The sequence below is a fragment of the Strongylocentrotus purpuratus genome, unplaced genomic scaffold (assembly GCF_000002235.5).
Source record: "Strongylocentrotus purpuratus isolate Spur 01 unplaced genomic scaffold, Spur_5.0 spur5_scaffold_4, whole genome shotgun sequence".
NCBI lineage: Eukaryota > Metazoa > Echinodermata > Echinoidea > Camarodonta > Strongylocentrotidae > Strongylocentrotus > Strongylocentrotus purpuratus.
In genome coordinates, this window is record NW_022145610.1 from 7,925,156 (window position 1) to 7,986,103 (window position 60,948).

At 38.8% G+C, this 60,948-nt stretch overlaps 3 protein-coding genes across 3 annotated transcripts; 2 read left to right on the top strand and 1 right to left on the bottom strand.

Moving 5' to 3' along the window:
* Positions 1-31,653: 31,653 nt before the first annotated feature.
* LOC115929294 lies at positions 31,654-32,916 on the top strand. Its single transcript, XM_030998008.1, has one exon. It carries the CDS (start codon positions 31,654-31,656, stop codon positions 32,914-32,916), a length of 1,263 nt encoding a protein of 420 aa, XP_030853868.1.
* A 1,674-nt stretch (positions 32,917-34,590) lies between these two features.
* LOC593106 lies at positions 34,591-36,446 on the top strand. The gene is made up of 2 exons (XM_030997053.1): positions 34,591-34,728; positions 36,180-36,446. The coding sequence occupies exons 1-2, from the start codon at positions 34,591-34,593 to the stop codon at positions 36,426-36,428; spliced, it is 387 nt and encodes a 128-aa protein (XP_030852913.1). The 3' UTR covers positions 36,429-36,446.
* Positions 36,447-44,488: 8,042 nt separating this feature from the next.
* LOC105442739 lies at positions 44,489-52,441 on the bottom strand. The gene is made up of 4 exons (XM_030998009.1): positions 52,172-52,441; positions 48,540-48,871; positions 47,863-48,135; positions 44,489-46,430 (listed from the first exon to the last, which is right to left on the bottom strand). Exons 1-4 carry the CDS (start codon positions 52,283-52,285, stop codon positions 44,489-44,491), a joined length of 2,661 nt encoding a protein of 886 aa, XP_030853869.1. The 5' UTR covers positions 52,286-52,441.
* Between the last annotated feature and the right edge of the window lie 8,507 nt (positions 52,442-60,948).

Consider the following 60,948-nt stretch of genomic DNA (forward strand, 5'->3'; position numbering starts at 1 on the left):
ACGCGCATGCGCGCGCGTTTTCGCGCGTACTGGCATTTTGCAACATAGAATCGCCGATTTTTTTCTGTCATCATATTCGGTACATTTTTCCAAGCATTTTGATAATTTGTTCACCTTTTATTTACGCAACGAGCGTCCGTCAAAGTTAACAGCACGCGCGGATTTACGTTATCTTTATCCACAATACATGGGCAAAAACATGCCTACATAAAATTCATTGTAACTCTTTAGAATAGATAGAAACTCCTAATATTTTTTCATATTTGGATAGATTATGAGTCGGAGATATGATTTCATGTCTCATTTTATCCTCAATTAACTCATGACGTCATCATAATGGCCTCCAAACTCAAAAATTCAATTTGCATATTATGACGTCAGCATATTTTTGGAAAATTGATTGTATCTCTGTAAATGTGGATCAATTTTCTTTTTAATTTTGATATGTTCTAGCTGAGACAATTTTCTACAAATGTAATATTCACAATTTTTATTTTTGACAAAAGTATCAGGGTGTATTTTTGCGATTGAAGGAGGCATGTCAATTTTTCGCATTTTGCGTGTATTCTCTATGGGACATGACTTTTTCTCAAAACTGGATCCTACACTCCTGTCTTTCGCGAGCAAAATCTCCGTTGTTTTAGCTTTGTTTTCGCTGAGCTTTGGATATGTTGTAGCTGAGACAATGAGCTATCAAAAGTGTGACTTTTATTTTTCGATTAGATGCCAGGATCAAGCTCATATTTCACTTGCAAAGTAGGATTTCTGAATTCCATTTCCCGTTTACGTGTAATCGCTATGGGAGATGTTTTGGTATATCGGTAACGCACTTGACTTCCAACCTCGAGATCCCTGGTTCGAGTCCGGGTGTCTCCAACACTTTTTTTTCCTCACTTTTTTTTCCTTTTGACCTTCACTGTACCATCTCCTTTGATTATTTAAACACGTAGATTCGCAAATAATGTCATAAATAACCCTTTTTACTTTATTATTACCCTATTTTCACTTAATCCATTACTTTTTGCGTGTAATCCCTATGGGAGATGACTTTTTCTAAAATCTGGAGTCTACATTCCTGTCTTTTGCGAGCAATATCGCCGTTATTTCGGCTTGGATTTTGTTGATTTTTTAGTATGTTGTAGCTGAGACTATATGCTATCTAAATCAACCCTCATTTTTTCAATAAGCTGTCATGATCGCGCTCATGATCATGATCATGATCATCATGATCATCATTATCATAATGATGATAATCATTTATCAATTACATTTTCATTTCTTTGAATAAGATAAAAATCGTCAAAAGGTGTTCTTCATGATGTAAATTAGAGTCAAATGTGTAACTGGTTACTGCACAGGGTCGAAGGTCATATATTGTTTCAATCTATCTTCCCTAGATCCATGATGATCAAGGAGACACAATTTAATCTTGACATATGAATAGATCATAATGGGAGAAGCATATGAATGGGAGAAGCAGTTTAAAAAATAATATATCGTGTAATGCATTATTCGTTATGTAGACCATTATCATACGTATCACCTAATTCGTCTAAGTGACGAATTAAAGTCTAGTATTTATTTTGTGTCTGTATAGAAGAAATTATTATTATTCTTCCTCAATTTTGTTCGCAGGATATCTCAAGAATGGCTAAAGCCATTATCATGAAACTTGCCATGATGATAGATCTTAGTCTAACTTAGAACTGCGTGATTTTTCAAAAACTCAAAGTCATCGTGACGTCATCCAGGCGCCATTTTGTGAAAATCAACTTATGATCATATCTTCATAACGGAAAAATATTTCTCATTCATAATTATCATGATTAAGATCAATATCCGTCCGGTCAATTCCAGATAATTAAACGTGCGCAAATGCGCGCGTGCGCGCTCGTCCGCGCGTTTACGCGCGCACAAAAATTTAAAATGCTCTAAATCATCCCAAATTTTTTTTGCATACGTTTTAGGCCATATGGAGCATTTGACAAAAAATTATACTCACGCGCATGCGCGCGCGTTTTTTGCGCGTACTAGCATTTTGCAACATAGAATCGCCGAATTTTCTCTATCATCATATTTGGCACATTTTTCCAAGCATTTTGATAACTTGTTAACCTTTTAATAACGCAATGAGCGTACGTCAAAGTTGACAGCGCGCGCGGACCTGCGTTTTCTTTATCCACAATACATGAGCAAAAACATGCCTATACAAAATTCTTTGTAACTCTTCAGAATAGATAGGAACTCCCAATATTTTTTCATATTAAGATAGATTATGGGTCGGAGATATGATTTCATGTCTCATTTGACCCTCAATTAACTTATGACGTCATCATAATGGCCTCCGAACTCAAAATTAAAATTTTGATAGTATGACGTTTGCATATTTTTGGACAATTGATTGTATCTCTGTAAATATTGAATTTTTTTCTTGCAAATTTTGATATGTTCTAGATGAGATAATTTTCTACAAATGCAGTGTCCACAATTTTCCAGTTTGACAAAAGTATCATGTCGTATTTTTGCGATTAAAGGAGGCATGTCAATTTTTCACATTTTGCGTGTATTGTCTAAGGCACATGACTATTTCTCAAAACTGGATTCTACATTTCCCTCTTTCGCGAGCAATATCTCCGTTGTTTTAGCTTTGTTTTTGCTGAGCTTCGGGTATGTTGTAGCTGAGACAAAAGGCTATCTCCAATGTGCACTTTATTTTTCGATCATACGCCGGGATCATGCTCATATTTCACTTGCAAAGTAGGACTTCAGAATTCCATTTCCCGTTTACGTGTTATCGCTATGGGAGATGTTTTGGTATATCAGTAACGCACTTGACTTCCAACCTCGAGATCCCTGGTTCGAGTCCGGGTGTCTCCAACAATTTTTTTCTTAACTTTTTTTCCTTTTGACCTTTCACTGTACCATCTCCTTTGAATATTTAAACACGTAAAATCGAAAAATAATGTCAAAAACAACCCTTTTTACTTTATTATTACCCTATTATCACTTAATCCATTACTTTTTGCGTGTAATCCCTATGGGAGATGACTTTTTCTCAAATCTGGATTCTACAGTCCTGTCTTTCGTGAGCAATATCGCCATTATTTCTGCTTGGATTTAGTAGATTTTTTAGTATGTTGTAGCTGAGACAATATGCTATCTAAATCATTCCTCATTTTTTAAAATTAGATTTCAAGATCACGCTCATGATCATGATCATTATCATAATGATGATAATCCTTTATCAATTAAATTTTCATTTCTTTGAAAAAGATAAAATCGTAAAATATGTTCTTCATAATGTAAATTAGAGTCGAAGGTGTAACTGGTTACTGTACAGGGTCAACGGTCATATATTGTTTTAATCTATCTTCCCGAGATCCATGATGATCAAAGGGACACAATTTAAACTTGACATATAGAAAGATCATAATGGGAGAAGCATTTTATAAAATAATGTATCGTGTAATACATTATTCGTTGTTTAAACCATTATCATACGTATCACCTAATTCGTCTAAGTGACGAATTAAAGTCTAGTATTTATTTTGTGTCTGTATAGAAGAAATTATTATTATTCTTCCTCAATTTTGTTCGCAAGATATCTCAAGAATGGCAAAAGCCATTGTCATGAAACTTTCAATGATGATAGATTTTAGTCTAACTTAGAACTGCATGACTTTTCAAAGACTCAAAATTATCGTGACGTCATCCAGGCGCCATTTTGTAAAAATCAAATTATGATCATATCTTCATAACGGAAAGTAATTTCTCATTCATATTTATCATGAATAAGGTCAATATCCTTCCGGTCAATTTCAGATAAAAAAAACGTGCGCAAATCCGCACGTAAGCGTTTGTGCGCGCGTTTACGTGCGCGCAAAATTTAAAATGCTCCAAATCATTTCCAATTTTTTTTGCACACGTTTCAAGCCATATGGAGCATTTGACAAAAAATCACTAAAACGCGCATGCGCGCGCGTTTTTTGCGCGTTCTGGCATTTTGCAACATATAATCGCCAAATTTTCTCTGTCATCATGTTTGGCACATTTTTCCAAGCATTTTGATACCATGTTCATCCCTTTATCACTATTAATAACGGAATGAGCGTCCGTTCAAGATAAATATCCTTGTTTGCGAGCTCATGTATTACATAGTATATATGGGCAAAAACATGCCTATAAAACGTCCATTGGGATGAACAAGGAATGCCAAGTTTTTTTCATATTTTGATAGAGTATGAGTCGGAGATATGATTTCATAGCTTATTTGGCCATTAAATACATCTTGACGTCATCATAATGGCCTTGGAAGTCAAAATACAAAATTGCATATTATGACGTCATTATATTTTTTGAAAATTTAGTGTATTTCTCATAATATTGACTGATTTTCTTCCAAATTGCGGTATCTTGTAGCTTAGGAAATTGCCTACAAGATCAATAATAATAATAATAATAATGATAATGTAACTTATATCGCGCCAAATCCACTCTGTGGAGTGCTCAAGGCGCGTGTAAACAGGAAAAAAGATCAAGACTTGAAAAGAAATGTTTTGAGATGAGTTTTGAAAGAATCAGAGGCTAAACATTTTTTGATGTCTGCACACTGCTTACACACTGCTTTTTTTTTATTGACGTCATTATAGTACAAAATTCAATTAAAGGCCACATATCAGAATTTTCTTAATTTGCGTGTTAAGCCTAAGGAAGGTGAATTTCGTTCACATCATGAATCTATTTGTACTCTATGTTCTCCCAAATTCTGATACGGTGTAGCTAATAAATTATCTACAATATTGACGTACATCATTTATCATTTCGATGACATCATCATAGTGAAAATTTCAATTAAAGGCGACATGTCAGAATTTTCTTAGTTAGCGTGTAAGGCGACTTTTTCTGAAATCCTGATTCTACAAATCTCTATCGAATACCTGAAGGGGGCGCTATACCACTCTTAATGATGGTCTTTATCGTATTCATGTTCATTATCATTAGATCATCATCGGCACACTTTCATGATAACAAAATAGCACGTATCACCTAATTCGTCAAAGTGACGAATTAAAGTCTAGTTAAGCATAGATATTCCCTTAGTGCACAGAAATCGTTCATTACAACAAGTTAATACGCGTCAGGGGACAAAACCTAATGAGGTATGACGTATTGTTTTCATTTACATACAGCCAATCAGAGCCCATTGGTGGTACTGATTAATGAATATTCATATAACTATCACGAGTTGACCTTATTCGCATACGCGCAATGTAAAACAGATTAACCCTAATAGGGCCGGGCTATTTGAAGTCTTAGTAGGGCCGGGGGGGGGCATTATGGCCCCCCTTAAGATCTCGGCCGCGAAGCGGCCTATCGCCGCGAAAATTTGCACGCATGTCAAGTGAAGTGTAAAGAATAATATGATAATTTCAATTTTTTGAAAAATTCACTCATTTGCATATTTATGGTAATTTATGCAAATAAAGTCATAAAAATCACATTTTTACCCATAAATCATATATTATTCATATTTAAGCATTCTTTTTCACTAGATATATTCATTAGACCATTCTGAATAATAATACGACAACAAATTTGGAAGAGCCAGCTTATTTCTTATGTTATCCCTTGTTTTGATAATTTCTTATGTATTTCATTGTTTTTGTTGTTTTATTTCATCTTTTACTATAATTCAACTATTTTGACTCCCAAATCAACCACCTAAACTTTAATCAAGACCCAATAACCCATGTTTGATCTGTTTTTAGGAAAAATGACTTTGCCATACGTTTTGTACACAAATCACGAAAATGAGCGATTTTCAGGCTGACATGCATCGACAAAAGGTCGCGTGACCTTGTAACCGTAGGTCCGATTTTGAAAAAAAATATTTTAAAACTTGCGCAAGGCTTGAAAGAAAAAAGTCAGCGAGCGGCGGGGCGCCATCCATATGCGTTCCCGAGCAATCAGAAAAATTGTGGAGGGGGGGGGCCATAATGGCCCCCCCCCCGGCCTTATTAGGGTTAAACCAATTAGCGCGTAGTGTGCATATTGCATACGTGAGCGCCAGTCGTTGAGAGCCGTTGGGAGGTCATAAGGAATGAAAATTTTTCATGAATATGCATAGGGATCTGTTGCAACTACTTATGTCGGTTTTTTTTTTTTTTTTTTTTGCGAATGAACAACGTGTCGACAGTGAAACGCCCCGCCAAAGTTGGAAATCCGGTTGGAAATATTCCACCTCGCGTCAATGTGAAAACGCGTGTTGTGGCAGGCTAATTGCCCTAGAAAGTGCCCTGTAAGCTATTTTTCAACTCGAAAGGTACCTATGTAAAATTTTCACAAAAGTAGACAAATTTGGCATCTACAGCAAGTCTTATACCTGAATTTTCATTAAAATCGGGTTCTTTTGTACATCAAGATAAATTTGGGGAGATATGAGCTCGTAAAATGGACAGTGTGTGTAAAAGCCCATACCTGATTGTGCGCCTTTTTGTGGTGCGTTTTGAATACGCTTGGCCTCTATGGAGATGTCCCTCAACTTATTGTAATGTGATGACAACGTTGTGATTTGGCGGCCGATCATATATAAATATATTCTCGTTTGGCGGTAATTTGTCAAATTATGCCTCCAAATCACTAATCACATGGTACTGATAAGTTTATTGATCAATAATTGTCATCCGATAATTTTCGACCCCACTCAATTTTTACAGGCGAGGGGGTTGCCAATGTATATTCAGTCGAATTTGTTCGCATGTCAATTCTTAGTTGTCCGGCCCCCATTCGATTTGAATGCGGGGGGACCTAGTTGTACCTACACATTTTCAAACTCAGGGTGTCACGCTTTAATCTTAGGCATCATCCGATCTTACAGGCGGAGAGGCTGGTATATATATACATCTATATTCTATAACTTTAGGCATCACTCGATTTTATAGGCGGGGGGCTGATATAATGACTTAATGTATATAAGTTTAGCCTAGGCATCACTCGATTTCATAGGCGGGGGGCCTAGCATAACTTTAGGCATCACTCGATTTTATAGTGGTTTATAGTGGTTTTGTGGTGATATGACTACTGTTTTGGTGAGACATAATAACCTTCGATGTACTCTAAATTGCACTGAACCATATTACCGCATAGTCCCGTATATGCCTATCTACGTCTGCCAACATCACAATTCTGTTTTGATGACCTAGCGGAAACTCATCGATTATCACAAATTTTCGTCACACGTCTATGAGTTCTGTATGGGAATAACATCATCTTGAATCTACTATATCTATGCTAGGAATAATTTATTCCTTGGGATACAGAAGTCTTATAAATCAGGACCAATATGACACCCAGTGTTTCTACGAATAAATGCAAAGGAAACCCAGGAACTGACACTTTCATTTACAAGCTGCCAAAAGGAATAACAATTCCAAGCATTGGTTTTGATATCAATCTTATTTGCCGCTCAGGTTTGCCAGGCAGTGATACTGATATTGATAATGAAATTGTTGAAACCAATCTCGTGAGAATATACTCCAATCTGAACCATTCAATTTGCCGCCATTTTATTCTGTTACACAATGAGGGTGCACATGACGCCAATAATGACACTAAAGGGAATATTGACTGTACAAAGAACTTCGTTCGTAGAAGCTGCTTGATATGTAAAAAGGAGCTGATCAATTGCAATACCAAGGATATTTTGTGTGATAATTGCACAGATCTACCAAATAAAGTAAAATCATTGGAAGCTTCTGTCCTTGACATCGTTACAAGGTTGAACGACCATCATTGTGACCATATATCAATTGACGAGTCCTTAATAGGATCTACTGTCGAGAGTCCCAACAAAGGGAATAATAGACCTGTGTCTCCTGAAGTTAGCGAGACGATTCAAATAGTCGCTGACTTAGAGTGCCACGAATAAAACGTTATTAATCCCTCTCTGCAGGAGCAGTTCGACGAATACAAATCTAAACAAAAGCAACTGCACGCCCGGACAAAATCCAATCAAACCAATGTGATTGAGAATGCCCCTATTAACACTGACATTCAAACCACAAGGGATTCCATGACAACAAGGAACGAAACATCACAGGATGGAAACCCCGTTTCCATGGATGAGCGGAATAAGAAATCTATGCAAACACAAAGACCGATGAAAGCGGATGTGCTGATAATTGGGGACTCTATGACGAAACAAATCAGACCATCCAAACTTTCCCGAAGCAAAAACATTATCTGCAGAACTCTGAATGGAGCGAAAATTGAGGATGCACACAATGATGTATGTAAGTTCGCTAATGAGTATGAAGTAAGCGAAGTTGTCGTACATCTCGGCACAAATAACTTGCAATGCGATGAATCAGATGTAATAATTGCTAAAACAATCTCACTTCTTGAACAAGTCCATACAATTCCTGGGGTTAAGACCATTGCTACTTCAACCATCATCCATAGACTGAATGAAACGAATCAAGAATATACCAAAGTTTCAGAGGTGAACGCAGCCATCAAACTTGCAGCCAATCAACGAAGTTGGCTCGTCATCGATAATGACAATATCGACCCTGGCCTTCATCTCAACGCAGATGGCGTACATCTCAATCGGACGGGGACGATCACGTTTGCACAAAATATCATTCACTTTCTGCGGCGATCATCTAGACCAACATCGATGGACTCGCAATACAAGTCTCTAAAATCCTATGATGTTGATTTTCCACCCCTGAATGATAACAGAATTCCACAGAACGGAGGAGATGATGGATTGACATCAACCCAATTTAGCTATCCAACGTGGACGCCCCAGCAAGGCGCACAGAAGAACGAGCCTCCACCTTTCCCGTGGCACAGCTACTCGAAATCTCGACGGAAACCAGAAAACAGAGTGTTTCCAAAAGATTGGATGGACAGTCTTACAACAGCCAGGAATCTCCTGAACAATCGTTACCAGTAAATGCCACTACTTGTGACAATATCACCTTTACTTCTAAAAACAGTCTCAATCCAACTGGCTCACAAACTGATGTAAATTGGGCCCACACCTGTAAGTACTTCGGAACTCAAGATAAATTATTCAGCTACCTTTCTAAAACAGGTTTAAAAATATGTCACACTAATATAAATTCAATTGTACCAAAGTTATCTGAACTTAAAATTGTACTTCAAAATAATCCTTTCCATGATGTTGCTGTCTCTGAAACCAATTGCAATGCTACCATATCTGATTCTGAATTAGACATTGAAAATTACAATATTTTCCGCAAAGACCGCAACCGGCATGGAGGGGGTGTGGCTCTTTACGTGAAACATGACGTAAGTTGCCGGTATGAAAATAATATTACATGCGACGATATTGAAGCTCTGTGGGTAAAATTATCGCCAAAACATTCAGAAATACTTCTTATATGTGTTATCTACAGACCTCCAAATTCGTCGTCAAGTTACTTTGATTTATTGAACGGAATGTTAAGTCAAGCTGTCACCAATACAGATGTGGAAATTATATTACTTGGAGACTTAAACTGTGACATGTGTCCAAATAACATAGACTCTTTATCACGATCTCTCGAAGAGATGATGTCTGGTTTTCTTTTCGATCAACTGATTGATGTTCCAACACGAGTGACGACAACGTCGCAAACTATTATTGATCTTATATATTCCACTGACGTAGAAAATCACTCCTTGAATGCAGTACTAAAAACATCATTTAGTGATCATTATATGATTTTCACCGTTTACGGTGATGCTAATATTACTCAAAAAGAAAATATCATAGAATGGAGAGATTTTAAGGGTTTTGAGTTTGCAGAATTCAATTTTTTACTTTCCCAAGTGCATTTTGAAGAAGTATATCAGTGTAAGGATGTAAACTGTGCATGGGATATATGGTACAATCCGATAATGAAAATTGTAAATATGTGTGCACCATACAAAAGAAAACGTCTAAGAAATAATCCATGTCTTTGGGTGACAGGTGACGTCATTAAATTGATGAACACGAGGGACTACCTTCGTGATAAAGCAATACAGCTCTCGTCATCAGATTTTTGGGAACAATATAAAAAATGCAGAAATCTTATCACACGTGAACTCAAAAATCTTAAAAAATCATACATTACTTCATTATTGAACGACAAATCAGGAAACGCAAATGCGTTATGGGATGTTATGCGACGTCTTACTAAGAAAATTCAGTCTAAAAATATAATATTGAATGTAAACGATGTTGAAATATCAGACTTGAAGGAGGTTGTTGAACATTCGAATACATATTTTGTTGACTCCGTTTCTGAACTTACTAAAGGTTTTGAGCTCGAGACCGAAACTATTAAGAGATGTGAATCACTTGAAGAAAATCTGAAAAAACAAACAAACGGTGATTTACTTTACTTCTCAAATATCTCGATAGATTTCGTCATCAAACAGATAAAATCATATACTTGCAAAAAAGCAACTGGGTATGATGAACTCTCTGTTAAAATACTGAAATATATCTGTGATATTCCTCATGTACACTGTCGCTCATAAAGGTGGAATATTTGTGTTTTACCCCAATTTACGGAATTATTTTAAAAATAATTAAAAAATAATAGATCAAGATTATAGTATACTTTATTAAATTTTATTGAATACTAATTAGCCAATGTGTGTTTTGCGTGACTGCTGAAGCATGTGTATGCTACTATGCTTATCAACTAGGGGACCTACGCCCTTAAGTCATAAATGACAGTAATGAGGATTAATGCCACACAAAAGGGCACTAATATAGCACATCGACACGGTTTTGATCATGGGGCCTCACAGGTACGAGGCCATTGCTTTGTCACTGAACCATGGCTGTACGCAGTGGGGGCTAGGGTAGGGGGCAGTTTCCATAAATAAAATAAAAAACAGAAAATGCAATAAATTTTCAATAATTTATTGCATTTTACCCTGGTCCCCAACATAAAAAAATCCTCTGGACGGCCATGCATTATGGCTCAAGGCATGGGCACACAGAAGATTTGTTTATGTTTGGAACCGGGGTAAAATGCAATAAATTATTGAAAATGTATTGCATTTTCTGTTTTTTTTTATATTTATGGAAACTGCCCCCTACCCTAGCCCCCGCTGCGTACAGCCATGGTTCAGTGACAAAGCAATGGCCTCGTAACTGTGAGGCCCCAGGATCAAAACCGTGTCGATGTGCTATATTAGTACCCTTTTGTGGGGCATTAATCCTCATTACTGTCATTTATGACTTAAGGGCGTAGGTCCCCTAGTTGATAAGCATAGTAGCATACACATGCTTCAGCAGTCACGCATAACACACATTGGCTAATTAGTGTTCAATAAAATGTAATAATGTAGACTATAATCTTGATCTATTATTTTTAAATTATTTTTTAAATAATTCCGTAAATTGGGGTAAAACAAAAATATTCCACCTTTATGAGCGACAGTGTAATAGAAAGTTTAGTATATATACTCAATTTGTCTTTGCATTCTTCAGTATACCCTGATGCTTGGAAGATAGCCCGAGTCCAACCAATTCCCAAAGGAGGGGATACAGCCATAATGAAAAACTACAGACCCGTGTCTATATTGCCGATTTTATCTAAAATAATTGAAAGGGCAGTTTATTTAAATATCTTTGAATATCTGTCTCAGCATAATCTATTTTATAAGAACCAATTTGGATTTCATCCTAAGCACTCATGTGAAACAGCCCTATTGTGCATGGTTAACCAGTGGTCAGACAATGTAGACAAAGGGTATTTGAATGGTGTAGCTTTTATAGATCTCCGACGTGCATTCGATACAGTCAACCACTCTCTCCTCTTAAATAGATTACATCAATATGGTTGCTCACCGCATGTAATTAAATGGTTTGAATCATACTTGAAAAATCGCCAACAATTTGTCTCATTAGGGAAAGAAAAATCAACATTTAGAAATATAACAATGGGAGTTCCACAAGGGTCCATCCTGGCCCCGCTGCTTTTTACTCTATTTGTTAATGACCTCCCATGCTCCATCTCAAATGGCATTGTTTATATGTATGCGGACGATACTACTATTTCTGTATGTGGAAAAACTAAGCAAGAGGTAGAACTCAAACTGACAAAAGCTCTTGGTGAACTGAATTCTTGGCTAAATAAAAATAAGTTGATTTTGAATAGTGATAAAACCAAAACGATGCTAATAGGATCAAAGCAAAAGCTTAGATCATTAGATAACAGTATGCTGTCGATTGAATTAAATAGATGCCAATTGTAATGTGTATATACATATAAATGTTTGGGAGTCATAATTGATAACAGTCTTGACTTTAAAAAACATATCGAAAGTATTGCTTTAACTGTGAAACAGAAATTAGGAACTCTTCGTCGATGTAAACATTATTTTGATAAAGCACAATTGAACAAACTGTACTGGGCTTTTGTAGTGCCCCATTTAATGTACTGTTGTACCGTTTGGTCTGGGAGATCTGAAGCAAACCATAGTAAACTGGAAAGATTACATAAGAGGGCAGCATATATGATATCTCGTTTTTCCTGGGAAACCCCATCTAAACAATTGTTTAAAATTCTATCCTGGCCGAAAGTAGATCATCTGTTTTTTAGAGCATCTTGTTGCATGATTCATAAATGCTTACATAAAGCTGCACCTGAAGTACTAGGTGATAAGTTTATTTATATTGAAGCGATATGATCTAGAACAACAAGGAGCACAAATAAGATGCTAATTAGGATGCCACATGTTCGTACAACCTTTTATCAGAAGTCATTTCTTGTCACAGGTCCATCAAACTGGAATAAATTACCCGAACGTATTCGATTTATAAACAATATGAAACCATTTAAACAAGAATTGGCAAAATGGCAAAAGACATCCACGTTTTAATATGATTATGGTATGATGTCATTTGTTGTCAAACACTCCTTTATTAATCATAGGAGATTTCAATATTCATGTGGATACTGCCAATGCAGATGCTAGACTCTTTGTAGATCTTCTCGAATCGCTCTGTTGTAAACAATTGGTTAATTTCTCTACACATGTACACGGTCACACCCTTGACCTCATGATATGTCGTCAGTCTGATGATATCGTATTTGGGTCACCATGGCCACATAGTTCTATATTATCTGATCACATTCCAGTCATGTGCTTTCTAAACTCTTCTAAACCTCCATTGCCTTCTAAACTGATATCATTTCGAAAGCTGTCTGCTATTGATGTGAATAGATTGAAGTTAGACATCGCTGAAAGCGAGCTCTGTATGCACACACCTAGTACCCTCACTGAACTAGCTTTGTTGTATGATACTACGCTTAGTGATATCTTAGAGAAACATGCCCCTGTTGTTACTAAACAGATAGTGTTACGTCCCCAAGTACCGTGGTATACTGACTGTGTCAGGACAGAAAAAAGGAAAAAGAGAAAGGCTGAAAAGCGCTGGTTGAAAACTAGGGCCGATAGTGATTGGGACAACTATAAGTCTGTTCGAAATGCAACATTGAAACTTTTGAACAAAGCTCGTGGAAAATATCACAGAGATCTGATCATGGAAAATAAGGATAATCAAAACAAGTTATTCAATGTTGTCAAGTCTCTATTGAACATGTCTAATAAACAACCCCTGATACCTTGTAGTACTGATAAACATAAGTTTGTGAATGACCTAGGTGATTATTTTCGTGACAAAGTCGTGAAAATCCACAAGAATATTGAAACTAGATTAGATGCAATGAATGAACCCAGGACCTATGCTCCATTAGCAACTTACCATGATGTCGATGTTTTGAGCAATTTCAAACCTCTTTCTGAGCACCAAGTTGAAAAACTTATACTTAACCTCAGTAAGAAGTCATGCTCTTTAGATCCTATGCCCACGAAACTTCTTCTACAATGTATCGACATATTAATTCCTGTGTTCACATCATTGATTAATCTTTCTCTCTCGACTGGTCATTTTCCCATGCAATGGAAAAATGCCCTCATCACACCTTTATTGAAAAAACCTGGTCTTGACGCAGATTTTAAGAACTTAAGACCTATCAGCAATCTGAAATATATATCGAAGTTGGTTGAGGGTGCTGCTACCCAGCAAATTATGGATCACCTCAATAACAACTCACTTTTGCCATGTACTCAGTCTGCATATAGACAATTCCATAGTACTGAAACTGCACTGCTAAGAATAAAGAGTGATCTATTGATGGCTATGGATTCCCAGAAAGTCTCTCTTTTACTGTTATTAGATCTAAGTAGTGCATTCGACACCATAGATCATTCTTGCTTATTAGAAACTTTAAAGACCTGTTTTGGTATAGATGGTAGTGTTCTTGAATGGATAGAGTCGTATTTGGCGAATAGATATCAGAAGGTCAAAATAGACGATGTGATCTCTGATGATTTGCCAGTGCCTTTCGGAGTTCCACAAGGTTCTCGGCTGGGTCCTTTGTTATTTACTCTGTACACTGCTAATCTCATTTCAAATGTTCGAACAAATTTCCCCGAGATATCATGCCACTGCTATGCAGATGACACACAGCTGTACGTATCATTCAGACCTGATGAACATGCTAAAGAGCGATGTGTCTCACTCCTAGAAACATGTGTTGACTATGTACGTGGATGGATGTTGCAAAATAGGCTCATGCTTAATGATGGTAAAACTGAATTAATGATCATTGGCACACCTAAACAGACATCCAAAATCAACTTGAACAGTGTATCAATTGGAGACTCTGTAATAGAACCATCTGTTAGTGCAAGAAATCTTGGAGTACAGTTCGATTCGAATTTGAATATGAGAGAGCACATCACAAATGTCTGTAAATCAGCATACTACATGATCTATAATCTCAGACGTATTCGTAAATATTTAGATAAGGACATTACGAAAGACATTGTACATGCATGTATTACCAATAAGCTGGACTATTGTAATGGTCTACTGTATGGGATCCCTGACTCTCAAATAGTGAGATTGCAACGGGTTCAAAACACCTGTGCAAGGCTGATCTGTGGTTGTTCTAAATTCACACGGATCACCCCAATTTTGAGAAATCTACATTGGTTACCAGTACGCCAGAGAATAACATTCAAAATCTTGCTGATTGTATATAAAGCACTTCTTGGTCAAGCTCCCACTTATATCAAAGAACTGTTGAATTTCAAACCTAATCAACACAATCGCAACTTGCGCAGTTCCCGAGATACTTTGTTGCTACAGATCCCATCTATCAAAACAAAAATAACACTAGGTGATCGAGCATTTGCTTGTGCAGCCCCAAAACTCTGGAATAACTTGCCATTTGAAGTCAGGAAATCACCATCTGTAAATGTCTTTAAGTCAAAACTGAAAACACTTCTTTTTAATTAACTGTACCGTAAATCTAAGCATATCAGGAGCTCTTGTAGCGCAGTAGAATATATACCTAATGTTGGATAGTTTCTGCGCTTTATAAATGTACTATTATTATTATTATTATTATTATTATTATTATGATATAACTCTTCTTTCTCCCCTCTTTTTATATATTTTATCATATCTTCTTCTTGTTTTCTTTTGTTGGTTTGTTATTGTGGTTGTATGTTGCTGTTGTTTTTTTGTTTTTTTTGTAATAACCTTTTATTGTTTGCTTCAATAGGATATATGGCATTTACAAATTTGTACCATATACATTTTACTCATTTCGTTATTCTCTATGTTCAAATCCTTTTTTATAACCTGGTTTGCAATTTTTGTTTGTTAAAATCGTATTTTGTAACTTTCTATATTTATATATATTTTTATATTGGTATCATATACATTTTACTCATTTCGTTATTCTTTATAATCAAATCCTTATTTATAACCTGGTTTGCAAGTTCTTGTTTGTTAAAATCGAATTTTGTAATTAGTTATGTTTATTTATATATTGATATGTTGATGAAATGTATATACTTGTTTGTGTCATGAAGGGCCTCAACGAAAACCAGTAATTGTTTGCTGATTGGGCTACCCTTCTTTTTAAAGATGTGTTATAAATAAATAAATAAATAAATAAAACATCGATAATTCTCGGTTTCGTTTTTTCTGGGACGCACTGTAAATATGGGGTTTTCGGGGTCAGAGAATCTGATCATCATGTTCTTTCATCGATTCGAGGTCTCCTTGGGGCTGCCATACTGGTCATATTGGTCAAATCCAAAATGGCCACCATCTGATAGTTACAAGTCAATTGTAGTTACGAAGGGTAATGGGCTAGTATGATAAAAGTTTATATATATTAAAGGGGTGTTCTGGGTCAAAGAATCTTATTAAGATGTTCTTTCATCGATTTGAGGTCTGTCATACTGGTCATATTGGTCAAATCCAAAATGGCCGCCATCTGATAGTTATAGGTCAAAAGTAGTTCCAAAAGGAAAAGGGCTAGAATGATAACAATTTGTGGGGTTTTCGGGGTCAGAGAATATGATTGTGATGTTCTTTCATCGATATGAGGTCTCATTGGGGCTATCATACTGGTCATATTAGTCAAATCCAAAATGGCACCATCTGATAGTTTCAGGTCAAGTGTAGTTACGAAAGGAAATGGGCTAGTATGATAACATTTTATATATTTATGGGTTTTTCAGGGTCAAAGAATCTGATTAAGATGTTCTTTCATCGATTTGAGGTCTCCTTGGGGCTTTCATATTGGTCAAAACCAAAATGGCCGCCATCCGGGTTAAAGGTCAAGCGTAGATAATGAGGAAAGTTCGATTGTGAATTCCCTAATACCCCTATCTCACTATAGAAGACGATTCTGTTGTATAGCTCTACGTTACAGTAACTCATCAAACGTATTACATGGGCATTGAAAGCGGCTCCGATTCAACACGCTACTTAGTTCAAAACGCGATCACCTCCTGCTCGACACCCTTCAAACCACATCCGCTACGTACGACGCTACCAATTCTCCGTATGGCCTGTGGCCAGCTCTCGGCCAGATGTAGGCGTTCGCGTTGCCATCTGCTGCGCTGCTGCTGATTACAACGATCATCCTTGCTGTTATGAAAGGCTATGGAGGCGCTTCATCACATGCTCAAGAGATGACATCAACCTTGGTCGCAGGCTGGCACCCGATTGAAGAAATGCCATATACTGATGGCCTAAAATCGACGCAGATGCCCAGCATGAACCTATCACATTCGCCCGCTAGCAGCATCACTTTAGAGATGGTTTTAATTGCAGAATCAGTGCATCTCCTTGTTCTCCAAATAGGGCGAGAAAGAGGCAGCGTCGTATTTTCATCGCATCGCCATCGCATTCAGTACAGGAAGATCTCAACTGAGTTGTTGTTGCCTCACAGGCTAAAAGTGGGGTTGACTGAAGAAATGCCATCGAGTGCCCCGATTTATATACTGATGCTCAACGAAATGTTCACAAATCGCCATGGTCGCTACGATCGCCTTTCTACTAAGATGGGGTATAGAAAGACAAGGTTCCGATGGAGAACGCTTTTACCGTTTAGGACATGTAACAATTGTCTATGATTGTTATTTCAATAACTAATTCTGTATTTACAATAATGTTACCAATTTCGATCTTCTATTTGTTCTATCTTAAATGATTACTTTACTCTTGGAATTTCTTGTTTACTTGTCCTGTTCGAACTCATCTGTGCCGAAATGACGGGGACCCTGTCTAATGAACACTTGTCATTTATTCAAATCGATCGTAACTTGATACCAATCGCAACTCTGTACCAAAGAGACAGGATTTTGATTTAAGGACTTGCGATCAATCCGGATCAAGAGCAACTATGAATGCTGAACGGGATTTTAAACGTGTTTTAAATAAGCGAAACAATCAATCCAAAAGGCAGGACCCTTTTATTTAAAAAATCTTCATTGTAGTTTTAAACTGTATATGATCTGCATTAAACTTTATCTCTCATGTACAGCGGAGTCGATGGTATTTGTAGCTGACCAACTAGGACATGCGATATCCATGGTTGATTTTTCCAGTGACAGTCTCGACTCTTTAACCTTTGAAGCTTTGCCCTTCAGTTCCGTTCGTTACCCGTTGGGCGTCGATTACGATCCCGATACTCGCATGGTGTACTGGTCCGAATCGACAGGACCCGTACGACGCGCGAATATCGATGGCACTATGTAAAGCGTGATCGTCGATAGCAGTAGTGTCGGCAGTGAGTATTCCTGAGCTACGATTTTTTCTTTCCGTTTTGAAGATTTTAGATAATTTTCATTTCAATTTAAAATTAATTAATTCTTTGAAAGAAAACAAAACGGAATTTTAATAATATGACTTACAATTCGCCGTGCTGTGTGTTTCTCTCTTTTTATTTTTGGCCCATTGTTATTCTTCTCCGTGTTTTTCTTATCATCCGGAAATCGCATTCGTTTTGCACGTAGTGCTTGTTATCACTAGTTATTCCCTTTCCTCATGTCCGTTTCCTTTTAAATTGCATAGGCATAGTTTCTAGCATCTCCTCAAGATCACTACATTCTTCGATTTTTAAAATCAATCATGCATAACCGTCCAGGCGCCATTTTGTCTGCTTCTGGTCCGTTCTAAGGCCTTTCTTTCTTCCTTCCTATCTCCGCTATTCTAGATCCTACAGAGTTCTAACAAATTCCTCTTAATAGTCCAAGATATGTTCTTTCATCTGCGACGTGTAAGTTGACCTTCAAAATGCCATCTTCGCACTTCAAATTCAAATCCGAAACCGACTCCGTGAAAAATCTCTATCTTTTTGTTAATGGACCCCTACAAATCTAAAATTGCCATAACTTTCTCATACCATTTCCGTTTCGTCACAACACACCAGTTAACGGTTTCAACAGTGCGCATGTGCAGACATGGGCGCCTTTTTAACTTGTGGGTAAACAAACAACTGACCTCTAGAGGTCAGTGGCTTACGCGTAAGTTAAAACGGCGCCCATGCAAATATGATGTGAGCGCACAGCGCAGGCAGTGACGCAACAATACATGCGCATCTGAAAAGATTGATGACACCGCCTGCGCTTTGCGGTCACATGCATGGGCGCTATCTTAATTTACGCGTAAACCACTGACCTCTAGAGGTCAGTAGTTTGTTTACCCACAAGTTTAAATGACGCCCATACTGGTGTATTTCTTGCAGTATCTTTATCTCATAATCTCAAAAAGCCATGCTGAATTTCACGCTCCAATGAATCTTTAAAATTCTGGGAACTGGCTTTCTTTCTGTGGCCGTATCTCCATCGTTTCTGACCAAACCCGTACCTTTTTTTAGATTTAGATACTAGAAGATATGCCCTTTTCAGCCATATACAAAAGTATATACCCTATATCTATCTATCTATCTATCTACCAGGCTATAGTTCATCCAGACGTTGGACAAAGCCCTCCTCATGAAATTTCCATTCTCTTCCGTCTCTAGCTGTCCTGGTCCAAGCGGCCGTTCCCATGTATGATGTTAGGTCATCTCTCCATCTTCTCTTCTGTCTTCCTCTTCTTCTCTTTCCCATCCTTGGTTGCCATTCTGTTAAACGATTTGTACATCTATTGTCCTGAAGTCTTGCTACATGCCCAGCCCATCTCCACTTTGATTCTCTGACTTTCTCCATGATGTCTTTAACCTTTGTTTTCTGGCGTATGTCTTTGTGGTTGATTTTGTCTCGCAGAGATAAATGCGACATCTTTCTCTCCATAGCTCGTTGAGTAGTCACAAGCTTCTGTTCTAGATCCTTTGTCAACGACCATGTTTCTGATCCATATGTCATAGTTGTTAGAATACATTGGTTGAACTTTCTTCTTCTTAGTGACATGGGTATGTTGTTATCGGTCAACATGTCTTTGTATCTTCCAAAGTTCATCCATCCTGCTTTTACTCTCATCATAACTTCTTCTTTTGTGGTGTCCTCCATTTTCAAAGTTTGTCCCAGATACTTGCAACTGCTCACTCTCTCTAACGTTCGACCTTCTATCTCGATGTTTTTATATGTGTCATAGTTAGTCATATATTTAGATTTCTAGGCCAATACGTTTGCTCTCCCTGTTGAGACCTGCCAGCTGGTCTTCCAAGTCTTTGGTTGATGTTGAGATCAAGGCCACATGATCAGCGAATCTGAGATCAGTAAGCGTTTCCCCATCAATGTTTACTCCTCCAATTAAATGTGACTTTTTAAATACTTCCTCTATAGTGGCTGTGAATATCTTTGGAGATAATGTGTCTCCCTGTCGGACTCCCCTCTGGATCTTGACCTCCCTTGATACATCATTATCAATGTGAATTCTGGCTACTGTGTTGGTGTAAATATCTTCCAGGATACGCACATACCCTACTTCAATATTAATCTTTCGTAGGGCATCAAACATGTCTGTGTGTTCGATGGAATCAAACGCCTTATGGTAGTATACGAATCCAAGGTATATTTGAAGTTGGTACTCATTTGCCTCTCAATTAGTTGATGTATAGCTTGTAGGTGATCTGTTGTTGAGAATCCAGCTCTAAACCCTGCTTGTTCCCTGGGTTGATTTGTGTCCAATATATCTTTGATTCTATTTTGGATTACTTTGGTGAAGATCTTGTACAGATGAGATAAAAGGCTGATAGGGCGATAGTTTTTTACATCAGCTTTGTCACCTTTCTTGTATAAAAGAATAACTTTTGCCTCTTTCCAAGTGGTTGGAATCTGTTGCTTTCCCAATATCTGGTTGAATAGTTTCCGTAGCTGTATGATTGTCTCCTCCCCTCCTTGTTTGATAATATCACTTGTTATTTCGTCATTTCCCGGTGCCTTGTTGTCTTTCATACTGTTTACAGCTTCCTCAACTTCTCTCTGTCTGAGTTCCTGGATGAGATATCTATATGATCCTTCGGTTGTTTTTTCGTTGAACCATAAAGTTTCTCGTAGAAATCGGCGCATATTTCTAGTAGTTCCGATCTCTCAGAAGTTATATTTCCATCTTTTTGCTTCAACTTGCTCATTCTTGACGTCATTTTTAGACTGATTTTCGTCCCCTTCCCGTCCTTCTTTTTTCTTGAAATTTTGCAGTGATATTCCGAGTTCCGATACGCAGTGCACCTTGAAGCCGGATTTTTGAAAATCGTCCAGGGGGGCAATTAGGACGCCATTTTATACTCTGCCTTATTGTGTTAGTATGGGCGGCTGTTTGTGCCACAGCACGCGTCACCACATTTTCATAATGCACCAAACCCCATTGGTTTTGCACGCAGTGCTTGCGAGCCCTTTATTGGTCCCTTCATTTATTCCAATTTCCTTGAAACTTTGTAGGCATAGTTTCTAGCATCCCTTCAGGATGACTGTATTCTTCGTTTCCTGGAATCCCTCATGCGTGACCGTCCAGGCGCCATTTTATCCGTTTCGGGCCGTTTTGGTGGCCTTTCTTTTTCGACTTACCTATCTCCATTATCACAAAAGCTACATATTTCTTACAAATTGCTCTGGATAGTCCGAGAAAAGCTCTTTTGATTGAACTGTAGAATCACGTGCGTCATTGCACGCACATCGTTGTGACACGACTGCATGTCTAGTTTAGTTTTAAATTTGTTTATTTCATTTTGTTGGTTCTTCTTCTTTCCGCGTTGACTTCTACTTTTCTTTCCTTCTTTATCTTCACCTTCTTGGTACTCTACTTTATCTCTTCGACTTGATCCTTCCTCTCATCTGCTTCATAACCATCGTCCTGTTCTTCATCTTTTTTCTTGTTTCTTCTCCTCCTTCTTCTCATTTTCATCATTGAAGGTCATCATGTTATTGTTTTCTTTCACAGGGCCAGGCAACCTAGCATTGGATACGAGTCGTGGTAAAGTCTTTTGGACCGATGAAACCCTAGACCGAATCATGTCGGTTAATCTCGACGGATCCTCTCAGCAAATTCTCATCAATACCGATATAGACAATCCACGCGGAATCATTATACACAAAGGAGAAGGGTAAATATATGCATTGTTCTGCCTACGCTACAAAGTAGCCGGAGGCATTATATTTACGGGTTGTCCGTCCGTACGTCCCGTTCTCGTGATCTCAAGATCCAATGGATTACCACCAAACTTGGGTCATGTATGTATCTTGCAAGGCTAATGAACTGAATAGACTTTGGAGTCACGAGGTCAAAGGTCAAACGGATCATTATTTAAGCAAAAACAGCTTGTGATCGCGTTATCACAAGAACCGATTGATGGATTACCGCCAAACTTGGGTCATGTATGTATCTTGCAGAGCCAACTAACTGACGTAGATTTGGGGGTAATAAGGTCAAAGATCACAGGGGTTAATTTCTAAAATTATTTGTTTTAGGGTTTTTATTGCTACATCATCGTGACATGTCAGGAATAATTCTATCCATTTCCTACACTAAAATTTGAACCGAGGCATATAGGAGACGCAGTCGAATTTGTCTTATGATTCAATTTGTTTTTTTAAAACTAGGACTCATTATGTATGCAAAAATACGTGTATGTTAAGGTTATGAGGTCAAAGTTCAAAGGGTCATACATGTATATGAAATATAGCTTGTAAAATCGCTTTATGGCGGAGGCATCATTTTCGACTGCGTGCAGTCGAGCATCCATTTAGTCTAATCCCCTCTCTCTATCACACACACACACCGACACGCGCGCGCACACACACATATATAAACTGTCTCTCTCCCTTCCTCTCTCTCTCTCTCTCACTCTCTCTCTCTCTCACTCTCTCTCACCCTCTCTCTCTGGCACACACACACACACACCCCCCATTCTCTTTATTTTCCCCAATCTCTCTGTGACTGTTCGTGAGGCGCTCAATAATTACATTGACTCAAGTTTTATTACGGGAGTGTCGGTTTCGTCTCTAATGGCCCGGTCCCACTGCACTTACGGATGCAAAGAGGATGTAAAACGTAAACAAATCTTGCCATCCGTTGGAAAACGCTATGCATCCGTTGTGTACTCATTGCATACGTGTTTCATACGCTCTATCCATCGAGCATCCGTCCACTGTGATTTCCTCCGCGCAAAAAGTTTTGAGCTGCACAAAACTTTTAGAACGGATGAACTTTCCGCCGTGTACGATGTAATTCCGCGACAAATACAAGCAACAAACATTCTATGTCCGTTATCATCCGTTCAACGTCCGCTGTATCCTCTCTGCATCCTCGCAACTCACATCCGCTGCAGCTGTAAACGGAAAGACGGAGGAAAGATAAGGTACATGGAACGTCTATACATCGTTAGTAGCACGGAAATAGAAAGGATGTAAGCGTATGCATCTCGTATAGAAAGTATTCAATACGGACAAAGCGTTTGTATCTGGGATGTATCTCGTATATTTAGGATGTCTAGAGTATGTAGAAGGACACCTAACCGACAACCGATATTTTGTATGAAAAGGGGGATCATCATCTGGATCTCAGTATGAGTCGAGCAGCCGTGGTGTACAGACCTCACCACCCTTGGTCTTGGTCTTCAACATCATCATCAATTGTTCTCCACCATGGATGATCAAAGAGTCCATATGATAGCTGCACTCATCCAACAGCAGAACCACAACCTGTTCAGACCTGTTCAGACTAGTACTAGACCTAGATTCTAGATCTAAATTTCATCAATAAGATTAAGAGTCTAGTCTAGACAGGTCTAATACAAATTGAAAGGAAATGGACAGAAGCTTCCTTTTTTGACATACAGTTGCTGATGTTACAGTAGCTAGTAGTTCAGGCTTATAGCACTTGTTAGTAAACTACAGAGAAAGAGAAATTGTAATTTCTTATCAAATACCAACATATTTTTCATCTTGATTTTCTGCTATTTTAGGTTCTTTTCAATTGATGCATGGGGATGAAAAAAGAAGGCCTCTCCCAAGCTATGGTGTCCCGCCTTGTGAAGTCCATCTCAATAGCCATTGCCAGGAGATGGGAGCAATACATCACAATTCCTTCAACAAGAGAGGCAGTCCTGCAGAGTGCAGACCCAACATGAATGTTATAATTACTGCCATTTCCCTGCCGTTAATATGGTCGGTGCTATTGATTGCACCCACGTAGGCATCTCTAAGTCGACAACAGGAAAAATAGATACTACATTTTTCTTGGTAAGTCTGCTGGTGAGTAAAGCTGTAATTACGCCTAAATTGTGTAAACTAAATCATGTTTATACAATTTTGATTAAAAAGATCTGCTGAATTTATGAATCTGCAGATGTGTCTATAGGTACATTATGAAGTGATTTAAAATTGTTTTGTCTGATAAATGTAGGTGCAATCTACACTCAAACTTTTATTCATTTTACATGGGCATGAGCTAATATTTTCAGCTCGATTGCCATGGCTACCAATCACTCCTGACAGTGACAGCTTGGCTGAGACTTTTGGACGAACTATCTGAAAATAAGACACAAATAATCAACAGTTGATTAACTACTTTCAAATTTGGGTCAGAAGAAAATTCAAACCTACCACTAACAATTTTGGACCATATAAGACTTTATAGAGACCTACAGAGTGCAGTACAGTACAGTGCAGTAAATTTTCATTTTACTTTTCCCCCTTTCACGAAGCTCATTTTGGGCGATAACATAATAAAGACAATCTTTGGTCTAATGTTAGATTGAACTAAAATGGAAAAGTTGGGCTCTTGGTGCAAGCACATTTTTGAGATAGTACTGCAAGAATGTGTATGTTTGTTCTTGACTTTAAAAGATAAACCGGTAGTCATTCTGTAAATCAATGATTACTAGTAACTGAGTGGGGAGGGAAGCCTAGTCACTGCCTACATGAAAGGCGCCTTAAGTTTTTTTTTTTTTAAGTTAGAATATGATTGACACTATAACTAAGACTAATTATCAATAGAGTAGATCTTTGATATTTTAATGAGGTCTAAACCTTTTATTTTTGTTTCAGGATGATGTTTTTCTTCAGTAAAATAAATGAAGTCAAATTCCCTGATAACTGAGACAAAGTCAGAGAGAGGAAGGAGAACTACTGAGCTGCTGAATTTCTGACAGGTAGGCTGTAAGAATAAGTTGTTGTTTGTATGCCCAGGTACTTCAAGGATGGCATTTGTTCATTCACATTTTTCCATCAATACTTTGATGTAATTGATTATGCACTCCACTTTTACCACAATGTACATGCAAGACCTTTTTAATGTTTAACAGAAATAGGTTTCAATGAGCTTCCTTTTATTCTTTTCTCTTTTCATTCAACAGACATACTTCCAAGGACTATGGAGTTCTATTTAGCCTCTTCAATGAACCAGACTCCATCTGCTGTAACTGTGACTGCATGGGGATCGAAACCTTTCTATTATAATCCTCATAACATGAAGCTATGGTAACAAACAAGCAACCATTGATAACAAGCCTGATATGTCCTTGTTGTGTGTGTGAACCACAAAGCAACCATCACTCATAAGGATGTTTTTATGTACATCAGATGTTCATTGTTTCACTGGAAAAATTGTGATTTTGAATCATTTAATAAATCATGTTTCATAATGTGTTTTATAATAAAGTGCAAGTCATGATATAACAGATTCCCTGCAAAAGAAACACGGCTCAAAAGTAGACTATGTTTTGTTTTTAAAAAATGGGAGAAGGTAATGTAACAAATACATAACATTTAATTATAATAGTTTCAAGTAGCAGATTATGAGGCTATTAGAACTTAATATTTGATTGTGACCTTCAATTTTATAATCGTATTCATCGTGAATTACAATATTTTCTGTTTTAAGAAAAATAAATAAATTGAACATAATTGTTGATATGTTATATACAATATTCCTTTCATATCTTTTGAGTTTAAGTGTGCATACTGTTGGGTTCATTGAATTATACGTGGAAAAAGTCTTGAAATAGAACAGTGAGAGAATAGAGAGCGAGCGAGAGAAAGAGAGATAGAGTAAAAGAGAAAGGGAACCAAATGAGAAAGAACAATTCAATGGTGAGAGAAATAAACAGTGATGTGAGATAGTGTGTGTGTGTGTGTGTGTGTGTGAGAGAGAGAGAGAGAGATGGAGATAGGGAGAAAGAGTTGGGGGGGGGTACAGTGCCCCCTTTTTCTATAGGAAAGTTCCCTTTTAACTTTGTGCCCCTTCCCCTTTTCACCTCTGATAAGTGCCCCTTTAATTTTGACACGCGTCCCTTTTCCTTTGACAAGTCTCCATTTTCCTTTGCAATAAGTGCCCCTGAGAGGTGCCCCTATTAACAACATTATCGGTGCCCCTTTTCTTTCAACAAATGCACATTTCCTTTATTATAAGTGCCTTTTTTTCATTCTCATAAGTGCCCCTTTTAAAATATGTTCAATGCCCCTTTTCAGGTGCGATATGTGACCCTTTTCACCTCTGATAATTTCCCTTTTAACAATGATACAATTCCAGCAAATGCCCTTTTTGTTGGTGCTGCCCCCCGCTTTGGAAGTCGCTCCGCCGTCCCTGGAAATCATATAGCTCAAGTTGTCGAGGTGATGCATCTTCTCCACACTGCGCGCATCCATTGTCTTAGTGCATTGTGACGTCATATTGCTCAAGTTGTCAAAGTGATGCATCCTCTCCACACTGCGCGCATCCATTGTCTTAGTGCATTGTGACGTCGCAGATTCGGTACTGAGCATGTGCAGAAACTGTAACCATGGTGAATGATCCATGGACTAAGTTAGGCCAGGTTTAAACCATGGATTAGTTAGGCCGCCTTTCGAGAAATGGAAATGACTTAGGTCAGCGGCCTAAGTTAAGCCTAAGTTTGCCTCCCCAATCAGTGTCAACTTATGCTGTCACTATATTCAACCAAAATATCGAATTCTGCAAGACTCTCATCCTTAAATGACTAATGAAGATTACCAATTACAACCAAATATTGACTGTAGGTACTACGTACCTAATGAGTTTAATCCTGTAAAGGATCAACCTCAACAAACACAATTTCTTAGTTTCTTACATTGTAATGTTCGGAGTCTAAGTAAGAATAATGAAAATATGAATATCCTGTTATCATCATTACAGTTCGATTGCTCAGTTATAGGCATTACCGAAACATGGTTAAATCCTCAATCTCCACCTTTATATACCTTAGAAGGTTACAAACAAATACGTAAAGACAGGTCGAGTGGTAGGGGCGGCGGACTTCTAATGTATATCGCGGATTCTTTATCTTTTAAGCCCAGACGTGATATTTCTTTCCAAAACGAAACTGCGGAACTCTTATGTATTGAAGTTGATCTTCCTAATGAAAAGAATTTTATTGTTTGCGTTATATACAGACCGCCCAGCACAGACATGGTAGACTTTTTAAATGATTTAGAATTGCTCATGTCAACTGTCAACTCTTTCAATAAATCTGTTTGTGTTATGGGTGATTTTAATATCGATTTACTGAATAATAGTCCAAACTCACTTCGTCTTCGAAATATTCTAGATTCCAATGCATTCAGTGTTATGATTGATAAACCAACCAGAATTAGTAATCATTCATCTTCATTGTTGGATAATATTTTCGTAAAAACATCTAAAGGCTTTTCTCAATCAGGTCTGTTTTATTGTGAAATATCTGATCATCTACCTGTGTTTTGCTTACTTTTTGACCACAAAACTGATGTAACACAAAAAAGGCGAATTGAAAAGAAACGTAAAATTACTGATGAAAATGTTTCTTGTCTGAATGAAGATTTACTCTCGGAAAATTGGAATGATGTTATAATTTGTGACGATGTAGAAAGTGCTTTTGAAGTATTTTGGAATAAGTTTTATTATCTTTTTAATAAACATTTTCCATATGTGCAATTAAACGACAAGAGAAAAGGAAATCATCCATGGATTACTAGAGGGATACTTAGATCGATAAAAGAAGAAACGTACTATATAAAAGAAGTATGAAAAAACGATCACAAGATAATGTTGAAAAATACAAGAAATATAGAAATAAATTAACATCAATTATACGATGTTCACGTCGTTTATTTTACTCTAAGAGGTTTGAAAGTGCAAATGGCAATATTTCATCTACCTGGAAAATTGTAAAGGATATTTTATGCAAGCAAGGAAAACATGAAGTTCCAGGAAAAATTGTTCATGATAATAAAGCAATAACAAATGCAGAAGATATTGCAAATGCATATAACACTTATTTTGTCAATGTTGGCCTAAATCAAGCCAAGATGATAAATAAAGATGGAACCAACTTCACACAGTACCTCAATGAACCATCTAATACTTCTATTTTTCTAAAACCAACGGATTACATTGAAATTCTCAATGTAGTGAGATCGCTAAAAAACAGTCACTCTTCTGGGCATGATGAAATCAGTACATTTTTATTGAAAAAGTTCATTGGTTCAATTCTAACGCCTCTTGTACACATTTGCAATCTCTCGTTGATGACCGGAGTGTTTCCTTCTTCTTTCAAACTGGCAAAGGTGATTCCTGTTCATAAAAAAGATGACGTGATGGTCGTTTCTAACTATAGACCAATCTCATTACTGCCTAGCTTTTCTAAAGTTTTGGAACGAATTGTTTATAACAGGCTCTACAGTTTTTTAGATAAATGTGAATCATTGAATCCTGATCAATTTGGATTTCGGCGGTCTCATTCTACAGATCTTGCGCTACTGAAATTTTATGATCGCGTTTCAAGTGCACTCGCTGCTCACGAGCATGTCATTGGTGTATTTATGGATCTGAGTAAAGCATTTGACACACTTGACCATTCAATTCTTCTTTCTAAGTTAGAGCATTATGGAATAAGGGGCATAGCTTTACAATGGCTTGCGAGTTACTTATCTATGAGAAGACAGTACACTTATTATAACTCTGTTAACTCTGACATTCTGTATCTTAAATGTGGTGTTCCGCAGGGATCCATCCTAGGCCCATTATTATTCCTTATTTATATCAATGATATTTGTAATGTATCTAAAACTTTAAATTATACCTTATTTGCAGATGATACGAGTGTTTTCTTGTCTCATCGTGAAATCAACACTCTAGAACAGAAACTAAATTCGGAACTGCCAAAGTTGACTTTATGGTTTAGAAGTAATGTGCTCTCTCTCAATGTTCTTAAAACAAATTATATTCATTTTAGAGGTAGAAAATCTAATGACAACCTTGCTCTTAATATTAAACTAGATGATATTTCTTTAGAGAGAAAGACATGTACGAAATTCCTTGGTGTCTATATCAATGAAAAACTTGACTGGAGCGACCATGTAAAACACATTGTTACACCAATCTCCAGAAATATTGGCGTACTGTATAGAATAAAATGTTTTGTTTCTGATAGAATATTACTTATGCTATATAATAGTCTAATTTTACCACACATTTCTTATTGTAATATTTTGTGGGCAACATCCAAGTGTGTGACTAATAATATTCTTCTGTTACAAAAGAAAGCTGTACGCATATGTACCCGAGCTGGTTATCGTGACCATGCTACCCCACTATTTGTTAAACTGAAATGCTTAAAGATTGATGATATTAACTTCCTCCAAATTGCCATATTTATGTTCCGTTTTAATATCAAATTATTACCTACGTCATTATCTTCAATGTTCCAACCTAATAACATGGTTCATTCGTATTCAACAAGGCAGTCATCGAATTTACATGTGGTCAATCCTCACACTACATTAGCCCAGAAATCAATCAGACACAGAGGTCCAGATGTATGGAATTCTTTACCTAATGATATTCGAAATATAAAATCAACAAACTCTTTTAAAAGAGCACTCAAGTGTATTATCATTTCACAGATGTAAGATATTACTTACATTATAATCTATTTGTCATCTAACATAATTTTGTTACTAGGCCTAACGAAAAAAAAAAAATTCTTTCTTTTTTTAAAACTTTGTAAATAGTGTAAATAGTTCACTACAAAACTTTAGGAATTTTATTTGTCATATAGTATATATTTGAAAGGTGTTGTAACGATTCAAGCTCTATTTGCTTATGTTTCATCACCTTTGTGTGTTCATTCTTCAAACTGTATATAAGTTGCAACTTGTCTTTGATAAAACAATGTTATATTCTTTTTCACGTGAAGTTAATTCAAATGTATTGTAAAATTGAAAATGATTTGTCATCTTATATTAATTTTCATGTGATGTTAACTTCAATGAATTGTGAAATTGTGAACATGCATAAATAAAATAAATAAATAAAATAAAAATAAATAACTAAACCACGGACTAAGTTAGGCCAGGTTTAACTTAGGCCGCTTTCGAGAATACCACCCAGCCTCTCAAACTATTCTGAGTCACTCTGAGTCATGTCCATTGTCTCAGCTGTGAGGCGTAAGGCAGTGACTGTGGCTGTGCTTGGCCTCGAGGGTACATCAGGTGGCGGTGGGGTCAGGAGTGGCTCTAGGGTGGAGGAAGGGTTGGGATGAGTGTGCTGGGGCTGTCTGGTCTGCAGCTGGGTGAGGAGTGGCGTCTGTGGCGTCCGATGAACATGGGCCTGGACTGGAAAGTTCTGCTTCTGTGGGAAGTCGTGGTAGTCGTAGCCTTGGTAGGTGAGGGGCTGTTGAAAGCCGTGGAAGGGCTGTGACGTCGCCTGGGGTGGAGGAGCAGACCTGTACTGGGTAGGACGAACTTCAGCTGGGCCTTGAGGGTTCTGGAAAAGTGCGTCATCACGGCGTCATCTTCCACGGGATCCTCCAAGTTCGGCACCATGGGAAGTTCAGCTGTCGAGGGCTCCTGGCTTTAAGATGCCTGGCTGTCTGTGGGCTGGCTGAGGGAGAGGGGTCTCAGAGGGACTGCTCCTCGGTGGCGGATCTCACCCTCCAGGAAACTGCACTTGGCCATGACGTACTTCTCCCGGTCAGTGAGCTTGACGGCGGCCTGCCCGGATTTATTGAGGTGTAGCTTCCCATACCAGGAGTGCATGTGCTTCCACCATCCAAGGAGTACTTCTGCAGTGTACCCCAGGCTCTCTGCCTTGTCTCTCCAAGCTGCTTGCTTCTTCTTGGTGTCCCGATACAGTCTATGGCCCTTTCTCCAGAGGTACTCGTTCTCCCTCAATCGGTTTGGATGACCGTGATAATATGGACCCCTTGCCTTCACAGGTTTCATTAGCACTGTTCATCAAATCTTTACTGGAAATCACACCATTCAGCAGACAAATAATGTTGTGTACGACTATTCTAACATTAAAAATACCAATTACCTATTTATTGTTTTTTATCACAAGAACTAAACACTACCTTACTTTGGATTACTTCACTATGCGCAACAGTATGAAACTTCATACCGGTTCGGTCGTCTTCCGGGTTAACAAGGACCGCGCTGTTAGATCAGGACTTCCGTCGACAGTGCCAAGTATGATAGGAAGCAAACAACAACAACAACAACAAAAAGATGACACCAGCGGAATTACTACAATGACGTTTGGACAGTGGAATGTCAGGACACTCCTCGATCGGGAAGGAACTGGCAGGCCAGAGAGAAGGACTGCCCTTGTAGCCATGGAGCTGGAGAAATACAAAATTGACATTGCTGCTCTGAGTGAAACACGTTTCTCCGAGTCAGGTAGGCTCGATGACATGGGCTACACTTTCTTCTGGAGCGGCAAGCCGGACGGGGTACGACGAGAGGCTGGAGTGGGATTCGCCATCAGAAAAAGAGATCTTAGCGAAGCTCACAGAAATGCCTAAAGCGGTGAATGATAGAATTATGACAATGACAGTACCACTGATGAAGAAGGGAAATGCTACTCTCATCAGTGTATACGCACCAACCATGACGAGTCCGGATGAAACAAAGGAGAACTTCTACAATCAGCTTAGACGAACGTTGCGGGACACCCCCCGGACTGACAAGCTGATATTGATGGGAGACTTCAATGCCCGGGTAGGACGAGACTATGAAAAATGGCAGTCGGTGTTAGGCAGGCACGGAATCGGTAAACGCAACACCAATGGTGAGCTACTTCTAGCGCTGTGCTCTGAGTTCGAACTCCTACTGACAAACACCGTGTTCAAGCAGAGGGAAGAACACAAAACCACCTGGATGCACCCTCGCTCTAAGCATTGGCACCTGATTGATTACATCATAACAAGACAACGAGACAGAATGGATGTTCACAGCACAAGAACTATGCGTGGAGCTAATTGCTTGACCGATCACCAGCTACTAAGATCAAAGATTGCATTTGCTTTACGTTCAAAGCGTAGGAAGCAAGGAGCTACTAAACTTGCAAAGCTGAACACAGACCGGCTACACGTCAACACACAACGGCTAAAGCTAGAGCAAGATATGGAGAAAGCTCTGGCGACTTGGGGAGTGCAAGAGGGAATGACAGTTGATCAGACCTGGGCATCACTCAGCAAAGTAGTATATGACACAGCGAGCAACACCCTCGGTAAACCAGAGCGAAAACACCAGGACTGGTTTGACCCAGAAGACTCCGAGCTTCTGATACTCATGAAGAAAAGGAATGAAACACACCAACGTGTATTACAGACTAGAAGCACCAGGTCAACCACCACCGCGTACAAGGAAGCCTGCAGACACTTGCAGAGGTACACACGGAAAATGAAAACCACCTGGTGGGAGAAAAAGGCAGAGGACCTGCAGCGCTCCGCAGACAATTATGACATGAAGTCCTTCTACACTGGACTGAAAGAAGTCTGGGGCCCCCAGACTAGGAGTACAGTTCATCTCAAGTCCCTGGACGGTAACACAACCTTTTCAGACAACAAAAGGGTGCTTGAACGATGGTCGCAGCATTTTGAGACACTACTCAACCAGCCAGGAGATATCGAGCCTGCAGCGCGTGATAGGATCAACCAGCGACCTGTAGTTACTGCACTCGATGATATTCCAACACGAAAAGAGCTAAACCTGGCAATTGCCTCCTTGGGTGATGGCAAGGCACCCGGAGTGGATGGGATACCAAGCATGGGCAGAAGGCTCCGTACCTCAGGAATGGAAGGATGCTAATATTGTCGTCTTCAAAAAAGGAGATAGAACTCAATGTGGAAACTACAGAGGAATATCGCTATTGTCAATAGCAGGGAAAGTTTTTGCCAGGATCCTTCTGAACAGATTGAATACCCACATAGCACCAGATATATTGCCGGAGACGCAATGCGGATTTAGGAACAACCGCAGCACAGTAGATATGATCTTCTGCCTCAGACAACTACAGGAGAAGTGCATTGAGCACAACCGATCCCTCTATGTGGTTTTTGTCGATTTCACGAAAGCCTTTGACACTGTTGGTAGGACAGGTCTTTGGGAACTACTACGAAAGTATGGATGTCCCGAGAAGTTCACCGGAATGGTAGAGTCCTTACATACGGGTATGATGGCTAAAGTCAAGGAAGCAGGCGAAACATCCCATAGCTTCCCTGTAAGTAACGGTGTTAAACAAGGATGTGTGTTGGCCCCTACGCTGTTCTCCATCTTTCTCTCGGCGATGCTGGAGGAGGCCTTTGCGGACTTTGAGGAAGGCGTTTACATACAATCACGTCAAGACGCCGACCTATTCAATGTCGCACACTTCAAAGCTAAGACGAAGTCTACACAGATTCTCGTGAGGGAACTCCTCTTTGCAGATGACAGTGCTCTTGTTTCTCATACACCAGAGCAGATGCAACATGTTATAGATGTATTTTCATCAGCTTCAAAGAAGTTCGGTCTACAAATAAACATCAAAAAGACTGAAGTACTATTCCAACCAGGTACAGACCACCGAGAGGAGGAGGATATCCTAGTGGATGGGACAGCCCTAAACCAGGTAGATGACTTCACTTACCTCGGCAGCACTATATCCAAAGACGGACGCATCGACTCTGAGCTGGTGAAAAGAATGTCAAAGGCCAGCAGTGCCTTTGGAAGACTGCGAACCAGGCTATGGAACAACCATCATGTCTCAACAAGAGTGAAATGCAAAATCTACAGGGCTATCGTCCTATCCACTCTCTTATACGGTGCGGAAAGCTGGACTCTCTACACAAGTCAAGTAAAGAAACTTCACGCGTTCATGATGAGACACCTTCGAGCAATCATGAGAATCAGTTGGAAGGACAAGGTGACCAACAAAGAGGTACTAGAGCGAGCAAACCTTCCTTCTATGGAGGACCTGCTCATCAGGAAGAACCTACGATGGTCAGGCCATGTCATCAGGATGCCCTCTGAGAGGTTACCAAAGCAAGTACTATTCTCGCAACTACCCGCTGGCGAAAGAGGGATTGGTCGTCCACGGCTTCGCTACAAGGACACGATCAAGAGGAACCTTAAGCGGAGGCAAATTGAAACCAAGACTTGGACAACTGCTGCAGGCCAGCGAGCTGTATGGAGAACAGCTGTAAAGTGAAAATGAAGGCGGTCATTGTCGCTTCGCGACAGACAGCTACTACTACTACTACTTTGGATTCACCTACAATTAATTTTTGTATTTCAATTCCGGAGAGAAAAAAATGAAGAAACACATAATACATAAAATATGAATTTTGAAGATTTGAGAAAACAATCTAACGCTTCAAAATGCAACTTCGCCATGTTAGATCCATACATTGCAAGAACACTTAGTTCGTAGTTGGGCCAATATCCATTTGATATCTTCTCGCAGAGTCAGACCTGACTTGTGACAGCGTGTCAATGACACTCATTATGGACAGATCCCTTCTCGAGATCAGCGACGACGCTCGCGATGTCCATTTCGAAGACGAGTCTTGTGTTGGATACGACCACGACAGTCAGCATGTTGCGATCACCACCATGTACGATAGATGTGGTACTACGCAAGAGGTATGGTCAAGAAGTGTATATTTACCATTGATACATCACAAAAATACTACCTGATGAGTTTCCAATTACTCTCATGAATCGCTGGTCCATTTTTCAGTGGTCGTGTTAATTATCTATATTTACGAGTGCTCGTAGAAGATTATTTTCCATCGGTAATTGACGTATATTTTTAATTATATTCCACATACTAAGAATCTTGCTCTACGATTGGTCAAAAATAAATCACGTGATGAAAGATAGTTCGCCCATCATTGATGGGAGAAGAAAAGTTCGTTACACTGTGTAGATAGTACTACTATCTTCAGTGAAAGTGCGTTGCACTGTGTATATCGTAGTACTATCTACACAGTGCAACGCACTTTAATTGTATATGTTGCGTATTGTTCTCCTCTTTCTTCGCTTTTAGTGTTAGTACGCGAACCTTGTTCACGCGCGAACTATGGTCACACCACCATACTGTATGTACTGTACAGTACGTATCGTACACCGTTTGCTAGCTGTTAATTGATCACTTGTTGCTCTAAAATGACGGAAGAAGTGAAATGTTTCCGATGTGTAATATAAACCAAAACAATCACCTTTTGGTTTCAGGCGATGGCAAACTATCACTTCCTCGGCGATCTGAATGTATACGCTATCATCCAGATCGCCTCGGAAGTGATAGTTTGTCCCATCACCTTCACCAACGGTAATTATTAGGTTAGTATCGTCTAGAGGATCACAATTCTAACATCTGTATCATTATGATAGTGGCTAGATGAATTACACCAAGTGGTTATGATCATAGATTTTAAGGAAAACCATATTTTTTAAAATGCATCTATTTGCGTCCAAGACCCAAGGTTGAAATTATTTCAAAAAACATATTGAAGCTGTCAAGCCAAAATATTTTCTTTCCTTTTCTTTTAAACACGATATTCTCAGCCCAAAGGCCCGAATTTTCAGAGGCGATTTATACGTAAAGCCTGGAATAGACCACCGATGTATGGGTGGCAATAAAGGCCAAAGACAAACAAAAAGTTATATTCTTTGTCTTTATTAGGATTGTATTTTGTTAATTCAAATTGTTCACCCTTTTGACAGACCATAGTAAATCAGAGGTTTACATTATTGTTGAGGTTTTATATCACTTTTGGCCTTGTAGAAGTGTAGTAGTCTTCTAGATAAAGTCAGTGGATTGTGGACCACAAGGTACAGGTGAGAGTCCCTGCCATAGCACTAATGTCTTATGGAAAACACCTTTAATCTACATTTGCTACTCTACAGTTAGATGGTTACCCGGTACGAAGAAACAATTTATTCATATGTTATTATCATGATTATTGTCAACAATCATCGGTAGAACAGCTCAAACCGTACACTTTTAATTGTATCTCCATCATAACAGTTTCTCTATTAACATTTTCCTTTAATATGCCCTACCCCCCCCCCCTCCTCATCAATACCCGCAGCAAGACGACAACTACATAATATTTACCAACATGGTGACGTATTACAAGCCTGGCCCTGAAAATGGAACTAATGAGCTCATTACCAGAGAACACTATCTTCATATCCCTGTTACTTGCTACCTGGAGAGGACACAGGTCTTGGAAGAGTCCTTCTTGCCTAAAGGAGATCTTTATGTTTCCGGAGAGGTGAGGATTCAATTACTTTGTAGCTTAAGTAAAGCAAATTCTGGTAGGAGCAACGTGGCATGATGGTGGAGATGTCGTGGAATAGTAGTTCATTTCACTTGGCTATCAATCCAAGGGTTGAGGGTTCTAATCCCAGCTCGGCACAATGTGCTTTGGCAAGAACAATGTAATCATGTTCGACGCCACAGCGTGAGGACATTTGCGCTAAATAGAATTACCGAAGTGTGACGTTATATTGGCCAAGTTGTGAAGGTTGCTTTTTCCAAACATTTTTGGTGCAAAAAATAGTGTAGTGATCACACCAGCCTCAAACACTGAATTTGCCCTTCTCCAGCCCGTTGCTTGAATGATTTTGCGGTGAACCACATGAGCAGCCTCTGTTGTTTCAAACTAGTCACCTGGACGACGGCCGGATATGGCATTAGCACTTCGGTACTCTATATGAAGAAACGATTATATCAAAATACATGTACAGCCTAAGTTTGATTTCTGAGTATGTAGGTCGAAGGGGAAAGGTCAGAGCTCATTAAATATGCAAAAACACATAATTACATATATGAAAATGTGGTTTACTTCCTTGCCTGGTAATATAATAGTATAGTCCAATGGAGGTACTTGTTCTGGCGTACATAGGCCATTTGTACCCTGCGGGGGGTGCTACGCTTTGCGTTGACTTGTTTTTATTATTTTTATTAGTATTATCATTATTATCACTATTTTCTGTCATATTTGAAATTATATGTTAGTTTAAATATATCGATCAAATATTGCTGGTACATTTATGTGTCCCATATACCCAGGTGACAGGTCTGACATTTATATATCTCAAATGTGTACTCACCATCTAGGAAGGATAAGGTGAGTCCTTGCTGAACCTTGACCGGTATACAAACTCAGGCTTCTACCAACCTGTCAACGATTCCGGCGAAGTTATGCTCGGCACACCGCTATACTTCGGCGTCCGTCTGACGTCCGTTACGAACATAACGCTTCTCATCGAGTCGTGCTGGGCAACGAGCTCGCCGGACCCACGAGACGATCACCGCTATGATATCATCGAGAATGGGTAGATTATTTTTGTTGTACCTTTGCTCACTCTGTTTTTAATCTGATCCTGTTGATTCTTTAGGGAATATACCTATTGAGGGTTAGCTTCCCTATATTTTCTATGGACTCGGGTTTTGCATCCACACCTAATTTAAATCTCACTCAGATTTCATGATCTAAATTCATGACATATACTTTCAGTGATTATTTTAATTACATTGGGTCTATTGTAGACTAATCATGTTTTTAATGGTGTTTCTACTGATATTTATTGAATTATATGGAAATTACGAAATAATATGTCATTGATAAAAAATTTGCCGTGTAGGTTAAGGCCCTTTTGGCGTAAGGGAAAAGATGAAATACGCGCTAAGGCCCTTTTGAAATTCATAATTATCTTCATAAATAAATCGAATTTCAACAAGTGAAGCACATCATTTTAAAGAGAATGTTGAAATCTACAAGGTGATGTTAATAACTCAATAACCCCCAAAATCGGGTTAAGGCCTTTTTTGGCATAAGGCCGACGATATTATGTAACCTAGAGGTTGAGTGGGCCGGTCGCATCGAAATTATCAACCGAATTTCAGTCCTAGTCCGCCTATGAATTAGCCTAAAGTTCTAAAAATGCATTAGGTATATCATCATGAAAGCCAATTTATTTCAAAACATGTGTTTGTGTTTTGTAGATGTACCGTGGACAGCACAACAGTCATCTACAATTGGGCCTCTTCAACTTTCAAGAGATTCAGTATCGATGCTTTCACCTTCATTGGCGATTACGACAAGGTGAGTGTCAACAATGGTCCTTTGTACCCCTCGTATCCGTTAAACCCGCTGCGCCATTTTTTATGACGTAGTACTGTGTCAGTGATTAGTGTGGTCTCTGATGCGGCATGTGGAAGTGAAAAACTGTGAATGTAAAATGAAGGGTTGACTTAACTTTAGAATACCCCCACCAATAGGATTCATGTTCATTTATGTCGAAGACCTAGGGTTAGGGTTAGGATTAGGTTTAGCGTTACTTAGGAAACTTAAAGTCTTCAGATTTAGCTTCATTGATGAAGCGTTGGCTAACCTACGAACGTCTAGTCGGGTATTCTAAAGTTGCCTCGAACGGTGCAGACAATAAATACGTGCAAACGGAAGCATGGGCTACTTGACTTAACCACAGGCTCGATTAGTTAGCGCAGAAGCGCAGGTAATAACGCAATCGAAATAACACCTCATAGGCAGCTGGGGCTTTATTCTAAGATCTACTGACGTAGGAATGCGTCAGCAACTGGCGCAGTACTTCACACGCCAGTTGTATGATTCATCACACAAATACTGAATGCAAAATCATAGTGCAAAAAATATTAACTTGAATTACCGGTGCATGCCTAAAATTCCTTCAGGGTCTTGATTAATATATCGAAATTGAATATTAACTTTGCATTGGGAAATGCTTGGGTGGGTTTATTCGTACAGTGCCGTAGCGACTTCTTACCATATATATGCAAGAGCGCGTTCTCGAGGTTTTCATATACAAGCAATATCGACGGTTACCATGGTACCAAAAAAATCCCGAAATCTCTTCTTGATCAAGGCAATGAGGATCTAGTTGGTGGATTTGTATGGACATTAAATATGATAACCTATATTTTGTTAAAAACTGATTCTTGATGATTTTGTTTTCCCCGGCTACTGAATATGCATGTGACACCTGTTCTACATATTTGTACATAATAGCAGTGAAGGGATGTTCCTTTGTCTACCTGAGGAACTGTATATTTTGTCCTCTTTCTTTGTCCGTCATATTCATAGTGTTTGTCAACCGTCCCCATACACATAGGCCTACACGTAGGTTGAACCCTCTCTAAATGTTTGTTATGTATTTTGATTTTGATGAAACCCCCCCTCCTTTTTTTTTTATAAAAAAAACACACCAAAGGGTAACCCCCCCCCCCCAACAAAAGTGAAGTAACCTTACACCCCCCCCCTCTCGAGTCGTTCCAAAATTGTTGGGACCCCCCCCCCCCCCCCCCAACAACAAAAAAATGTACTCTTAACCCCTACGTTGAAATTCGGGACTTTATTATAATTTACAACAATTTATGATTAGCGTTACACCATCTTTCATGTCGTAAAGATGCTTTTAATCTATTTTCACCTTTTAATAAGCTCTTTCGTCTCTCGAAACAGGTTTACGTCCACTGCTCAATCCTGATCTGTGACAACAACGACTCGGGCTCCCGCTGCGCCCAGGGATGCCTAGCACGATCCCGTCGTAGTCTACAGCCTACAGGCTCCCGGTCCAAACCACACACCATCACGATCGGACCGCTATCCGATGCCCAGCGCTCCCAAAGGGCTATGCTGATTGATACCATTAATGACGGTGAGTAGTGCCCGAAGAGTAAATAACGCTGACAAGAATAATGTCTTTCATGTTCATGGTGCATTAGATAAGGCGGCATCTGACAAAACCGACCAATGCAAAGGAATTCATGTCACATGAAGCAGCAAACAGCACAAGACAATGCGAGCAGCTAATGGAGCTCTCACACTCTGCCGTGTAGGCCTACCGTCCACCTGCCGGGCTATTAAAAAAAAAAACAGAGTCCAGAACGTTGGGTTTTGAGCGAACTTGTCCCCGGCCGCAAAAAAAAATCATAAAATTAATCTTTTCACCGTTTCGTTGCCATCTTCTGACCGTTCTCACCGGGCGCATACCGGGTGTTGAACGTGCTTCTACCGTCTTCACCGCCCAGATTGACTTTTGTTGAAAATTTTGGCCGTTTCCATACCGGGCCGCGAATTTTTTTTTCCCAAACAGGTTTACCTATGAGAGTAAAATCCTGCCTCCTGATTGGTTCAGAGGTATACGCGTCATGAATATTCACGAGCTGAGTTCACAGCACTGTGGCTGAGCTGCAGTACCTAGTATATGTATTACGCATGCGCGTGGACTTCAGTTTTGCTGGCCATTTAGGTGTACAAAATGTATGTGAGCTAGCTGTGGTGCGTGCGAGGGGATTTTTATTGGGGGAAGGGGGGGGGGGGGTCTGTTTGTGAACATTTCTGGTTATTCTGGTGCTTGGTTTATATAGTTTTACCAGGTTGTCAACTAACAAGTCCCTGGTTTTACACTGCGGATTTTTTTCTCTCAAAGAGTTCACTTACAGTACACACACTAATATTCCAATTTCACACATAGGCTATACATACAAACACTATCTTTCTCTCTCTCTCTCTCTCTTTCTCTCTCTCGCTCTCTCTCTCTTTCTCTCTCTCGCTCTCTCTCTCTCGCTCTCTCTCTCTCGCTCTCTCTCTCTCTCTCTCTCTCTCTCTATAAACACACACCCACCCACCCTCATGTATTTACAAACACATAAGCAACAAATGCACACACTAGCTGTCAAGAATACACAAAAGACACACACAAGGGGTATGAATTATCTTATCAGGATGGTCCGACATGAGATGGTTGGATGTGGTTCAAAGCCACTGTGTTGCTCTGAGCATGATATCTTGACAAACATTTAATATTATCACCCGTAACTGAAACCAACACACAATTAATATCATGGTATTAGTCTCTTTTTTGTTCCACCAAGCTAATTTTTGCACCTTGCACAAATGCACTTCTCAACACGAAATATTTCACTAAATTTGTTTTGTTATTTTCACTCAAAATTAATTCAGCCATGCTCACTTTTAATCACTTCACTTATATCTTATTTAACATTGAATACAATGCAGTTGCATGGGTTGTTCTTTTATTTTGTTAACTCGGCAGAGGCCACGGTCATGTTCAAGCATTTACGCTTACGACATGTGGTCTCCTGCTTTTTCCTTTTGTATGAAACTTTTATTTTAACTAGAAACAAATTTTGTCAAACTTACATGTTATTCATTATATTTATTTGTATGTTTCTTTGTATTGATATGAAAAAGTGGAAATAAAACAAACAAACAAACATATCAGTGGTTCTGGTTCCTTTGTGACAGATGAACCTGGCCAAAGAAAACAAAGGACATAAAGTAATATATACAGGCTCTACACACATGTCAAAGACAAGCTTTTATTATTAATATGCATACCAAGTGCACATTACACTGATTCATCTCTTATTTAAACATGAATATCTGACTAAGTCCTTTTCAATCTTTATATCTTCAAACTTCTTTTCTCAAGATTATCTAACTTAAATCAGAATCAAAACAATATTTAAAGGACATCCATTTCATTGCATTAATTTGAGCTTTCAACAATAAATACAAACAGCAGGTTCATAACCTTTGACCTACTTTCATGAATTTAAACTTGATATGACATGCACAGGATATGATTTTACATTTTCTGTTATTAAGATACAATCCCCACACACATTTATTTCACTGCCTCTGTCAACTAAATTTGAGACTCCATATAAATTATATTGCATGCATGTGTCACTGCTTTTGAGACTAATTCAGAATACATAATAACATAACCTACTGACACTATATACTGACAATTTCAAAGCATTAAATAAAAAATAAATCCCAATTTTAATTAAAACCTGAACTCTCACTATTTATTCTCAGATTCGAAATTAGACATGAACACTCTATGTGCAAGAATTTAGCATGACCTTTCACATAAAAAAAGTAGTATGAACTTTTACCCAAATTATTTCCAAGATTTTGTTCTATTAATAATCTTTCTTTGTCAATACATTGAACATTCTTATTACAAGTATGTATTACACTTACTGAAATCTATGACAAATGTCACCATTTTCTTAAATGAACAAAAGTTATCTTGAATGAACTAAAATCTAAATTAGCCAATTAAATCATCAGTCATTAAAATGACTATATGCGTGAGATAATATCTTACTTGCAAATTCACTCATGCCTCCATTTATTTCCTTCAAAAGTTATAATGTGCCTTCATTCTACCCTACAAGACTATTTTGTGTCTCATATAAGTTCTTAACAATTTTCATAGCATTATGCCTATAACTTGATTAACTCACTTCGAATCTAACTTGGTACAATTTACTTGACAGAAATTGTTTATATGCCTGTGATTGAAGTATTTTTGTGCTCACAAATCAAATTTGGGAAATATTAAAGGAGAATGAAACCCTGGGGAAAATCCACTTTAATGAAAAGAGAGGATAGAGATAAGCAATTTTTAAAAGTTCCATCAAAATTGGTTACAAAATGAGAAAGTTATGAAAGTTTGAAAAGCCTCAATTTACTTTCTTTGGCGATCCTCAAATTGGCAATGTTGCTTCAAAGTGGCAGGTTTAGTAGTACAATGCTCCATATGTTTTGTACACAAAATTCATATTTTCCCAATTATCTCTGAAGGTGCAGCTTGTCTCCTTCTTAGCTCAAGATATATATCATGGGAAAATGTATTTAATAACATACATGTATGTTGAGTTCACAAAAAGACAAGCAGCATCTTCAGAGATAATGGAGAAAATATGAAATTTTGTGTACAAAACATATTGAGAATTGTACAACTATAGTGCGGTTCGCAAAACTTTTCAAACTTTCATAACTTTCTCATTTCGTAACCGATTTTGATGGAACTTTTTTTTTTAATTGCCTCTCTCTATCTTCTCTGTTCGTTAAAAATAGATATTTCCCCAGGGTTTCATTCTCCTTTAACTCTTACAGTGCCAAGGGGTTTTGCTTGTTCCCAAATTCTACCAAATCATGTACAGTGCTTGCTTTTCGAACGCCTGTAAATCTCCAACATTAATTTCTATACAGATATGCTGTACACAAAAGTTCTACAAACATTTATTACCCTTTCAAATGATACAAAATAATTCCATTAATTCAATGTCATGCATGAAAATTATTTTGAAATAGAAATGAGCTTAATCTCTCTTGACCTTTCAATTTTCATTTCTCATTTATTTGCTATTGTTTTATGCTAAAAGAATGGATCCTTTCCCAATATCTGCAGTTTTCTAAAAACAAAACAAATCCAATGGTAGCATAATTATAGTGACTTATAAATATTTAAAATACTATATGTATCCTCTAGACTATGTCATATATCATATGTCATATACATGTATGTCAGACCATATATCCATCTTTCTAAGTGGAGTAATGTTCAATTAAAAATGTAAAGTCTCTTAGCACGGAAAGAATTAAAGTTTGAAAGTTTGTATAAAATCAGACAATCTGTTCAAGAGTTATCATCAAATTTTCAAGGGTTCAGTAAATCCCTATTATTGGGATACCTGGTTTAACTAGCTTGGCAGCATCTGTGATGCTATTGTGGACAAGTCTCCATTCATTTTGTGCATCATTTTTTTTAAATTGATTTATATTAAATTCTAAGCCAGGAATCAACATAATTTTTCCAAAAATGCTTGCAGAATCAATCTAGCCATGTCATACTCAAACCGATTGAATTAAAAGAATCTATATTTTTCTTGAAAATGAAGAAAATGTTAAATTCTGTGTAAAAAATGAATGGAGAGTTGTCCACAATGACATTACAGATGCTGGCAAAGTTGCCAATTCATCCCCGTAATAAGGATTTACTTAAACTCTTGAACAGATTGCCCGCTTTCGCTCAAACTTTCACTGTCTAACTCTTCTTGTTCTTCTTTATTCACTGAAAGCACACTGATGTCTGGGTTTCAATTAAAGAGAAGGTTGAGTTCTGGGAAGAGGTGAAAATAATTTGTGAGCATTACTCATTCTTATTATGCAAGTGTGCAGAACATCATTTAAGACATGTTCCCTGAAAAGCATGGCTCTTCAAATGCCTTCATATTCTAAATATGCATGTAACATCGTAAAAATCTGGGGGGGGGGGGGGCGGCTTTTTACGCCACATGTTCGTGTAGTCCCATATACATCTTTCTGTGCAAGTGTTTATAACTTTACCAAGACTTGGCCAAATTTCTTATCATTTTGATGATTCCAGAACCTTGCAATACACACAAATTCTTATATGCTAGATGATCAACCTTTTCTGGTTGGTTCCACACCGTTTCTTTCACAATGCAATCGCATGACCAGAACTCAACTTCATCTTTTACTGTCTAGCTGACTATACATGTAACTAACTACCACTTTGAAGATTTATTTTGACCAATCCCTTCATTGTTTGTTACACACTGACTGAGAGAATGGGGTGCTTTCCTTGGTTTCTTTTTTGGAATCAACTGGGAACTGTCCACTGTCTTTCGCTTCTTCAATTCTCTTAGCTTTCGGCCAGTGTGAAGGCATCTGCGGCCCCCAAGAACAGTCTTACGTCGACTAACAGCAGCTGGCTGAACTTTGATGGCCACTCCCTTCCTTCGAGCCTGTTTCTTTTTCTTTGAAGAGGTCATATCCAGAGAAGCACCAGTGTATTTACCGAAGGTCTTCAGGGCACCAACAAGGGCAGAATTTGTTTTCAAGGAGTTGAACTGTTGAACATAGGATTCAACAGGCTCACTGAGTTCTTCCGGATCGCGCTTGAGCTTTGCAATTAGTTGACTGGCACAGTCATTGATAGCAGCTTCCAAAGAGGCTAATTTATCATTGCAGGGTGGTTCACCTCCATCAACATTTGACTGCAATGGACCACTGCCCCTCATATCAAACTTATTCTGCAGCATCCTCTGAACATTCAAAGATTCCACAGCCACATTGGAGCTGGACGGAGCTGCAACTGAAGCAACAGAAGGGCACTCGAATTCAACTACATTATCATCATCACTCAGACTACCCATCTGGTCTGGTACCTGTACCCCAGGATCCTCTTCTAGTGGCAAGCCTGCAATTGGTAGGGATGTGAACCATCCTGGTCTCACATTCTTCTGACCAGTTGCCAGAAATAGCATGTGTTCCCGCAAGTGAGGGTCTCTGAGGGGCAAGAAATTCAGCGAGGTCTCGTTGAAATGTCGCACAACGGCATACTGGTGCTTGCAGGGAGCGCCATTCATTCCTGTAGTGCATGTGCACACTCCAATTTCTGTATCCACGTTGTATTTTGTTTCCTCCTTCGTCTCAATCTTCACCTCGTAACAATGGGCACCAATCTTGGTGATGCTGGTGGCTGGAATCGATGACCCACCAGGGAGGTACTTTCTTGAAACTGTCACATCAACACGCCCATTAGCCAAGTCAGTGAGTCTACGCTCGTAGTAACTGGAGACACGTGTCACAAGAAAGTCAAACAGCTGAACAACATTGTACGCTCTCACTCGCTCAAAGATTTGATCCTTGAGAATTCTCATTGCCGCCTCGGCATAGTTGTTGGTGTTGTTACCCCGAGTGGGTAAGTCTTGACGATAGCACACAGCCCATGCTTGACGGCGACTATACAGTTTCTCAACATGTGCTAGGAAGTTTGGATAGAGGCGAGCAACGTCACTACCCTGGAGCTCTTCATATGCTTCCTCAAGAGTATTCTCAGACATTGAGAATGTCATCTTTTTGACAGCAAAAAGCAGCTGTGGTCTATGCTCCTTCCTGATCTGATTCTTTCCTTCCCACAGGAATCTCCACACCGCCTGCAGCAAGTGGAAAACACAAAGAATTAACGTAGCGTCTGGAAAAACTGCTGCCAGGCTCTGCCTTTCTGCCTCGCTATCATCAGACAAAAAAACATGAGGGCCAAGTGTACCACGGCCAAAAAAGGCATCTTTTGGTATGATGTCCAAGTACAGTTTCAATGCCAGGGTAATGCAGTCCCTAGACTCAGAGGTCACAATCAGGCATCCCACGGGCAAACCACCAGCAGCACTGTGGGTCAAGAGCATAAATACCCTGCAGTCATATCGATCCATACCCCCCGTAGCATCGATAAAGACAAGTTCTCTGCTGTATTCATGCTTCTGACTGCAACGTTTCATGAGCGGAGAACATAGAGCGATGGCAATCTTGTTGTTGACCTGATCGATCTTGGCACAGACTTCACCCACCTCACTGTTGTACCCTGCAATGGCAGCTTCAAGGTCACTCAACATTTTCTCGCCACTTGCAGCACCATATGCCTTGTCAAAGATCTTCCGGTACAACCTGGAATACAAAAATATAAAAATGGATAAATGGTAACTATAACATGGTAAATGTTTTAGAATACTAATTTACATCTTCCTACTACAAGATGTTATTCAGACATACGCATGACTGAGAGGATCGACCAAGAGAATTTTTCAATGATAGGCAACAGAATGCATTACAATGAGGATTTATTTGAAAATACACATTAATTCCAAATTTCTTCAGTTATGTTTAATGAATCTTAAATGGGCAATGCCATGAAATTTTCTACATAGATTCATTTTTTAAAGTTATATTTTGATTCCTTAACTCCCCAATTGATATGTTAAATTAAAAAATTTGACCATTGACCTGTGAATGATGAGATCAAACTTATTCAACAATGCCAAAAGATCTTGTCTGCATATGTTACAGAGAACACATATTAATTGATGCTACATTTTTTTGAGGTTCTCTGCATTTCAGGATGTTCTTCCTGGTTCTCGCAATTGGACTTTCAAAAGCCTCTGCAACCAAAATGCAAGTTGCAAGCATACAACTCATATTTGCTATTCAAGTATCCAAACATGTTTCATGGATTTTTGAACAATTATTCTTTCAACCTGCTCAGCTCCGTCCCTAAAAAACCTCCAGATCTCATGCCTTCAGTGACATCAACTGTCAATCATTAGTGAGCTATCAATCAACGGTGTTATGTAATAGCTTTGCCAGAGCTATTCAACTGTTTACAGTACAACATAGGAGTTGCTATGTCAGACATGTATCACCAGTGTAAGAGTCAGGTTTGAACAATTCCTAGCACACTCTTAAACAGAGTAGAGACAGCACAGCAGACATTTTGCATGGATATATCTATTAACTGCTTGTAACTAGCTAGTCTCAATAATGAGTCTCTGCATAGTTTTGTTGTCCAAAATCGAGGGTATCTTGATGGATTTCCATTAAAACTAGATGGATTCTTGACTGCGCGCAGTCAAAATTTATGCCTCCGCCATTGCCAGATCAGAAATATATTACACGCCTAACTTCTTAAATTTTCAAATATTGACCTGTGTGACCTTTGACCTTGTGACCCCCAAATCTTATCAGATGCACAGTCACTCCCATACATGCATGAGCCAAGTTTGAAGATGATCCCTTAAATGGTTCTTTAGTTATCGCGAGAACGAGATATTTTCAGGTATATAATGACCTCTGTGATCTTTGACCTTATCACCCCAAAAACTAATCAGATCATCGTCAATCCTATATGTATACTTGGACCAAGTTTTAAGTTGATAAAGTCAAACGGTTCTTTAGTTATCGCAAGAACGAAAATGGGATGGATGGCGGATGGACGACCCGATAAAACAATCCCTCCGGCAACCACTTACGATGGGTGGGGGCATAAAAAATGACATCTTTTTTTTTTGGGGGGGGGGGGCAAGACTATAATATGAATTCTCACCTGTGACAGAATTGTGTGTCTGGACAGTTTGCACGGTCAGCAGCTTCATACACATAATCTTGGTCATACTGTAGTTGCAGATCCAGTTTGTGCGTGTTCAAAGCTGATGCAGGTGAATGGCCTTTAGAGAACAAGTCTTTGAATTTCTCAATCGTCTCCTTGCTGACATCTCTGTGCTTCAGTGTATCGGCACTATCATTCATGTGGTTATGGGTGTGAGAGATCTTGACAACAGTTTGATAGGCTGGCAAGTGAAGATCCTTACTTTTGGCTCTGAAATTGACAATGAAAGATATAAAATAAAATATAATCTTGAAGAACGAATGTAACCAATAACTTTTAACCCCTGGCATTTTTATTCAATACAAACTGAACCAAACAATTGAATACTGGAATACAGGAAGGGCCCAACTCCACCATTTGGGGCATATTGTGTTAACCCAAAGAGGTACACAGCTTTCATAAGGTCTATTAGATTAATCTGCTTTTGCTCCTCAAATTGGCAACAATCGTTAATTTTGTTTATTTTCATATTTTGACAAAATTAAATATGGATATAACATGAGATCAACATGAACGATTATAGCAAATTTTTAACGAAAAGTTGCCAATTTGTATTTTTAAATAGTGATTTTGTTGTTTTCATCATGTTGCCAACTTATATTTTTGAAACTTACCTGCTTAGTTTCCCAGGAATCTTTTTAACAGTCACAGCTAGCTTCGCTGGACAATTCGTGTTCTTTGACGACATTTTCTGACTTGCTGTTTCAGACCGAGGAAGAGTCTTGTGTTGGCAACGGTAAAAAACCTTGAACAGATTCACCCATCCATTTTTTAGCTTTGTTGCTCCAACACGGAATGTCACTTTGGTGAGCTGTTGGTATTTTTCTAGCCACAGTTTAGCATCATCTTCATTGGAAATGTCAATTCTGAATTCTGCCTCATATTTGCCATCCGCAACCTCTTGATAATTGCAAATGTGGTAGGCATAGTCAGGTGGAAGGGATTCCTGTAATTTAAGAAAGAAGACATGTTTAATTGTTTTGTATGAAGAGTCATGGTTGACTAAAGTTGTGCTTCACAGATGAAGTTGGCGAGAATAAAATGAATTGTGGTTTGTATCCACTTGGTCTACTAGCAGATCGATTCTCACATTGTCTAAAACCAGTTAATCTCTTGCCAATCAATCACTGAATTAAACACCAATCATACAAATCACTGCCAAACTCACAAATCCTCTCTCCTATTAAGTCTCTAACTTATCATGCCAACAGAACTCTAAATCAATACCTCTTACACAGTGTTAGTCCAGTCCAGCTCTGTATGAGTTTTATTATATGAGGCTGTACATGTGCTTCATGCAGATTATATTCAAATGAAAAATACGTTATCAACCAATACCAAAATAGGATGTATGAATAAAAATGAATATTCATAAGAAAAAGGAGAAGAGAACCATTGATAAGTATGAAGTTGAAATATGTAAATGAGAAGAGAACATACCACCTGTTCTAGCTTTATGAGTTGGTATGCATGTGGTGGAGATGAATGGACGAAATGAATATGCAAATGATGTGAAATGAATGAGAAGAGAACCATTGATAAGTAAGAAGTGGAAATATGTAAATGAGAAGAGAACATACCACCTGTTCTAGCTTTATGAGTTGGTATGCATGTGGTGGAGATGAATGGATGAAATGAATATGCAAATGATGTGAAATTAATATGTATGGGAAGAGACTAGAGAAACAAATAGTAACTATAGCATAACAAGCCCTAACTGGAGATTAGACGAAATGGTAAATGGGCTTAGTGGCAATTATACCAAGCAAATGGTTAGTAGATGAAATAGGATTAGACCATGTGGGGTGATGAAACCAGACGAAAATCTGGTGGGTGCAGACCAAGTGGCAATTTACCTGATGTTGGTAAAGCTAGCACCTATGTACATGAGCCTATACTGTGCCCCCCCCATATGTTTCAATGTTTATGACAAATCAAATGGCAATTCTACTTTCATGGGCCTCCGACTCTGAGGCATTGACCTAACGTTAGGTGTAGCGGGAAACAGGCTGCATGGAATATTTTGGTACAGTGCCCACCCCCCCCCCATTTTTTAAAGCACCCGAAAAGTGCCCCTTTTAACTTTGTAAGAAGTACCCCTTTTTACATACGAATAGTGCCTCTTGTACATTGACAAATGCCCCTATTAATTTGTAAAAGTGCCTCTTCCCCTTTTCAACTCTGATAAGTGCCCCTTTTATTTGGACACGTGCCCCTTTTCCTTCAACAAGTTCCTTTTTCCTTTGCAATAAGTGTCCATTTTCCATTCTCCTCAATGCCCTTTTTTCTTGGTGCCCCCCCCCCTACTTTGGAAGTCGCTCGGCCGCCCCTGTCTGTTCCCTTTTCCACCGCAGATTATGAACATATCCTGATAGTTAGGCCTAATATTAACGAAACAGTGACAAGCTGAGGTGACCGTGTCATGACGAAAAGCTCTCGTTCGTCATATATTAAAACTATACCCCACACTTTAACACAGCAGTCAATGTAATCTGATGGGCTACCCCATTTTTGTTTCTCTCGTTAAAGTAAAAGTCCACTCCAAAAATAACTTACTTTCAATAGAAGCAGAAAAATTAGACAAACCAATCAAAAAAAATTGAGCAAAATCTTATAAATAATAAGAAAGTTATAAATTTTGAAAAAGTATGTAAAAGTATGGAACTATGATAATCACTACACAAGTTGCCAATTTGGTTATCAGGTTGTGACGTCATGTCCTCACTATCTTTCAATTGCTCTATGTGGTTTAATCCCATTTATTTCCCTTTTTATTCCCCAAAACTTGATTTCCCCATGCCTTTGCCCAGGTTATGATTTGTATCATTGCGTGAATAACATTTCACAAAATCTTTTATGAACTTTGAAGAATTTATACTATATTCTGAATATTGTATATTCATAATTATTGATTTTTATATAAATAGTTTATCAAAATTCACATTTTTCATGATTTAACTGGAAAAAATTACTAGATATTAGTGCATCCACACAAAAACATATTACTTTTAATCTAACTTGGATGCTGGTGTGAAGAAGTAAGATTCTTAAGGAGAAAATAGGAAATTTATATCATCAATATAAAGAAAATAATTAGTGGATAGTGAGGACATGACGTCACAGACTCATGAGTGAGTTGCCAATTTGTCTAGTGATTTTCAAAGTTTGTAATGCCATTAAAAATTCATAACTTTCTTATTAGTTATCCGATTTTGCTCAGACTTTTTTGATTGGTTAATTAGTCTGATTTTTCTGCTTCTATTGAAAGTAAGTTATTTTTGGAGTGGACTTGGGCTTTAAAACTTTGAGAGAGCTTCTGGTGGGGTGCCTCTACCATATGGACCTACTAGACTACTACTACTTGTGATAGTAGTAGGTCCATGCTCTACCCCATTTCGTTTCTTTCGTTAAAAACTTGGACAGAGCCTTGAGGCTCTTGAGTGGGAGATTAAGATAATATTAATGGATTGCAGCTGGACTCTTCATCATCTTATGTAATACTAGTGTAAACAAACTCTTACTGGGGCTCTGCCTGAAAGGAAATGAGAAGTAGGAAATAAGTATTTTACTTGTTTTAAGATATTTTCATGTCCAAAAGTCACTAATAAGTTAGATGAAGACCAAAATGAAAGTTCGAACGAAGCAAAATGACCCATAATTGGCGATATAGGGTCTACTGTAACAACAATTTTAACTCTGGCAGCAACCCCTGCATGTGTCTCTTTCTCCCTTCTCCCTTCCTTTCCCCCTCTATCATGCTTATCTCTCTCTCTCTCTCACTATCACCTCATCAAGGTCTCGGTGGGGGTGGATTACAGCGCTAGTGTTTACTTCGGCCATGTTCGGGCTTATCACAATCTCAGCTCTAGTGCCTAGACCTAGTGGTGAAAGTCAAATGGAGGTTTCACAACGAGTTTTCGTCATGTAACATTACTATCTCACACTCATACATACACACAACAATTAACCCTAGACAATCAAGTACTGTAGTAGATCTAGATCTAGGCTAGTTACCTAAATCTAGGCCTATACCGTACGGTAGGTACTAGTAGCCTATATCTACTTCAGTAGTACGGTATTACTAGCCTAGATCTAGCTCTAACAGTAGACTAGATCTAGGCTAGATCTAACGTTAGGCCTAAACAATTTTAACCAAACTGCTGCACCATAATTCATAGACTAAATTCGCCTATGGCGGTATGGGATGGGCCGATTTACAATTTCACAATAATATTGTGGTACTTACATAAAGACTTGTATGGTTCTTGCAGAAGAAATCGGTATTCTCTTCTTTAGAGCGACCAAAATTGCAGAGAGTTGTACTTGTAGACTCCGCCATAATACTAATACAATAGCTCATGTAAAAGTTATAACTTAGAGCCAATCACTGCGCATGCATATCCATGCATGCAGTGTACTATAGCCTACGTACTATAGCTGCGCTGCATCAACGAACTAGTATCTTTCAGCTCAGTCATGAATATTCATGATGCGTATACCTCTGAACCAATCAGGAGGCAGGATTTTACTCTCATAGGTAAACCTGTTTGGGAAAAAAAAATTCGCTACCGGGCCCATACCGGGTCTCGAACGCGTGCACCGGGTTTGTAGCAGCCACCTACCAGTCACTTAGCGTCCCCTCACCGCTCGGAGCGTCCTGTGAGCGAGTCCCCGGACTGCTGACGTCACCGATTTGAACGGCAACGGTCAGTCCGCTCTCCATTTTTCATCACCGTTCTGTAACGGGTTATGAGCGTGTTGTGAACGTGTTCATAAAGTGTGACCGTTTTCATAACGTATTCATACCGTCCTCATACCGTTCAACACTGTCCTCTTGCCGCTTACTTGCGGCCGGTGCCAGCCGGCCAAAGTTTTGAACATGCCCAAAACTTTCGCCGGTTCCCACCGGGTGTAAATAAGCGTCAACGCCCTATTAACGTGTTGCCCGCTTTGATAACGAACCACCGTGTGCCCTCGCCGTTCTCCACCGTCCGCAGACATTTTCGCGCACGGTGGCACACGGTAGGCCTACACGGCAGAGTGTGAGAGTCACTTTACAACGAGTAAAATGTTCTGCACGCCCAGCAAGCCGTGCTCTGATTGGTATGCGTAGCACAGGTTCAATGATTTGTTTCGGCATGATCAGTCGACCCAGGTTTTCGGTCAAATGTTTGGATGAATTTGCTTTGTGTGATTATTTAGTCTTTTTCAATCTTATACCCATATACCCTCTGTAGGAAGTAGAAGGGATATTTAGTTGTCTTGATACAACCTATTTATTAACGGGTGAATGAAATAATTTGTAACGAGGCACTTAACAAAGATTTGTGCATTCATTTTGATTACACATTACGAAGATTGCGTATTCATCTGTTACGAACGACCTTTATCTCAGTAGTCAGAATGCGAATTGAATTGCATTCATTAGTTGTTGGTGAGTAGCTTTAAACTATAGTCACAACTCAGAGCGGCGACCGACCGATTTGTAGCCTGCGCGGTTGCCGCTACAATTTTATAGGCACCGCCCAATGTCTCCAATGTGTTCAAGTCTCCCAGGAACCTATTATTTACAAGCTCTGCTTTTTATATAGGTTCCTGCACATTTCACAGTTTGTACTTTTGTCTGGGTTTCCATTAAATGATATTAGTTGTCAAACAAATGTGATGATTACCTTGTCAATTAATATAATCATTTTTTTTAAATTATGAAACAATATGTATTTTATGTATGTTTTGTTATCTGTATTATTTCTGCATGTGAAATGTGAAATCAATAAAACTCAAACTCAAACTCAAACTCAAACTCAATGCTTTTTGGAGAAGTCGAGCAGGCTGCATGTAGAGCCCCAACGATGCCTTGGCGGTGTCCTGTCGATTTCCCGTTGGTCGCCGTTCATTCTGCGGTCAAAACTGGGCGAAATCGGGGAGCTTCTCCGGGCGGGGTCCCGGCAGTGACTGACCGATGACCCATCGATTCATGAGTGGTCTCCCACCGACGACCGGCTAATTTTAAAGAAATAAGCCGATGGCCGGCCGGTGATCGGCGAGGCATCTGTGGAGTCTCGTTGGCGTACCTGAGGCGGCCCGCCGGGAATTTCTAACGGGTGGGCACCTTCCCCCCCCCCCCCTCCACTTGCCCCTTGGTTTTCTTGCGTGTTTTGGGGATTTCTTTAGTGAAACAAACTTCGGGTAGAAATCTAGCTGTTGTCTCTGGTGAAGCGCGCTGAACAGCGCCTTTTGTTATACCCAACCACAGACGCCGCGGTCAATCGAGCTGGCGCTGCCCGCGGAAGCCGACCGATTTTGAATTCGTCGCCGAGTGACCGACTGATCTCCCAGCGACAACCGGGCGACGACCGCTCGGTAGCCATTGACCTAGCGGCTTCGATATTTTACCTAAATCGCTCGACGGCGATTCGGGCGGCGGGTAAAAGTGAGCAGGCGCCGCCCGAATTGTAAGCTATGGTAAGCTATCAGAGCGGCGACCGACCGATTAGTAGCCTGCTCGGTCGCCACTGGAATTTAAGCATCGCCCAACGATTTTTGGAGAAGTCGAGCAGACTGTAAAGCCCCAGCGATGCCTAAGCGGTGCCCTGTCGAATTTCCGTCGGCCGCCCGTCAATTTTAGGTCAAAACTGGCCGAAATCGGGAGCTTCTCCAATCGGCGTCCCGGCAGTGACCGACTGATGACCCACCGATTCCCAAGCGGTCTCCCACCGGCCAAGTGAATATGTTGGGTTTTGGCTGAGATATGATCATCTTAATGGGTGGTATTCTCTTAAGTTAAGCCGGGACTAAGTCCAGACTAAACAAGAATTTTAGTTCGCACTTCTATGGAATGCTAGGTTTCATCTTCCTCCTTCAATATTCATGACAAAGATAATCTACCAAGGACTTTGTTGAAATTTAGTGTATACTCATATTATCTTTTTCTTCCTATTTCAGTGCAAAATTAATTTTTTGGACACTTTTCATTGAAGGATTAAAATAATCTGTTCAGGGTAAATTAGTTCACAACAGGCACTCCATAAAAGTGTGAACTAACTAAGCACGCGCTAACTTAGTACGCGCTACCGGAATACCACCCAATGAATCTATATTTCCTACAGGAAGTCAGTGCTATTTGCTCAGGCTCGTAATGGTTAGGAGACAGAGCGAATAGCACTAAATTCCTATAGGATATAAATTATTCAAATGGTTATATCTCAGCCAATGCTCAACATATTCAATTGGTTTCCACATTTTGAAATTATTTTTGATGCTCTTTCGAAAAAAGGAAGAAAAAATTGAGAAATTCCAAAAATAGATTTATTGATGACGTCACACTTCACCACTAAATTATAGTTCTATTTAGGATAGCATTCACCAACTTCTTTTTTCTTTTTTTTTCCATCCACCATTTTGTCATCTCTTCAAGTACGTCCTTTCAACACATATCGCTCACACAAAGCGCGCGGGCGGCCCTTTTGCGAGTATCATTAGTATATTTAGGTCTATTATTTTCATCATTATTATTACTCTTGTTGTTGTTCTTGTTGTTATTAATATCATGTCAATTTTTCTTTCACTCTCCAGGACCCGAATCTCATGACCCCCTGATGATCGTGGCTGTGAGCGCCCTCTGTGTTCTCATCGCTCTTACTGTCATCATGGCGCTGATGATGGTGCGCATGCGTCGTCGTCGCCCCGAGCTTACTGGCTATCGCAGAGTGGGCGTTACCGAGCAGGACTATTAACGCATGAAGGGAGAAAGAGAGGAGAATAAGAAGACGAAGAAATCGCTTTGATTGGAGTAAAATTAGTAGTATAATTTACGGAGTGACAAAGTTCTCTTTGCACGGAATAATTTTGAATATTCGTTGCTATCCTCGAACTAGTGTTGATGAAGACACCTCTGAAATAGGGAAAACTTTGTATTCAAGATAAATTCTTTGATTTTAATTAATGCAGCCACTTAGTAATATATAGGTTATAGGTCAATCGCAATTTAAGACGGTGTCATGTATTTTGTTTCATTAGTTTTTTTGCGCATAAAACTTTTGTATGATAGCCAAACCGAAATATAGAATGGTACCTTTAGCTGGTAGTAGGAAGCTTTAAAATGAATGCATATAATCCTCTACGAGTATGTCTTCTATGCTTTCTCGTGTATTTCTAGAAATATCTTCTCAAACTTAGTTTTTTATTTTGTTTTTCTTCTGTCATTTAATATTTGTTATGTTTAAAGGGCAAGTCCACTCCAAAATAAATTTACTTTCGTTAGAAGCAGAAAAACAAGTATCTATAGTTTCGTTTTGTTCCATTGTTCATTTTAATAATAACAGAATCTCTCTAAATTGTTGCTCTTTATCATTGGAGATGAACTTTTCATTTGCTTTTTAGTTATTGGTAGTAGCAAGGCGTAGGGATATAAATGTCACAAATGGTTTGTTTTATTTTTTTTGCTTCTTTTAAGTAAAGCTCGATCGCAAAGACTTTCGAGAAATTAACTCAATATCGCCTTTCGAGATCACTTCCAGATTTAGTAACAACGTCATTGTAATGTTCGCACACTCTAAGGTGACGCTCAGGGCTATTGAAATCGCTCTAGGTTGATTTCTCGAAAGTCTTTGAGCTCGTGTTACATGTAGATCTTTCAGATATATTGAAATCGAAAAGAAAATGAATATTTTATAATACATGTAATGTATTTTGAGATTATCAATGAACAAAGAAGTCTTCCATTCACCTAGTAATCTGGTTTCTTAAACATACTCTCACCATAACACTTGTTTTTACTTCATTATCATTCTACTAAACATCGAAGTATACTTGTCGAGAAACCGTAGGTTTTATCACTGTGCCTCCGGAAGCAGAGGTGACAATTTAAGCTTCATATTTTCGGATATTGATCTGTTCGTCATCTGTTATTATTTCCACACTCTTTCTTCGACCGTCTTTTTTCAATGTGACCTAACTTTTAGCCATGATTAAACATTTTCCCACAGGAGTTTAACAAGTAAACTGTCGCTCATATAGTTGGAATATTTTTTTTTTTACCCCAATTTATGGAATTATTTTGATGATTTATTCCTAATAGATCTAGATAATAGTATACATTCTCATTTTTTTTTAAATATTAATTTTCCAGTGTTTGTTTTGGGTGACTACTAAAGCATTTGTATGCTACTATGATTATCAACTAGGGGACCTACGCCCTTAAGTCATAAATGACAGTAATGAGGATTAATGCCCCACAAAAGGGCACTAATATAGCACATCGACACGGTTTTGATCCTGGGGCCTCACAGTTACCAGGCCATTACTTTGCCACTGAACCATGACTGAACGCAGCGGGGGCTAGGGTAGGGGGCAGTTCCCACAAAAAAAAAAAAGGAAATGCAATACATTTTCAATAATTCATTGACTTTCCCCCCGGTCCCCAACAGAAAAAAAAATATTCTGAAAGCCCATGCCTTGACCTATAAATCATTGTCAAAATAGTTCCATAAATTGGGGTAAAAACAAAATATTCCAACTATATGAGCGACAGTGTACATTCATTTTTTAATCAGCAATCTCTTCAGCCCTTACTATTGTTCAACCAAATGATTGACGTAAAAAACAGCCACGGTGGAATAAGTCATCATTTATATTTAAGACTAATGTATTTGCTTTGTCACACAATAAATAATGTATACGGAATGGAGAATTTTATTCTTTGTGCTCCCTTCATCAGGGGACTACTCCATTTCAAGCAGATGAATGGAAATCCATTCTTTTACGAGTTAGATTACCGATCAATTCGTTAAGAGTCGAATCCACTCCGAATTATAGAGGAATCCACTCGAATGTAGTGGTTCGGAGTAATCTATTGAAATTTAATTCAACTACTCTGAGTGGGAATTTCAACTCTTGTATCTGGAGAGTTAGGTCATGATTGATTTAGTCCCCTTTCAAAGAAGAGACCTTTATGTTGAGTTTTTTTTTCTTCATTCGGGTACATGGCTCTATTTTCTGATATTATTTTACTTATTGCATAACTCTTTACATATTGCCTGTTGCATAATCAAATGTATGTATTACTTTATATTCCTTACCTGATATCTTAGTACCATAGTTACTTTGAAATATGACCAGTGCTTACCAAGTATAACAAAATCTTTTCCACCTTACTTCAATTTTCCTTTCAAAATATGTATCCAGATGCATTTATTAGCTAATTAAATAATGAACCACATTTAATAATGTGTCGCATGTCTTTATTATTGTACGTACTTGTAGCAATATAACCCCCCTCCTCCACCCTCTCTCTGCATGTTCTTTCTCTCTCCTCATCTCTGTCTCTCAATCTCTCTGTCTCTCTGTCTCTCCTCTCTTTCTCTCCTATATCTCTCTCATTCTCTCTCTCTCTCTCTCTCAATCTCTCTCTCTCTCTCTCCTTCAATGCAACCTCTTCCTTTTGTTTTCTCTCAACCATCTTTCCCATGTTTCCATACGTTCCTTTGTTTGATTATATTCGCTGATTTTTCTACTTCAATTCTTCTTTTAATAAATAAATAAATTAGAACCTACACATCGATGTGAAAAAAGGGTGACATCATGGCAAATACTACTATTTAATTATGCTCAGAATTTACTCAACTCATCAATACCATTGGATGCCTAGCAGAATGGCGCAAATGGACGCATGAACAAATTTGATTGACTGTGACTCTGATTGTGAACGCTTATAATTAAAAACTCCTCGAAATCATTTCATGGAAACTGATAGATCACATATACAAGTGGCGGATCCAGGGGGGGGGGGAGGGTTGGGGCCCGTTAATTCTACCTTTTTGGGGAGATGCCCCCTCCCCCCGGCGCTCAAGGAGGGGGGGGGGGAGTGCAAATTCTCAAATTTTCGAGGGCCAAACGAAAAAAATGTGCTCACTACCCCCCCCCACCCCCCTCCCCCACCCCCCAGAATTTACTCAACTCATCAATACCATTGGATGCCTAGCAGAATGGCGCAAATGGACGCATGAATACATTTGATTGACTGTGACTCTGATTGTGAACGCTTATAATTAAAAACTCCTCGAAGTCATTTCTTTATGAAATGGAAACTGATAGATCACATACCAGTGAAGGATCCAGGGGGAGGGTTGGGGCCCGTTAATTTTACCTTTTTGGGGAGATGCCCCCTCCCCCAGGCGCTCAAGGAGGGGGGGGGGAGTGCAAATTCTCAAATTTTCGAGGGCCAAACAAAAAAAATGTGCTCACTACCCCCCCCCCCCCCTCTAGAACAACCACCATCTAGGACGACTACCCCCCGGGACAACTACCCCAGGGAAAACTACCCCCAGACAACTACCCAATAGGACAATACCCCCCGGACAACTACCCCCGGACAACTAACCCCTAGGACAGTTCTCCGGGGGTAGTTGTCTTAGAGGAGGTTGTCGTAGGGGGAATTTTCCAAGTGGTAGTTGTCCAAGTGGTAGTTGTCCGGGTGGTAGTTGTCATAAGGGGTAGTTGTCCGGGGGTTAGCTGTCCTATGGGGTAGTTGTCTGGGGTAGTTTTCCGTGGGGTAGTTGTCCCGGGGGTAGTCGTCCTAGATTGGGGGGGGGGGGGGGTAAGAGGACACTTTTTTGTTTTCGGCGTCGAAATTTGAGAATTTGACATTTTGCTCCGTTGGGGGGGGGGCAAGGTCACCTTTTTTAGGTCAGCCATTGGCATAATTGTTTTTGTTATTGTTTTTTTTTATTTATTTATTTAAAAAATAGCAATCACTAAAGGGGGGTTGCTGCAAAATACACATATATACAACAAAACTTAAGGGGGGTTTAACCCCCCCCCCCCCTGCGAACGCGCATGGGTACAATTATTACATGATTACAGGCTATGGAACCCTGAAAAGCAAAGCTTGTAAATGGGGCCCATTAACATACAATTAAATACGAATATAATAAAAACGTGTTATAACAAACAAAACAAAAAAAAATATATGTATATTCATACTTATTACAAAACAATTACAAATATCTTGCAACTACACTCAGCCTTATTCACTCACTCACACACAATGTAATACACTTTAAAGTATATTATAAGAGAGATATAAAGTAAGGGAGAGATAAAGTAAGAGAGAGAGAGAGAGATAAACAAAAAGAGGAAAGTATAATATCTAAATGAAAAAGGAAGAAGAGGAACTGAGGAAGCACATGAAAATGCGAAATATGAGATTAAAACTTCTAGTTCTACCCAGTTTTACAAATTAAAGGGAAAGTCCACCCCCAAAATAAGTTTGTTTCGATAGAGGCAGAATAATAAGAAAATCAGGTGAGTGAAAGTTTGAGCAAATTCTGAATGAAAATAAGAAAGTTATGAATTATTGAAGTTGTGATAAATCAAATACAAATTGGCAACTCTGTGACCTATTATACGAGCTCTCCTTCATTTGCTTTGTGCATAATATTCCATAAAATCATGTTTTCTTCGTTATTGATGACGGAATATATATTTGTTCCTTGCAAGGGGAGTATAGAAACATATTTGCAATTATTATATTTAGGGTGCATGTATGGTTGAAATTTTTCTTGAGGGAAAATGAAAATTTTAGATTTTTTTAGTACTGAGCAAATGGAAGTTGAGCTCGCATGATACGTCATAGAGTTGCCAATTTGTGTTTGATTGATCACAACTTCAAAAATCCTAACTTCCTTATTTTTAATCGGAATTTGCTCAAACTTTCACTGACTTGTTTCTCTCATTTTTCTACTCCTATTAAAACTAACTTAATTTCAGGGTGGACTTCCCCTTTAATAAATAGTTCCCTTTTATATAGCTCATTCCCGGAAGTAATCGCAAAAGTGTCAAATTGCAGGTTTCGGGACTGTATAATATTACTATCTTTCACAAATTAAAGCTGCTAGCATACTATGTAAGCGAATTTATTGACACTATAAGCTTTTGTATTCATTTGTTATCATCTGTTCAATTATACCCTCGTTAGTTCAAATAAAAAGTGAGATATTAAGGATATTTTTTGTGACAAAAATC

Excerpts from the sequence above, each read along its gene's own strand:
- LOC105442739 (XM_030998009.1), bottom strand. The coding sequence starts at position 52,285 with ATGAGCTATTGTATTAGTATTATGGCGGAGTCTACAAGTACAACTCTC. Across the intron at positions 48,872-52,171 it reads AGAACCATACAAGTCTTTAT|GAATCCCTTCCACCTGACTA; the intron begins GTAAGTACCACA and ends CTTAAATTACAG. Across the intron at positions 48,136-48,539 it reads ATTCCTGGGAAACTAAGCAG|AGCCAAAAGTAAGGATCTTC; the intron begins GTAAGTTTCAAA and ends TGTCAATTTCAG.
- LOC115929294 (XM_030998008.1), top strand. The coding sequence starts at position 31,654 with ATGACAGTACCACTGATGAAGAAGGGAAATGCTACTCTCATCAGTGTA.
- LOC593106 (XM_030997053.1), top strand. The coding sequence starts at position 34,591 with ATGGACAGATCCCTTCTCGAGATCAGCGACGACGCTCGCGATGTCCAT. Across the intron at positions 34,729-36,179 it reads GATGTGGTACTACGCAAGAG|CAAGACGACAACTACATAAT; the intron begins GTATGGTCAAGA and ends CAATACCCGCAG.